At 40.4% G+C, this 72,089-nt stretch overlaps 2 protein-coding genes and 1 long non-coding RNA gene across 3 annotated transcripts; all 3 read right to left on the reverse strand.

Moving 5' to 3' along the window:
* Positions 1-10,130: 10,130 nt before the first annotated feature.
* On the reverse strand, positions 10,131-21,378 carry LOC137047325 (golgin subfamily A member 6-like protein 22). Its single transcript, XM_067424930.1, has 6 exons — positions 21,257-21,378; positions 14,556-14,599; positions 13,774-14,085; positions 13,281-13,526; positions 13,120-13,194; positions 10,131-13,018 (listed from the first exon to the last, which is right to left on the reverse strand). Coding segments are annotated over exons 1-6 (1,698 nt in total). The 5' UTR covers positions 21,259-21,378; the 3' UTR covers positions 10,131-11,999.
* A 1,384-nt stretch (positions 21,379-22,762) lies between these two features.
* On the reverse strand, positions 22,763-29,695 carry LOC137047732 (uncharacterized). The gene is made up of 4 exons (XM_067425580.1): positions 29,555-29,695; positions 29,134-29,481; positions 25,804-25,845; positions 22,763-24,975 (listed from the first exon to the last, which is right to left on the reverse strand). The coding sequence occupies exons 1-4, from the start codon at positions 29,616-29,618 to the stop codon at positions 24,803-24,805; spliced, it is 627 nt and encodes a 208-aa protein (XP_067281681.1). The 5' UTR covers positions 29,619-29,695; the 3' UTR covers positions 22,763-24,802.
* A 13,070-nt stretch (positions 29,696-42,765) lies between these two features.
* On the reverse strand, positions 42,766-45,886 carry LOC137048534 (uncharacterized). Its single transcript, XR_010899431.1, has 3 exons — positions 45,812-45,886; positions 45,574-45,620; positions 42,766-43,346 (listed from the first exon to the last, which is right to left on the reverse strand). It is a non-coding gene; the product is annotated as an uncharacterized lncRNA (long non-coding RNA).
* Positions 45,887-72,089: the final 26,203 nt, after the last annotated feature.

Genomic DNA, 72,089 nt, shown 5'->3' on the forward strand with positions numbered 1-72,089 from the left:
CTGTCCAATCACAGCGCGGGAAGCGCTGGCCCAATCAGAACTCGTTACGTGTTTCTGAAGGAGGGACTTCATAGAACAAGGAAATCATCAGGCCGCTTTTAGGACAGAGAAAACAGCGCTGTACAGATAAGTCTGTGCATATACTGTGTTTTTTTACACATGAAACATGAACTCATGTTATATTGCACACTGTAAAAACAATCAAAGCTTCAAAAACACGCGAAGAACGGGACCATTAACAAATTTAGATCATAATGTTTGAGGATGTATATCAAGTGCAAATTAAATTTGGTAATAGAAGATATAACCAAAATGGGCTTACAAATGGCACATAACCAAAACTGAATGGGCAAAGAAAACAGTGTGAATTGGGGAAAAATAGAACACTAGTCATTTGATACAGATTTATGATGCCTGACAATTGGAAGTGGATGTCAAATGTCGAAACAGAAAGAGATCAATTCTATAAAAAATAATTTAAAAAAAAAGAGTGGTTTGAGAAAAGGACACTCTGAAACTTGATCAAGTGAAAACCACTGTTGAAGTAACTGACTGGAGTTGATAATGTGATATACAGTGAGAAACTGGGGGGATTTAGATCTGAATGTAAACAAGTAAACTGAAAGATGTTTTACAAGACAACAGGTGCTTAGGTGAATTATTATCTATCTTACTTGTTTTTTTTGTCGGCTAGTTTGAGTTGGACAACTGTTGTGTCTTGAGCCCCAAAGGGTCTGTTATGATTTTGAATAATTAAGAGAACCATTGATTGGTTGTTTCTTCATTAATTTTTTTCTAAAGTGTATTTGGTCTCTGTGGAGACTGAGGGTCTGGCCTAGGGATGTGTGTTTGGATGTTGGGGATAGTGCACACCCCTAACATGTCGAGAGTGCAGAAATAGTGTTTTGAAGACTTAGCCTGGGTTTTTAGATGTGAAATATGGATTTGAAAGACTAAAGAAACCAGATGAATATTGCCTGTGATATTGTCTGTACCTCTCCCTGAGGTAGCTGTTGGAGGGTAAAAGAATTGCTTTGTGGTCGGATGTGTGCATGATTTTGGCGCGCTGAGGATTGCCAGAAGGTCAATCTTAATGTTTTTATTGTGCTTTCTCTTCTAGACAAAATTTTCTTGCCTGGCCAGGTTGGTGTCTATAAATGTGTAGCAAATGCTAATAACAAAGATTTTATTTAAACAGGTAACGCGAGAGCAGACGCTGCGGCGGAGGCAAATGAAATTTTTTTTAAATGAATTTATAATAGATGTGTAACTGAAATCATTCCCAGATGGGGAATTCTGAAAAAGATCAGTTCAGATAACAGAACACATTTTGTGAATGAGGCAATCAAAAAAGTGGGTCAGTTTTTAGGAATAGACATGAGAACACCCTGTAGTTACTATGCGGCCTCAGAAGGAGCCGTAGAGCGAGAAAACGCAACAATAAAGAACAAATTGGCAAAATACTGTGAGGACACTGGACTCACATGGGTAAAGGCCCTGCCAATTGTGTTAATGTACATGAGAATGAGAAAAAGACCCAAAGCAAATTTAAGTCCGTTTGAAATAGTCTTTGGAAAACCGCCTTTTATGGGCATGAAAGGGGGTAAACAACAGCTTCCATCCACAGATCTGTGCGAGAGTGTGTTTGTTGAACTATTGAAAGGAAATGTGTTGTGTCTGTGTCTGTGTTATCTAACATCTGTGTGCAGGTAAAGGCGGCTCAGGGAAAGCCAGCAGAAGTTTCTCTCCAAAACATCAAACCAGGCGATTTTGTGGTGATATGACCCTGAGGAGGAGGACGAGCTGGAAGATGAAAAGGTGGCTACGACCTTTCGTGGTGCTGTTGACGACACACACCACCGTCAAGGTCGCAGAAAGAGCGATGTGGGTACATGCAAGCCATTGCAGAAAGGTCCCTAGTGACCGAGGAGGAGGAGTCGAGAGGAGAGTAGCAGGAAGCACATGTCGGTGCGAGCAGAGGTCAAACATAAACATCACCTGCCATGATCGATAGAGGAGCAGGAACATCTGCCAAGAGTGGGACTGACAGTGCCAACAGTCAAGTTAGAGCTTGTTGAAAGATATCAAGCTACAGTTTCTGTGAAAAGTCGAAAACCAGAGACAATTTCAAGAGCTAGTGATAAGAGATCGGAGCATTCTTGATGTGTGCTCAAAAGTAGCCCACACACTCCAAACGGGAACAGCAGTGACTATAAACTAAAGGAATGGGTTGGCGTGGACTGTACTAGCAATAGCTAACAGCACTAAATATGTTTTAACAATGGTGAATGAGGAAGTGAAACAGTTTAGATGTGAACAGCAGAAAAAGGAGGAGTTTGCAAAATGTTGGGATTGTCATGTTGTTTTCACATTCCAGATTCCAGCGGCAATGTAAACACATGAGAATTGATCACATGAGAATGGCAGTGAAGGAACCTGAGAAAGCTTACACATGGTTTGGGTGGCTCGCAAGCCTGGGGGGATGGAAACACTGGTTAGGATACACAGTACTACCAGTTATGATTGTGTTTACCGTGTGTTTTTCAATGTGTAGCAGGACTGGTGAGAAGACTGGTGACATCAATAGTATCACCTCAAATGGCTAAGGTGGCGGTACATGATGATATTGAGGAATAGCTGAACGATTTTTATGACATGACTAATGACTTAGATAGGCCTAATGACGAGAACCCTAAGGATTAGGGAGTTACTTAGGGAATAATTTTTTCTTCTGACTTTAGATTATGCTATGCTTGCTACGAAAATAGAGACAATATCTCGCAAAAAGAGCCTTTTGCATATTTTCTAACTTCCTTCACAAATTCGAGAGGGTGACCACTTATGAGAAAATCAGAGAAGAAGGGTATAAGCTTGTATTATTCATTGTATTTTATTTAAATGTTTATATTTTATTGTCATTTTTATTGTCGTTTTTATCATCATGTTTGATCTTTAGTTTTGAATTAGGTTGATTTTAGTTAAATAACATTTAGGCTGCGTTCACACTTGTAGTTCGGTTAGTTTGGTTTGTTTGGTCCGGACCAAAAAACAGAACATATAGCCCTGCTCCGCTTAGCGTTCACACTGGCATTTTTAACAGCGGACCTAAAGTTACCGAACCAAAGGCATAAGGAGACGCTCACAACCTGATTGGTCGGCTTATATGACGTAGGAGCTGCTTACTGAACATTCAAAACAATGCTGTGCCGGATTAAACATGATTATTTAATGCGTGTACATATGGCATTATTTTACCCGCTGAGAACTCATGAAGAGCTCATAAAATGTTCAAAACATTCAAAACAGCTCCAGGATTTCCTCCGTTGTGCAGAACAGAGACGGCCGTTCTGTCGTCTGTACCGACTAATGGCCGACAGGTCCTCTGATGAGAAGAACCAGGTTTGCTTTTTGTGCGTTTTTTTTCTCTACGATTTTCGAAACATGCCCGTCAGACCAAATATTGATGAGGCTCTTCCTCGTTGCTCCACGTTTGTCCTCTAACGTTAACGTTACTCATTTTGGATCTTTCCGCGTCGTTAAATCAGCTGACTATGCGTCGCATCTTGGGACATCACGTCCTGTTTTTGGTCCGTTTACATGTCTTTGGTCCGTGTTGCGTTCATATATCAATCGAACCGCACCAGAGTTGGTTTGGAAGCGGACCGAGACTCATCTTTTTGGCGCTCTCGGTCCGCTTGTTTGGTGCGCTCCAGGGTTCAGATGGCAGCGTTCACATGTGTTCAAATGAACCGCACTAAACGAGCAATCGCACCAGGGTTCGTGTGAGTGTGAACACACCCTAAATCTTTAACTTTTTAATTTAATGCTAGTTTGATTTTTAATAACATTTAATCTTTAACTTTTAAGTTTAATACTAGTTTGATTTTAATTTCATCGTTACCATTTAATCAGTATTAATTTAATAATATAAGAGCATTTGCTCAAGTCTGATTTTAGTTTTACATTTATAACATTTAGCATTAATCTTTAAGTTTGGATTTAGTTTGATTTTTAACATTTATCTTTTAAAGTGTTTACCATGATTTACATTTTTAATCTTTGTTTATCAACATGTGATAAAAAGGGGGGAGTGTTGTGGCAAAATGCAAATCTTGGTATAGTCATATGTTTACCTTCCCATGGTGTGAGATATGCAGGACATGACATACGTGTACTATGAGCTATACATGGGCTACGTGACATCCTGACTTAAACAACGGCCTGTGTGGAAATGTACTGAGAGGGGAGGATGCTGCCAACAGTATAAGAGATTGTGATTTCTGTTGTGACTTCAGTGTACGCTTGGTGTGGCCTTGTGGTTGCACCAACCGTGCCTCTTTCTTGCAATAATCTTTTGTTATTAAATAAACCTTTATAATTAGAATTGGCTAATGTTTGTCTCTCATTCAGTGAAGCGACAGAGTTAATTATTTTGCCATTACAACAACAGACTGAAAAATAAGCTAAATGAGGTCAGGCAACTGAGAACTTTGTTCAGCCAATGGGTTTTAGTGTTTTAGCAATTGAGAAAAACTGTAACTTGTACAAAAATGGCATTATATAACCCCTTTACACAACTACATTCTCACCTGAAAAAGTCTTAAAAGTTTGTGACACATTACCAGTAGTATTTTTAAATTACGTGGGGTTTCTTATCCACTTTTGATGCTTGCTGGTTGGTGGTGCGAGAAGCGTTCTGGGATACCGGTCTCTCTGAAGTCCACACAAGTCTCCTCTCGATGCATCCTTGATAAAAGGGGAGGATCAAGGATCCGGGGATTTGAACTGTACTTGGCTAGATGTGAACTTTGAATTGGAACAGTACATTGACAGTGACTATTGACGATTCACAAGTCCAGGAGAACACAAGAACAGACATGAACGCTTATTGAGAAACAGCCATTGTCTGATAAGGCAAAGAGGCAACAAGCCAGCTGCCGGTTTTCAGACACAGCCTTTGTGTGTCTAACTCATTTATCACAACTGATTCAACTCAACAGCTCATTAGTAAAGACTGCAAGAACTAAATTGGGTGTGTCTGATAAGGAACACAGGTTTGAAAACCACTGGCCTGCCTACACTTAAATAATCTGTGCATACAGTAGCATTTCATCTTTTATAAAATGAGATTTTGGCCGAATGTATTTTACAACAGGAAAAAGTGCCCGTAGCAACAACAAACTTGATGAAAATGTAATGTGATGCTGCCATTTTAATGATGGACAAAAAAACTGGTCAAAAACCATGTAACTGAGTTTGACTTTTGTAAAATGTCAATAATATATTGATAAGTAATACAACAACATTTAATTTGTTTTTACCATCAGAAAATCTTACACAGAGGAACTTACACAAAGCGACATATTTCTAGAAATTTGTTCTTTGATTTATGATAGCTATACACCTAATTTGTTAACATTTTATCAAATTATGGTTGCATATATTTCATTCATATTTACGCTATATGCACGTATTCGCTAGCTAGCTAATTTTTTTTATCTAGTATTATGCTCTCCACTCATCTTCACACATGGTCTTACTTGTCACTTACGTTAAAGGGTGGGTGAAACACTCAGTTTCAGTCAATCTCATGTCAATCTTGAGTACCTATAGAGTAGTATTGCATCCTTCATATCTCCGAAAAGTCTTTAGTTTTATCATATTTATAAAAGAAATATGGGCTGTACCGAGTCTTTCCGGAAAAAACCGAGCGCCTGGAGGCGTATAGTGTGGGCGGAGCTAAAGAATGACAAGCGCGCAAAGCGGTGACGTCCTCAAGCGTGGAGAAACCCATCTATCTCAGCTAATACAGATAATGATCCACAATCAAATCTGAGGCTGAAATAAATTGAACAGGAGAAACGGCAACAGCAGGATGTCCGTCTCTGTGGTATGGACTGTATTTAGGGGCCTTTGTGTGCAGTTTATGAGGACATGATTCGGTTTATGGACTATTGTATGTGACTAGACCTTAGAGGTAGCAAGCAAAACGGTTTTGCATGTCAGAGTCAGAATACTGTAACGTTATACAGAACAACAATGGAGTAACCGTTAGCGCATTTGAATGACGAAGCACGCGATCGTATCGTTTACTGATGTTTACTCATGCGACGGTAGCCAATAGCAGAGACATTTGAAGTTGATTTACTCACCGGCATCTTCCAAAGCAGGACCGAACCTTTATCGCTGGGACCGCTCCGTCAAAAACACACTTCTTTGGTATGATTTGGTGAAGTCCTGACAGCAGTGACCGTGGAAATCCACTTTGCGATGCGACTGAAGCGATGCCTTGAAGCTTCCCGTCATTTCTGCGTTCAAATCGGTTCAAATGCAGCGCTGTCTTCCCAGAATGCTGTGCTGAAGCGTTGAAGTCGCTCGACGTCACCCATAGGAATAAAGTGGAGCGCGGCGCGTCAGAAGTGTTCACGGACGACTGGATCTGCAGCTGAGAGTGTTTACGGCGTGCATTTCCTCTCTCGCTCTAGTCACGCGCGCGCACCCTACCGGGAGAAGAGCCCGTACGGCCCATACAAGGACCTTCCGCTCTATTAACGTCAAGTCGACCCATACTCGAAAAAAACTCTCCGAAACTTGTGAGAAACCGGAAGGAGTATTTTTAACACAGAAATACTCCATCAAACGTCCAACATTAGTTTTTGAAACTTTGTCTATGTTTAGGATGGGAATCCAAGTCTTTAACAGTGGAAAAAGCTCAGTATGCATGAAACAGCATTTCACCCCCCCTTTAAGTACAAACAGGCCATCTTCTTCACAGAACGTCTGGTTGAGCCAGCCAAAATCACGGAACACAACATATTATTTACAGCAGCAATAGCATAGGAGTATTTAACGTGTGTTTAATAATAAAGTGTATGGGTAGGTGAACAGACATGCAGTTGTCCTTGAGATGCCCTTTTTCAGTTTCAGCACATGCCATGCCCGTCATAAGGTCTGTGCACGACCCTGCTAGCAAGAGTGTTTTGATGATTTGCAAAACCAAAGAGCACAAGAGTCTCAATGTTCCAGTTTTCAAGTTGTCTGATAAGGATCTTGCTGTGTGTGCGGAGGTGAAATATCTTGGTCATTTTCTAACGGAGCTTGACAGATGACGACACTGAATGGCAATGTTGCATGCCGTAGTATATGCAGGCTAATATACTGTTGCCAGAGTTGTGTTTTCAAAACAAAACCAGCCAATCGCTAATCAAAACTAGTCAAAAACAAGCCCATATCACGTTCCGGTGTGTAAAATATGCTTTTTTTTTTGGCAGGTTTCCCTGCTAAAATGTGCATCCTCTGGGCTAAATACCACACAATTTTAGTCGCTTCAATCCCCTTACATGAAAAACCGCCAGCACCAAGCTAGTTCTTATTCATGTAACCGAGTGATAATTATGGTGTGTACGGCATATGTTTGTTTTGCCCTATAAATGGTGAAAAGGTTGGCAGGCGTGTAACTAGCTGATGTTTGAATCCTCTCCGTCTCCTTCCGGTGTTTAGACCCTGAAGAGCTATAGCGAGAGAGAACCCCTCCTGATGCATGGCTGTATACGATAGTATGCAAGTTGGAACAGCGCATTTGCCATGTTGATTACGAGCTGTATCACACAGTGCTTTTAGTCTACTCTATTGCGCCACGTTTCTCTTGGATTATGGCAGAGATCTTCCTTTATGGAACTCTATGCATATGGACATTTGATGCCTAAGCCCTGCTGTTTTGCTTATGAAGTATTTATTTTGTTTCTCATAGGTTTTAAGTTATTGTTTTGCAGTTGATTGTTTCAGCTGTAATACCTATACTACGTAATTATATATATATATAATAACACTAGGCCTACTACTAATATATGCTATATATATATATATATATATATATATATATATATATATATATATATATATATATATATATTTACGTAGTATAGGTATTACAACTAGATATAGGCTAATTTACTCTAATAATCTACTAAACTAAGTATAATGTAATATAATATATAATACAGCTATGCTATATAATGATATCGCTACTACATACAACCAACACCTCAACACCAATGGAACGCCCCTTTTTACTCGACACAAGCTCCGGAGCCTCGCTTCAGATGTCCCATCACTAAAGCTGCCTAATATAGTGAACATAACATTACTTTGCATAAAGTTACAATATTATACACTTAGCCATTAGTAGAGATGATAAATACTCAATATGCTGAGCTCAAGTTGATCGCTGCCGTGTTGAATTGCACAAAAATTAACTTTAGATAACAAAATGCATGTATAAAAGCTAGTACACCGCATCCAGGAACTTTTTTTTTTAGAGCTAAGTTAGCTTTAGCTGCTAATCAACAATGCTTTCATCATGGAAACTCTTACATGCAAAACACTGTATATGTTATGAATCTTACACGAAATTCATCTTTATCACAGTATAACTGATGTTATTGGGGGGAAAAAATGATCAATGCTACTCGTTTTTAGCTTTGCCTTATAAATATAACTAGCTTGTTACCAAATCAAACAAAAATATATTTTAAACTTTACCAGAACCGGTATTCTAGCTTAATAGCGAGAACTAAAAGACATCTTATTTGTTTATATTCATACTGATGAAGTTCGATGTTTTATGTGATTCTGATGTGATGTGCACACTGCTCCTCTCAGGTCAATAATGCATCTTCCAGCTGATTGGTCGGTGAGGCTCGTTCATGTGTTTTGGGGGCGGGGCTTTGGAAAGAGCCCAGAAGGGAGAAGGTGGAGTGAATGGAAATAATGAGCTGTCTTTAAAACAGTCGTGAGAGGTCTACAGACACTCAATTTTTATACTTTCTTTTTTAGAGTACTGACATTTTAATTATGTATTGATATACAAAGAACGTTTAAACAAATTTGGAAAAAAACGTTTTTTAACCAATTATTACCTACCCTACCTTTAAATCAAAAACAAAAATGACTTTATGTTTTAGTTTTTTATTGGTAAAGTGAGAGTGTTAAACTTTTTTCTCCTGAGTCCTATTCTCCCATTATCCAGAAGGCAAACACAGCAAAGGTTTGTTTGAGCGGCGCCCTCTACGGTACGTGAATTAGCATTTTTCCCTCGGCCTGAGGTTTACTATTTTAATTTTGGTGTGAAGAGTTCTTTACATTTGCACAATAATATAACTTTTTTTGTTATAAAAAACAAAGGTAAAAACGCAAAAGTAATGTAACGCATTACTTTTCTTAAAATGTAACTCAATTAGTTACTTTTTAAGGGAGTAACACAATATTGTAATGCATTACTTTTCAAAGTACTTTCCCCAACACTGTTCGCCAGCTTCTGTGTTTATTCATTTATTCTCATAAATGTGTTGCTTATTCAGAGATTTTACTGATTGTTAATAAAGGTGTTGTACTAGAAGGTCACGCCCCTGTTCTTTATTCATTATTGATTAAAACTTGTGTTGCTGTTTAGTAACGTCTGTGCGTATCAAAGCCCCGGTGGCGTAGTCGGACCAAGTGTGATTATTTCCCGTCGTTTGATTATATCCAGACAAAGTGAAGACATCTGTTTAGCATATTGCATACCACTTGTAGACAAGTCGTAGATTATTACAGTTTTTCTCAATTGCTAAAACACTAAGCCCTATTGTCTGAACCAAATGCTCAGTAGCCGGAACCCACTGACTGAATCAATCACTCTTTTGGCAAAACCATAAGCACTTTTCACTTGCAGAATCTGTGTGTGTGTGTGTGTGTGTGTGTGTGTGTGTGTGTGTGTGTGTGTGTGTGTGTGTGTGTGTGTGTGTGTGTGTGTGTGTGTGTGTGTGTGTGTGTGTGTGTGTGTGTGTGTGTGTGTGTGATGGGTAGGGTAGGGGCAGTTTAGGGGGATAGAAAATACGGTTTGTACGGTATAAAAACCATTACACTTATGGAATGTCCCCACAAAGATAGTGAACCAGACGTGCGTGTGTGTGTGTGTGTGTGTGTGTGTGTGTGTGTGTGTGTGTGTGTGTGTGTGTGTGTGTGTGTGTGAGATTCACTGCAATGTAAATTTAACTGCAGCCAAGTGTCTGGGCGAGCCAAATCTTCCCACTGTACGACCCACAGTTTGAAAACCCCTGTCATAGTAAAAAAAACTGAACCAACAGAACTCATTACATTATCATTTCATTTATTATCAAAGTTGATGGATTAAATTGACCTAATGCACCAGATACTGTAAGCGTTATCTTGTCTAATATAAATATTTTTAAACAGATTGCTGTTGTACTGGACAGCTGTACAGAGTTTCACACATATTCAATAAGAGACACAATAAAAGAGTTTGATTTGCAATATTCCTTCAAACAGTAAAGAAACGACCACTGCTGACCTCACAGACAGTCACATTGGCACATATTTGATGATAACCTTCACAGTCACACTGAGGTGATATTGATTTAGCACAGTATATAATGAACTGGAAGAGTGTGAAGTCTGGTTACCATTGTGCTGCTCTTAGATTTGGAATTAAAATAACAAAAACAAAAGTACAGTATTATCAAATTCCAAATCAAAATACTATAGTAAAAATACTTTATCAAAAGACTTTTATAAAGGAGCAAGTTTTCTTAATACATCTTTTTAAATGCAGCTTTACAAAATATAGTATACCTTAAAAATCCTAAACATCAAAAGGGAACACAAGAAAGACATTTAAGGTTAAAAACAAATTTGTGCTAAGATTACATACAAACGGTTTATAAAATCAGTTTCACATCTTCTTAACTGTAATACATGATATAAATATACGAGACAAAAACTAATTTTTACAACTTAAATTGAGTTTTGGTGCCATTCTAACTGTCATCTACTATTTGCTGGTGGGACGGGTTGGCCATGTCCCTACCACTTTATGCCAGGGTCTTTAAAACATTACCATGATTTTAACTGTAAAAGACTGTAAAAATGCTACAGTAAAAAACAGTTAACTGGTTAACAGAAAGTTTCCCTACTATATCCATATAATAACTATAATAGATCCGACTTTTTACAATTAATGTAATTTTACAGTAAAATACCGTTATATTTAGGTTCAGAAAAAGAACAAGTCGTTGTGTAATTTACAGTAAAAAACAGAATTCCCTGCATGACACTTTACATTTAATGTATTTATGTTGAAATAATGGTTTTATAGTTTTTTCTAATCAGTTATGCACATTAGGGTTTTATGTTAGATCTAATGTTTTTAAATTAATGTTTATTGCATTTTTAACATTTCATGTGTGTTACCAATGAGGGCGTTTCTGTGACCCACTGTGTCCCTTGCTTTCTTATCTGAATGAGTTACAGAAGGGTGAGGGAAAAGGCATTTGTTTCATCTTTCCTTTTGTTTCTGTAAAACACTGACACTGAGGGGTATAAAAGCTTGGGCCTGCTTTGTTTCCTCAGTTCACACGCATTACCTGGTTGTATTGACTGTGGATTCATCCTTGCAAGGATTAAATCTTTATAAAGACACAATTGGCCAAGGTTTGTCTCTTATTCAGAAATGCAACAGAGTTAACATATTTTTGCCACAACAGTTTGTAATTTAACTATATTTCAGTTAAAGAAATACAAATGAAATTAACTTAATCTGTAAAACCTAAAATTACGCTACTGTATTATTTTACGGTAAACTTCTGGCAACCACAGCTGCCGGTTTTTACCGTAAATTTTATAGGGATTTTGTGTGTGTGTGTGTGTATGTATTGTCCTCACCACTTTTTTAAACAATTCACAGCAGGGATGTACCTAATAGTAATCCTGTAATTTCCGTTATTACAGTTAAATAAGTGAAGTGATATGGGGCTGTAATGCGGTCAAGAGATCTGCCTGAACTAGGTTCACTGTTCGTGTCCCAGAAAATAATTGCACACGTTCATCAGCCAATCAGATTTAAGCATTCAACAGTACATAGTACATAGTATAATATCTTAGATTATTTATATTATCACACACCAGCTGCAGACATTCAGTGTGTTGATACAGTCATCTGTTCATCTGTTGGCTCTGAAGGCCACATATCCAGGTTTGTTGCTAGATGCTCTGGAGTAATGTACAGTATCTTCTATTGGGATCATTTGGTGTTCTTCGTTTAATTCGTGTTCTTCGTTTACTTCGTGTTCTTCGTTTACTTCGTGTTCTTCGTTTACTTCGTGTTCTTCGTTTACTTCGTGTTCTTCGTTTACTTCGTGTTCTTCGTTTAATTCGTGTTCTTCGTTTAATTCGTGTTCTTCGTTTACTTCGTGTTCTTCGTTTAATTCGTGTTCTTCGTTTAATTCGTGTTCTTCGTTTACTTCGTGTTCTTCGTTTAATTTGTGTTCTTCGTTTACTTCGTGTTCTTCGTTTAATTCGTGTTCTTCGTTTAATTCGTGTTCTTCGTTTACTTCGTGTTCTTCGTTTAATTTGTGTTCTTCGTTTACTTCGTGTTCTTCGTTTAATTCGTGTTCTTCGTTTACTTCGTGTTCTTCGTTTAATTTGTGTTCTTCGTTTACTTCGTGTTCTTCGTTTAATTCGTGTTCTTCGTTTAATTCGTGTTCTTCGTTTACTTCGTGTTCTTCATTTAATTTGTGTTCTTCGTTTACTTTGTGTTCTTCGTGTTCTTCATTTACTTTGTGTTCTTCGTGTTCTTCGTTTAATTCGTGTTCTTCGTTTAATTCGTGTTCTTCGTTTACTTCGTGTTCTTCATTTAATTTGTGTTCTTCGTTTACTTTGTGTTCTTCGTGTTCTTCATTTACTTTGTGTTCTTCGTGTTCTTCATTTACTTTGTGTTCTTCATTTAATTCGTGTTCTTCGTGTTCTTCGTTTACTTTGCGTTCTTCTTTCCTGCGCCAGCGTTTTACTTTGTTTTCTGTGTTCCTGCGCCAGTCTTTTACTTTGTTTTCTGCGTTCCTGCGCCAGTCTTTTACTTTGTTTTCTGCTTTCCTGTGCCAGCATTTGTATATCCAGATGCCAGGAAATATAATCAGAGTCATAGCCAGCGCTCCAATCACACACAGCAAAATAACCCACCACTCTACAGGTGGAAGGAGGAAGGTGGGAAGAGAACACGTTTGTTTGTTTTTTCTCACTGCTTAAAGATTTTTTCTCGCTTTCAATAATTCTTGTTTTACTTACTATGTTGTTTAGGGTCATCAGGTTTGTGATTATCATCCGTGTTCTCATTTTTCCCCTTTGATTCTGTACCAGATTCTGTGGAGGATATCAAAGGTTAGTCACACCGTTTAGCTTTTACACGTCAGATCATGATGAATAAACCTCAGCTGAGCTCCTCTGACCTGTGAGTGTGAGTGTGATCAGGATTTGTCCTTCAGAGTCCAGAACTCTGTATGTTCCAGTGTCAGTGGATGTGAACGCATTAATGGTCAGATTCCCATCACTGTCGGTCAGTCGATCACTGCTGACCCCGTGACCTCTCGTCCACACCTCTGTCCACTCTCCACTGGAGTTTGTCTCCACTTTATCAGCATTGGTCAACAGAAGATCCAACTTCAGCTCCTCACCTGTGTTCACAGAGATCTCATCTGAGGAGACACACACACACACACACACACACACACACACATTATTATTATTATAATGCTGTCAATCAAAGCATATCAATAAACATATTACGGAAGCAAATGTAATAATTATTAAAAAAAAATCAATACTCTGATAATTGATACATTTAATGTTTTTGCTGATCACAGACTCTGCAGACAAAACCAACATTACATTATTAACATCATCAAGAAATCCACAAAAGCACATGATCAGTTTTGACTTTACCCTGAATATGAAGATGGTACTCCAGGATTAGTTGCTCCCCTTCTGTCTGATCATTATTGTAAAAGAGTCTCAGAAAGTATTCCCCAGCATCCCTCAGTGTCAGATCCTTGATGGTGACATCACATGATCCTTCTCTAAACACTCGGCCGGCTTCACTCTTACACTCTTCATTATCACAGAAAAGGATGTTTTTAGACAGTCTGCTTAAAACAATATGAGAAATCTTTCCAGCCTTAAAGTGACACTGCAGGATGGCGTCTCCTCCCCTGGTCCCTGTCACATGTTTAAGATCGGTTCTTACAGGGGCGGATCCTGCAAACAAAGACAAACACAAACACATAAAGTGTCAATACTGAAAAATACATGTATTGTTTCTCTCTATTTTCCATAATCAATAGCATCATTAAATATTCTTATTTTAATCATATATATTGATTAAAAATAAAAAATATATATATTTTATATATTTTTAAATATAAATAAATATATATATTAATAAGAATTGTAGGTAATAAGGAACAAACAATATTAGCATTAGCTGTGGCATATTTTAACATTTCAGATGTTGATGACATTAGTATAAATCTGTCTCAGATGTGTCAGTGCAGTTACAGTGAATTCCTGAACAATGTTTATTAATAAATCAACTGCATGTCAAGATGTGTGATGATGGAAAATGTCGATCATTAATCCACAAATGTCCACCAAAATCACTTAGACTAGATAAATCTGGAACTGAAAATCAAACATTGTTATAATTTATCAACACAGATGATACTGACCGCTATAACTGATGCACAGCAGCTGAAGAGTCAGCCTTATGAACCTGAGGAGAAAACACAAGAGCCGGTTTATATCACAGACACACACACACACATTTATACGGGGAGAAAACACAAGAGCTGGTTTATATCACAGACACACACACACACACATTTACACAGGGAGAAAACACAAGAGCTGTGTTGTGTTTATGACCGTCGACCGATGAAGTGTACAAGGAGGCTCTGGGTGCACGTTTACAATGAGGATTTATTAAACTTGTTTCACGTCCATGACATGAGTGTTAACTCTCTGGCAGCAAACACACAACTAACGTTACTCTCTGTGGCTAATACTTTACATAAACTGCACTGGCAAGTGCTATAGCCAATAAGAACACAGCATGCGTTGCCGCTGGCATGTGATTGGTTTGTGACAAAACATAAGAATACTACATCCCCCTTCTTTTGAAATAAACAATGTAAATACAAAATAATGTGTATTACATTAGTGCAAGAAGAATTCTGTAACCAAAAGTCACATGCACACTGGAACAGCAATAGATTATGAGACTAAAAAAAACAATCATACTGCCTGTATTCACATATCAATAGATTGTCACATCTGCATAACATATAAACTGCATTGAACATTGTGTGAACACATTTTTCTATTATCTTTTGAAAGGGCAGCGATCCGCCTACACCCTTGTACAATTACAGATCCAGAATTACTCTGTGCTTTATCTGGCGTCCGGATCTGGTTCTGTAAGCGGTGGATTTGGGCAACTCATCAGTATGGGCAGGTGTGTGTACAATGTCACTTTGTGGCTCACTGTGGATTGGTGTTGTGCATAGCTCAGCACCATCGTCAGAGTTGCTGCTTCCAGGATCTTTTGTGTCCAAAAGGTGACATCTGTTTCGTCGATATTCCTGTCCAGCAGTAGTAGGCACATGATATGATCTTTCAGTGTTGGCTGCTCTGACGATGACAGCTGGCTTCCAGTATCCTTTCTCTTGTACTCTAACTGCTTGCCCTTCCTTGAGCTGAGATAAGGGTTTAGCCGATCTGTCATAGTAGCTTTTTTGATTTTGTTGCTTATGCAACCTTTTTGCTCTGACATCCTTCCAGCTAACGACTTTTGGCAAGAGCTGATGATTGGTATTCGGTAAGGTTGACCGCAGGCGGCGACTCATTAACAGCTGAGCCGGGGACTTGAAACCATCAACAGGGCTGTTGCGATACTCCAGGAGACTGATGTGCGGATCTCTTTTGTCAGTTTTGGCCTTTTCCAGCATCATCTTAGCAGTATGCACAGATTTCTCTGCCAACCTATTACTTTGTGGGTGGTATGGACTTGTGGTGGTATGTGTAAATTCCCATGTTCTGGCAAATGTCTCAAACTCACCTGAACTGTACTGGGGGCCGTTGTCTGAAATGACATCCTCCGGGATGCCATGTCGTGCAAAAGCATCTTTTAGTTTGTTAATCACAGCAGATGAGGTTGTGCTGCTGAGCTTGTCTAACTCAAAATATCTGCTGTAATAGTCAACTGTCACAAGATAGTCCTCATTGTTCCAGGTGAACAAATCGGTAGCCACTACTTGCCATGGCCTGTCTGGGACTTTGTGACTGATCATTGGTTCTTTGGTGTTAGACGGGCGAAATGTAAGGCAGATTGAGCATTTGCTGACAATGTTCTCAATTTATTTCCCCATCCCAGGCCAGAACATGATATCACGGGCTCTCTGCTTGCTCTTTTCGATGCCCAGGTGACTGGCATGTATACGTGACAGCATGTCTGGGCGAAGACTTGTGGGAACGACAATCTTTTCACCTTTGAATATTATTCCATGCAAGTATGAAAGCTCATCGCGGTGGTTCCAGAATTCTGACACACTCATGGGACATTTTCTTTTCTCTTCTGGCCAACCACTTTGAATAACTCGTTTCAGTATCTGGAACTGAGGGTCCTTTACGGTTTGATCTCTGATGTCCTCCATCTTGGAATCACTGACAGGAAGATTGCTGTACACTGTATGTACTTGAATGTCCATGCCTTCACTGAGGCTCGTATCCTGGTCTGATAGTGACTTTCTGGACAACGTGTCTGCGACAGGGATGTCCTTGCCTGGTCGATGTACAATGGTGAAGTTATACTTCTGGAGCTGGAGGATCATCCTCTGAAGCCTTGGGGGAACTGATGCCAGGGGTTTCCGCATGATTGATTCAAGGGGCTTGTGGTCACTCTCGACGATGACTTGGCGACCCTAGATGTATTGATGGAAACGTTTACAGCCAAACAGAATGGCGAAGAGTTCTTTCTCGATTTGGGCGTAATTGATTTCACTTTCAGAGAGACTTTGACGCATATGCAATGGGTTTTCCATCCTGAAGTAATACTGCCCCAAGCCCATACTAAGAGGCATCAACTTGCAACCTGGGCTCTTTAAGAGGATCGAAATAGGCTAAGACTGGGCCTGGTTCGCATGTGATTAGCTCTTTTATCTTCTTGAAGGCCTTGTCCTGCTGGACGTCCTAGAAGAACTCACTTGACTCCTTCAGGAGCTGTCTAAGTTGCGCGTTGACGTCAGAGAGGCCAGGTGCAAATTTGGAGAGATAATTAATCATACCTAGCATGGTTTCAAGTTCTCTTTTGTCTTTAGGTGGCTCCATGTCTCTCACTGCAGCAACTTTGGCGGGGTCAGGCTTTACTCCCTCAGCAGTGAGAAGGTGTCCAAAATAGCTCACCTCTGTAGAGCAGATAATGCTCTTCTCTGGATTGAGCTTGACTCCTCTCTCCCTAGAACGCTGCAGCATAGCGCGGAGGTGTTTATCATGCTCGGCTTTGGTCTTTCCATAAATGAGAATGTCGTCGACTATGGCCATAACTCCATCTAAGCCTTCATACGTTTCGTCAATTTTTCTCTGGAACTCATCTTGGGCCGAAATCAGTCCGAAGGGTAAGCGTCGGAAACGGTAGCGTCCAAAGACTGTGTTGAAGGTGGTCAATCTCGATGATTCCTCAGTGAGCTTAATAGCCCAATAGCCTGATCGGGCATCTAGAACACTGAAATATCGGGCACCAGCTAGCTTGGACGTTATATCTTCAAGAACTGGCAGGGGGTAATGTGGTCGCTTGATGGCCTTGTTAAGGTCCCTTGGGTCCAGACATACCCTTAGCTGACCGGTGCGCGGTTTTTCGGCCACGACCATGGAATTAACCCATTTGGTTGGCTCTCTGACTTTAATGATGACACCCTGCCTTTCCATGCTCTCAAGCTCTTCTTTAGGCGATTACGTAATGCGAGAGGAATGCGTCTGGGTGGATGGACTACTGGGGTTGCGTGCGGGTCTAAGTGTATGGTACACTCACCAGGAAACAGTCCGATCCCCTTGAAAATGTCTGCAAACTCCTCCAAAACTGGCACTTCCGTCTGTCTCTCTGTAACTGATAGTACGAGCTTTATGAGGCCAAAATCTATGCATCCTTTTAGACCTATGACAGGGGGCGCCATTGTGTCGACTACATAAAATGTCAGCACCATCTCAATGTCTCTGTGCTTGCACTTCAGGTCGCATTTCCCTTTCACCACCAGACGTTCACAACCGTAGCCAAACAGGGGACGAGATGTTGGCTGCAGAGCATACGGAGTTCTGTGTTCTGTGTCTGAACTCTGTTTGCCCTGTGTCAGCGAGTCAATAAACAGCTCATCACACTCCTCAACCTGGTCTGTACTTTCATTGCTTATTGCATGGACAGCTTTCTCACAGCTGGAGCGACAGACTTTGGCAAAATGGTTTAATTTACCACATATTTTACACACTTTTCCTTTTGCAGGACAGTGAGATCGATTGGCGTGAGGTTTGTTTCCACAATAGCGGCATCCTTTGGTGTGCACTGGGGTAGTATTTCTAGTTTGCCGGTTTTCACTCTTTGTGTATTTAGCATTACGTTGTTTTGGAACCGCGCCCTGTGATGTGTGGCGGGTGATTGCGTGCACTGCATGTTCACGTTAAGTACTCATGCTGCTTGAAATGGTTTTTAACTGTGCTTGTGCCAACTCATGAGATCTAGCGACATCTATCGCTTTTTCGAGCGTTAGCTCAGAGCCCACATTCAAAAGTTTCTCACTCACTTTCGGCGAATGTATCCCGAACACAATGCGATCGCGAATCATCTCGTCACTGTTTGCATAATTACAGTCCTTGACAAGTAGACGCAGCTCTGTCACAAATTGCTCAAAGGGCTCACGGTCTCCCTGGACTTTTTCATGGAATTTGTAACGTGCAAATATAACGTTCGATTTGGGCTCAACATACGCCGTGAATCGGTCGTAAAATGACTTTAGGATCTTTGCTTCGTCAGCAGACAGCGACCATGTATTAAAAATGTCAGGCCCTTTTCTCCGACCCATAGTAGAAGATAGCTACATTTCTCATCCTCACCCTTTTTCTTCAGGGGTCCGCTGAACATCAGCTCTGCGTGCTGTTGAAACTTGCGCCATGCTTCAGGCAGATTCGTTGCTTCCCTGTTCATCGTGGGCATAGGAACTCCAGCGGTCTCCATCCTTGCATATAATCCGTTCACTCTGACACCATGTTGTGTTTATGACCGATGAAGTGTACAAGGAGGCTCTGGGTGCACGTTTACAATGAGGATTTATTAAACTTGTTTCACGTCCATGACATGAGTGTTAACTCTCTGGCAGCAAACACACAACTAACGTTACTCTCTGTGGCTAATACTTTACATAAACTGCACTGGCAAGTGCTATAGCCAATAAGAACACAGCATGCGTTGCCGCTGGCATGTGATTGGTTTGTGACAAAACATAAGAATACTACAAGCTGGTTTATATCACAGACACACACACACATTTACACAGGGAGAAAACACAAGAGCTGGTTTATATCACAGACCATGGGCGTAGATTACGGGGGGGGTCGTTTCCCCCGCACTTTTACTGGGTCTCACCAATCCTAGGCGACCCGCTCTGATCAGGATTCGAACCGAAGTTACCTGCGCGGGATTCGGGAGCGTTAACGAGGACGCTAAAGACAGCTGTCACCAACCTCGGTTGATAGCGCGCTTCTTGGGTCGTGGCCCACGGCAAGAATTTACATAGAAACCAATGTGAATACATCACATTCAGGGACAAAAAATGATCTATGCATGCATGACCTGTCATTTTATTCGTATTTAAATATGAGCAGGGCGCTCTCTCACAGAAAGTCCAAAAGCGGATTCGTAGAAGTACCCTGTCACGCTGGAGCTGCAGCTGAAGCAAAACAATTTCATATGAGAGATGAAACGTGACGACGACAATCAGACGATTGCGACAATATGCTTTATGTGTGTTTTTCAAACAATCTGAATGTAGGCTATTTATTGACAATAAAGTAGCCTATCATATGAATAATGCAGTGCTGACTGACAGCTTTTTTAATGTTTAGTATCTTCTGCTCACCAAGGCTGCATTTATTTAATCAAAAATACAGTTAAAACAGTAATTGTGAAATATTATTAAAAATTAAAAACAGCTTTTTTCTATGTGAATATAGGCCTAGTGTGATTTATTCCTGTGATCAAAGCTGAATTTATCATCATTACTCCAGTCTTCAATGATCACTGATTATTCTCATATGATGATTTTATAATGGAGAAACATTTATGATTATTATCTGTGTTGAAAACAGTTGTGCTCTGCTTAGAAATTTTGTGGAAACCATGATACATTTTATTTTTCAGGATTCTTTGATGAATAGAAAGTTCAATGCACAGCATTTATTTGCACTTATTACATAAATTATTATCTTTTGTAATATGAAAGATATCACTTGTGATCAGTTTAATGCATGTCTGGTCAATAAAAGTATTAATTTCTCTCTCTTTTTAATTTTACCATAAATGTTTAGATGGTTTCCAGAAAATTTAAGCATCACCATGAGCAGCACAGCTGATAATAATCATAAGTGTGTGTTGATGATCAGATCCTCATATGAGAATGATTAGTGAAGGATCATGTGACTCTGAAGACTGGAGTAATGATGATAAATTCAGCTTTGATCACAGGAATAAATCACACTTTACTGTATATTCACACAGAGAACAGCTGGTTTACATCAGAATAATATTTCACTCTACCTTTTTTACAATAACTTTTTTTTTTTACATTGCATAAAATCTATGGAGACTTAATGCACAAGTGTTTGTAGTAGGCTACATAAACCACTCATAAAATTGGCATAAAATATAGCATAAAAAAGTATAGATATTAGTAGTTATTGTTCAGCAGTGTATTTGATATACCGAATTAAAAGCAAGAGATGCAATAAATTATATCGGTCGAAAAAAAACAACAACAACAAAAAAAGTATTACTACGACTGTCCCCCTCACTTCCGAAAAGATGGCTACGCTCCTGTCACACACACACACACACACACACACACACACACAGGTATACAGGGAGAAAACACTTTCCTTAGCTGTGAAACATCATTACACATTGACTTTCGTTTTATCAATTCATTAAACCAAAGGTTCAAATTATAATTTAATGTTAAACATAATCATAATCACATATGGATGGACACATTCAGCACAAATACATCGGCTCATTTCCGGGGTTAGTTTTCTTCAGACAGAAACTCAACTAAACACTATAATAATAACACACAAAAAAACAGAAGTTACATTTACAAACATGAAAACTTACATGATAACAGTTCTGCATGAGTCTGGCGTCCAAATCTAATACATTGTTGCGTTTAGCGATTGACATTAAAGTAAAGCGACTAAAAACCATAGACAGTAAAAGAAAACGAAAGTAACATCTTCTTCTTCAAGTTTATTGGCGGTTGACAAACAACGAAATGGTGTATTACCGCCACCGACTGGTAAGGAGTGTGGAACAAAATGACATGCTCTCCTTTATATTCTATTCCATAAATTAGCCACTTTTAGATATTGAAAAAGAATATTATAGCATTCATTTCCTGAGTTATTTTGTAAAATATCTCCCAATATAAATCACATTTTTATTATTTCTAGATTTTGTATTAAAACCCTTCTTTCAGTCTCATATTTCTGACAGTATATAATAACATGTTCCACGGTTTCTTCTTACCCACAAAATTCACACTTTCCTGTATCATGTTTATTCATTTTATAAAGTGTGCTGTTTAGACTTGTGTGTCCAAATCTCATCCTTGATATTATCATCTCTTCTCTTCTGTTTTTCCCTGCACTTCTCATCTCTCCTACTTTCCTTTGAATCCTGTAAAACCATCCACCTTTCTTCTCCTGATCCCACTGTTTTTGCCATCTTTCCTTCAACCTTTTCTTAATAATACTCTTGATTTCATTCTTACTCAGATTAACCGATAAACTAATGTTTTTGTTTTTAATGGCTTCCTTTGCTTCCTTGTCTATCTTCTTCTTCTTTAGATTTTATTGCCGGTTGACAAACACGAAATGGTGAAATATCGCCACCGACTGGTGTGGAGGTAGAGTGTGCATCAAAGTGACATATTTTCTCATTTTTTATATCTTCTCCCACAATTTGTTACTTTAAGATACTGAAAAATACAGTTATAACATTAATCCCCTGAGCATTTTTTTTTGGTTTGCATTTTATTTTTGCTAGATTTTGTATTAAAAACCCTCCTTTCAGTCTAATATTTCTGACAGGACTGTTTCTTCTTTCCCACACAATTCCCGGGTCATGTTTACCCATAAAGTGTACTGTTTAATCTCGTGTGTCATCCTTGATATTATCTCATCTCTCCTGTTTTTTTCCTGTACTTCTCATCTCTCCCAGTTTCCTTTGAATCCTATAAAACCATTGACTTTTCTTCTCCTGATCCCATTGTTTTTGCCACCCTTCCTTCAACCTTTTCATACGAATTTCGACTCGAATGACTGTATGCTGCACTAGATCTAAAGAGACCCGTTTTGTGAGTTTTTGCCTCTCCCCACAGAGTTTTCTTCAGTGCTCTTTACTAACCCAATTTTGGCAAGAGGTCACTGTCTCCCCGCTAGTGAAATTCGTTCCTGGGAGCAGTTTTCGACTTGACTCAATGTTCACACTCTGAAAATACAGCAGCTTCCTTCAAAAATGGAGCCTCTCATCCGCTCAGAATGATGATGATGATGATGATGTTTGTCTGTTATACGACAACTTAGTTTGAATAAATGAGCAGACACTGATTAGCTACTTGCTATAAGTTTATTTATATATGGAGATTCAATCACAAATGCATTAACAGTCTGACAGACATAAACAGGACTCAGGCCACAGCCTCTGTAGAAAAATAAATTGTTAACTTAATGTTTGAAACTGCAGGTTATCAACTTAATCGATATGAAGAGCCACTATATGCAATCATCACAGCTTTCAGTTTGTCGACCGCATCAGATGTCGACTCCGTCCTCAGCAGCTGGATGTGTTCACGGATGCCATAGCAACTCTCAAAGGCCACCAGGACTTTACGGTTTTATAAAAGCTATTTATTTGTTGTAAAGTTTAATAAGCATCTCAGAAAAATAAATTCTAATGTCAGGCGCAGTTGAAGTAGTTTATTGTTTGCTTTACATGAGTAGGATTAGGGACACAGTCATCATGCCAACATTATCTTCATAACTTCTTACAAAATAAAAAGTTTATCCCTCTGAAAAATGTACTTTCCTCTCTTGTAAACATTATAGCTTGTTTAATGTGAGCGCGGCGCACGCTCAGTGGTGAAGGCGCGCACTGTGTATCACGTCATATAAGGACGCACACTCAAAAGTAATCGGGTCAGGTCGTGTACATGGTGAAGCATGTTGGTGTATTTACGTGCCAATTTTGCTAAGAGCGGATAGCACGTTTCTTTGTCTCTCCACCATGCTAGTAGCCGGACAAGCCAGAGCCTCATCCAGATGTTTGGTCTGGAAACTCTCCATTGCCGGCTCAATCTGAGGGGCGGATAAACGGCTGTCTGTCAAACTCCCTCTGCACGCGATAGGATAGCGCTACACCAACCAGAGCAACGAAGGTGAAGCGGAGCTGACAGATTAAACATTCACCGTATCTGGTCGGCTAAACTCTGAACACATCTTCCCTTCTTCAGAATGACTTCAGTGCCGTTCTTTGTTCTTTTCTCAGAGAAAAGCTGAACTCAAGTCTTCCAGAGTCGCAGTCAAAGCTGATTCGACAGACCGCCGTTCGCCAGTTTCTGTGTTTACTAGAAGCACGCAAACGCAACTCGGCCGTTGTCATTATGGCCCCGCCCACCGACTCTATACACGATGTGATTGGCCCGGCAAGAGTTTGGCGTTTACAGCTCAGAAGGGTATTGAGAGTTGCTAGACGACACTTGCAGCAGATTAGATTTCTAGGCTACCATGCTAGTGGATTAGCCGTAGAGTCAATTGGTTGTTCTTGGGGATAGCGGGTTAACTCCGTGTCAGCGCGCGCTCTGATTGGTAAAGGAACAGAGATTTCAGACCTCTGTTTATTAAGGAGATCTCCAAGATTTCTCTTCTTGGTAGGGGGTGCACAGACCTCTCCCGAATCATCTCCAGCAGTAGCAGCCTCCGAAGCACCACGAACTCCGCCTCCGTTTCCCTCGTCAGCTGATACAATTTTCCCCCGGAGTGCATCTTTTTTTTTATGTTTGTAAAAAATATTTTAATAACACAGTTTTGACGGTTATAAAGTTCTAATGACGTTGTTTAACTATAACCGTCGGTCTCACGGTTATATACTAACCGTCACACCCCTAGTGCCACCTACCGGTCCGGAGATACGAAAAATGGCTCTTTTGGCTTATAACTTCAAAACCGTTTGTCCAAAAATAATAAAATTGGTCTTGTTAGATGCAGGGCGTCATGCCGAGTCTGATATCCAATTTTACCATTTTGGCTGTCGGCCATTTTGAAATTATGTGCTAAAATGCTCTATTTTATGAATGTGTGACAGATTGTTATGAAACTTGGTATGGGTCATCACCCCGATGACAACTGATCCACTGTGCAGTTTGTTCATTTCACTCAACTATGTTAAATTGACCGAACAAACACGTATTAAGTAAAGCTGACAACACTAAGTTTTTTTAGTAGAAACAACTCAGTAAATTTAAGTTCATGTATACATGAGTTTGTGAAGTATTGTGAACAAGAATGATTTGAGTGCAACCAACAAGAGGGAAAGTAATTTTTTTTTGAGTGTATAGAGCTGGGATATATTGAGTTAAACACTAAAATAAAGCACATAATTGTGTCATTTGGCTGATTTTTGTCTCATCAGAAATGAGCGTTTGGCTTCTTTCCATCCTTTCTGCCGGCCGTGATGGTGAATGATTCCTCCTGCGGCGACTGTAGCCAGAAAAAACACAAACACAGCCAGACCGACACCACCGAACATCAGCACACGCTCCGTCACCGTCACCTCGTCTACAGACAGACGAGAGTTATTCACATTCATACAAACACACGATTCAGTGTGAGAATACATGCCAGATCTCCAGAAGAGAAGATAACAAGATCACTCTAAAATAATTCAGGGGCTTAGTAAATATCACAGTAAACTTTATTAACTTCATCAAATCTCTAAATATCATTTATTTGATGTTTTGAGTTGAACATACCAAAATAATTGACTAGATATCCAACAGTTAATTTTGTCTTAAATGTACAGTTGTATTTAAGTTTTTTTCACTAAAAGAATTTAGTATTTTAATAACCAATTATTTATTTCAGTATATTTGTGAAATTTTTATCAAAATATTCGAGAATGGAGAAACAAATCGACCTGTTTCAAGAGCCACAAACATCACTTAATTCAAATGAAGATTATTAATATGTATTACACACTGAAGAAACAATGCACAGCCATTTTAGAGTTTAAATGTTGGCGGTATTGTACACATGTCTAAACAGTAGGACTAATATATGCTGTATTACTGTAACCTTTACTGTAACCTTACTCATCCAAATAAAGGCCGGTAATGTTTAAGTGTGGTTGTGTGGAGTATTTCACAAACGTTACGAGGAATTAAAGTTGATATTAAAGTTATACAATAAAAGTTAATATTACTCATAAATAAAAACATAGACATAATTAAAACACTACTTCATGCTTCATGGTATGGTTCACACTAGTTCATATGGTGTATGTAATTGATTTCACTACTTCACTACATTTGTTTGTGTAAAAATGGTTGACCAAAAAAAACTGAGTAAATTGTAAAAGTTTTTAGAGTGTAACAAGCAACACATTACCTGTGATCTCAACTTCTGCTGTCGTCTCTTCTACAAAAACACCTGTGAATATATGATCGGTTTATCTGTAAATATATGAACACACACACACACACACACACACACACACACACACACACACACAAAATCCTGCTTCTGTCATTTTTAAGCTGTTGTTAAGAGCACTCCTCAAATTAACCTTAACATGGGTTAGTTAAGCAATGTCGAGTGCTAAGTTTATATATCTACTCATGATCTCAATCACAAACCACTAAAACACAAATCATCTTCAGATCTCGTCTTCAGTGGCTCATCTTAAAGGGGTCATGAACTGAGAAATCAACTTTTCCTTCAGCTTTTGACATATAAGAGTTCATCACACTGTAAGAATATCCCGAAAACGTCCTTATCAGTCCAAAAACAACATTTATTGTAACCAAGCCCAGAGAACGACTATAGATCAGTGAAAGATCAACGCCTACTTCATCATCGCAACTTTGGCTCCGCCCACAGGAGTGTTAGTGAGATGACGAGGAGAGATGAACGGACTAAATATAACATCACCTTCTAAAGGATCCTAATGCTAGGACTGTTCTTATTTATTCTCATCAATGTGAATGTCTCAGTTGAGCATTATTTATTTGTGTTCGCTACATTTCACTGAATAATTTGATAAATCAGTCACAATTTCGCCGCAAACAGACTTTTATGATATGGACTCGACAGTAATGCCACAGCATGTCAGTAATCGTGTTCATTCCTGATCTGAGATCAGTGATTTCTGATGTGAATCATGTACAAACCCGATTCCAAAAATGTGGATATATATATATATATATATATATAGAGAGAGAGAGAGAGAGAGAGAGAGAGAGAGAGAGAGAGAGAAATAGATAAATATTGAAATATTGACATTTCAATATTTTATTCAGAATACACTATAGATGACATATCAAATGTTTAAACTGAGAAAATGTATAATTTTAAGGGGAAAATAAGTTGATTTTAAATTTCATGGCATCAACACATCTCAAAAAAGTTGTGCCAAGGCCGAGTTTACCACTGTGTGTCATCCCCTCTTCTTTTTATATCAGTCTGCAAACATCTGTCGACTGAGGAGACGAGCTGCTTAAGTTTAGGAATAGGAATGTTGTCCCATTCTTGTCTAATACAGGCTTCTAGCTGCTCAACTGTCTTAGGTCTTCTTTATCGCATCTTCCTCTTTATGATGCGCCAAATGTTTTCTAATGGTGAAGGATCCGGACTGCAGGCTGGCCATTTCAGTGCCGGATCCTTCTTCTACGCAGCCATGATGTTGTGATTGATGCAGTATGTGGTCTGGCATTGTCATGTTGGAAAATGCAAGGTCTTCCCTGAAAGAGATGACGTCTGGATGGAGCATATGTTGTTCTAGAACTTACATATACCTTTCAGCATTGATGGCCTTTCCAGATGTGTAAGCTACCCATGCTACACGCACTCATGAACCCCAGACCATCAGAGATCAGCTTCTGAACTGAGCGCTGAGAACAGCTTGGGTTGTCCTTGTCCTCTTTAGTCCGGATGACATGGCGTCCTAGTTTTTCAAAAAACAAATTTGATTCGTCTGACCCCAGAACAGTTTCCCACTTTGCCACAGTCCATTTTAAATGAGCCTTGGCCCAGAGAGAACGCCTGCGCTTCTGGATCATGTTTAGATATGGCTTCTTCTTTGACCAATAGAGTTTTAGCCGGCGACGGCGAATGGCCCGGTGGATTGTGTTCTCCAATGTTTTCTGGAAGTATTCCTGAGCCCATGTTGTGATGTCCATTACAGTATCAGTCCTGTATGTGATGCAGTGCCGGCTAAGGGCTGAAGACCACTGGCATCCAGACCCTTACGCTCAGAGATTGTTCCAGATTCTCTGAATCTTTGGATGATATTATGCACTGTAGATGATGATAACTTCAAACTCTTTGCAGTGTTTCTCTGAGAAACTCCTTTCTGATATTGCTCCGCTATTTTTCGCCGCAGCATTGGGGGAATTGGTGATCCTCTGCCCATCTTGCCTTCTGAGAGACACTGCCACTCTGAGAGGCTCTTTTTATACCCAATCATGTTGCCGATTGACCTAATAAGTTGCAAATTGATCCTCCAGCTGTTCCTTATATGTCCATTTAGTCCGGCCTCTTATTGCTACCGGCCCCAACTTTTTTGGAATGTGTAGCTCTCATGAAATCCAAAATGAGCCAATATTTGGCATGACATTTCAAAATGTCTCGCTTTCTACATTTGATATGTTATCTAAATTATATTTTGTGAATAAAATATATGTTTATGAGATTTGTTAATTATTGCATTCCTTTTTTATTGACAATTTGTAGAGTTTCCCAACTTTTTTTGGAATCAGGTTTGTACAGTCAGATGTGTCAGTAAATCAAACCAGTTACTAAACACTCAATTTACATTATTTCTCTCAATGGGATGAAAATAATTATTTAATAAACTGTGATTAAATTATATATTGATAGCGGTCAAAGAACGCTCCCGCTCTCTTTACAATCGCTGGAGCTGTCAATCAAACAGCCTAAGTTTATCAGTGACTGAGTTCAAGAATCACACCAAAACTCCCGTTATAATAATCAACAAATCTCTTATTTATATTTTGTTTGCACAGTTAGTTTACACTGAAGTCTCACAGCATGCTAGCCTAGAAATCTAGACGCCCCCTAGCGGCAGCAAATCTAATCTGCCTGCGAGTTTCGTCTAGCAACTCTCAATACCTTTCTGAGCTGTAAACGCCAAACTCTGGTCGGGCCAATCACATCGTGTGTAGAGTCGGTGGGCGGGGCCATAATGACGACGGCCGAGCTGCGTTTGCGTGCTTCTAGTAAACACAGAAACTGGCGAACGGCGGTCTGTCGAATCAGCTTTGACCGCGACTCTGGAAGACTTGAGTTAAGCTTTTCTCTGAGAAAAGAACAAAGAACGGCACTGAAGTCATTTTGAAGAAGGGAAGATGTGTTCAGAGTTTAGCCGACCGGATACGGCGAATGTTTAATCTATCAGCTCTGCTTCACCTTCGTTGCTCTGGTTGGTTGTAGCGCTATCCTATCGCGTGCAGAGGGAGTTTGACAGACAGCCGTTTATCCGCCCCTCAGATTGAGCCGGCAATGGAGAGTTTCCAGACCAAACATCTTGATGTGGGCTTGTCAGGCTAACAGCATGCCTTTTATTTTTAAATTATGACCATTTTTGACGTACATAATTATACTAACATTATAAGTGCAGCCCAGGAAACATTTAAAATCAATACAATAATGCAGTTCATGACGCCTTTAAGATATGATGTGAAAACTGAAATGCATTACCGGCATGGTGACCCTCAATCTCCAGTCTGATGGGTTTGTCGAAGAACATCTCTGGAGCGTCAGACTTTACTCCACAGAAATAAAAACCCAGATCTGACTCTGATACTCCAGAAATAGTGAAAGAGACTTTGGTGACCCAACTGTCTGCGTTCATTTCCAGACGAGTGCTGTCCTGGTTGTATTTGATCAGCAGTTTTCTTCCTGTTTGGTCCTTCTCTCCAGAAATCAGCAGAACGAGCTCTTCAGATCTGAGATGATACCAGGCCACTTCATATCTGTTTCTCATGCTGCAGTTCAGGACGATGTTTTCTCCCATCTGGACTCTCACAGCAGAAGATCCTGACGCATCTGAGAGACAGCGATATTAGCTACACTATTTGAGATTGATATGTTAATTTCACGAATGTTTGAATATATTTACCACTGGATGTGATTTGCATAATCCAATGAGAAAATACACAGAAGAAGAGAACGGCTTTCTCCATTGTGTCTGTCGTCTGTAGAGGTGTCAATCAAACTAAAGGTTTCAGTTCAATGCAGAGACACTAAACCACAAGGTGTTTTCATTTCCGTCTCAGAGAAATAAAGCATTGAATAATAGTCTCTGTCAGGTCAAGTGTTAGATCTTCACACCCAACAGCCACGGCAGCCAATCACCACTCAGAATGAATGACTCTGTCACATTGGTTTAACTTTGATTTTTAAACCAAAAGAACGAAAGACACTTTTCCTTTAATATAACCACAATAAATGCTATTGTTTTCATTGATGTGCAGCCTGTACACATCATGTAATATCTCAGACATGTGATGGTACTGTATGGGTTTACTTTAGCTTGCAGTGATGCTTGATGAACAAAACTTGGCTATTGTGTGTCCATGATCAATATTCGGTTTCATGTTGAGCTTTATTCTGGGAGATGCTTTGGACAAATAATAACATTCACTATGTTGCATAAAACATTCTTAAAATAAATGTACAAACACATGATGTCTCTTCTTGGTTTTTGTCATCACTGCATTACTGTGCGTGGGTTTTCCGAAAACTGCTGGAGGAAGTCATGTTTTTTTCGAAGGCATTGTTAAACAGGAAGCTCACGCTTCACTTCTGAAAAGTGAAAAACATCAGTGAAGAAACGAAAGATGCTCAAAACGTTCAAAGCAAGAAGTTCTTTATTAAGTTAAAAATGTAACCACACATAACGAATAAATAATCATTAATGAACTCTATGATAGCTCTGTATACAGCGATCAGACAAACCATTATGAGCTCTGACAGGTGAATAACACTGATATAACACTGGGAGGTCATAATGATATGCCTGATCAGTGTCCATACTCTATAAAGTGACCTTTGATCAACAGTTGATTTTTCCTCTTGTACCCTGAATGAAGCAGAGTTGAGCATGAGTAGAAAACAGCTGAATGAATACAAAAAGCTTAAATAAACTTAAAACTATCCCAACAATATGTGATTGCACAGTGAATATACTGAAATGATGAAGAGTCACATGTGTACTTCTAAAGAGATTACTGTAGTTTTACCCGAAATCACTCGTTTCACAGGTTGATCTGCAATATTCCTACTAACAGAATAGCACAAAAACCACAATATCTGACCTCACGAGACACGACTGCTCACACACACACACACACACACACACACACACACGTCTGATGGTCAGAAAATTCACAGTGGAGTGATGAAGCCAGAAGGCAACTAAATAACCCGAGTGTAAAAAAAAATTGTGCTTCTGCTGGCTTTTGAGCACCATGGCGTTTAGGGTGACTAAAGTAAACTTTTATCCCTTTTTCCTATAATTTTGCATTCTGGATATTCCCTGAGATTTTGTTGATGACGATAATCAGACAATATTTTGCTGAGTCTGACTCGTAAATCTTTTCATATTCTGTGCATTAAAGGTGATATATTCTCCTTTAAATTGATTTCCAGGGGCATTTGAACTTTTGTATGGGTATTAATCTTACCTTAGTAGATAAATGCATTATCTTTTATGACATATTCTTACATTTAATCTATAAATTCAGTTATAATAATGAGACTCGGAGCGGCATCTGAATTGGCATTTAGATGTTTTTACACCGAATGTTTAAAGCTGATAAATCCTTAAAAATATGAAATCATCCATAAAACATCTGCGCTTGGCTTCGGTCACAACCGTTCTGCTGTGGATTCATTTGGAACTACTTTTACTTTTGCAAAATCAGACATGCTAAACTAGACCTATACACTGTACGTTTAGACAACGTATGTTTTTACATTTCTTAACTCATCAAAATGAGTTTTCAATACAAGATTCATCAAATTTTTAGTCAGTTTAATGTCACCTCTTTTTGAGAATAGACGTGAAAATGCACTGTCCAAACTTAAATGGCTGAGTATAGTTGGAATATAGACCTAAATTTGGTCTTGTTTTAAAGAAGACACTCGGCAGGTTATTGCACTTCAAAAAATCAAAGTATGAAAATGTATGTAAGTTTAAATTTACTGTAAATTAAATTCTGCTAAATATTTTTTATTTGATATAAAATGTAATATTTTACAAAATACATTTTTCTCTAAAATTTTCCTATAAAATCAAAGCCATGTGTCTAACCAAGTTGTGTTCCGAATTTGAAATTGATATCACAAAAATGATTTAGTTTAGTCGCTGTACCAAAAATAGCTATCGGGTGTCACACATGTCCCACTTAATTCTTTTTGATGAATTTGACAAATATCGTGAATATATATAAGAATAAATATGAGAATATATTTTGTAATATGAAATCTGACACCGCAAACTAGGGGAGGAGCCTGCAAGAAGAATTTAGAGCTGTTAAACTGTATAAAAATATGTCCATAGTGTCCGTGACGTGACCCATTGGATTCTGAAGAGCCGTTCTGAAGCGTAAAGTAGAGTCGAGCTGGCCGTCGCCATCTTAGCAGCGTGTCACGCACGGATAACAGAAAATGGCCAAGAGGCGGGATGTGGGCGGAGCTTAGGTGACGTGATCACTAACAGACAGTCGATAATTGGCTATCCACCGGTCACTCAAAGTGGCCACGCCCTTAATTATGCAGAACTTTAAGGCTTTATATAATGTAAACGATTGAGTTATAAAAAAAAAATCACCCCCTTATAGTCGTCATGAAGGGCAAAATTAGCCGTATAGACCAAAACCACAATTTGTACCAAACTAGGGTTGGGCGATATCTCGATATTTAAAATATATTGAGATATTTTTTAAACTCGATATGGATTTGGACATATCGTATATATCGATATATTGTTTATATTTAATTCTGATTCTGCCACTTTGCTTATTTAACTTCTCTGTGCTGTGCTCGGCCCGCTCGCGCGCCTCCCGCCTCATTGCTTTTGTTCCCCCTCCCCTTGTGTCGTCTCATTGAACACGGCGGCGTCCGCATCCGCAACCAGGTGAGGATTAGTTATCATGTTGACAAGCGTGTGCGTTGTTTAAGACTTAGTTTAGAGACCATGATTTCCCTTCTTACACAACTGCTTGCTAAATTCTGCTTGCCACAGTCAGGCGATTGAGACGCACTCACAGTCGCAATCGTGTCGGTTTATGATTTGTGTCCAACTGATCGCATGGTTTTCGGTTAAAATGTCAAAATGATCGCATATTATTTGAAAACATTAAAAAAATCATTGCAATATCGTTATTATTATTTTGTCATCTTTATCACGGGATTATGGTGAATAGGTCTATTCATGTTTTAACCAAGAGAGAAAACGCGACATCCCGGGTGTCCTGAGACACGCGGTGCTCTTCTGTCAGTTGTACTGTATCATATTATCATATAGCCTACCTTCTGACATTCATATTTCGTTCTGTAACTGGAAAAGAAGGGAAGCTCGTCTCATGTGTACATGATCCGCATGATGAGGCACTCCGTCACGCTTTAGTAAGAGCGCGACATCTAGCCAGCTGTTTGAATTTTGATAAAAATTTTAACAGGAAGTGGTGTTATGACAAAATCATTTTATTTATATCTCAGTCATGCCCCCATCTTTCTGCAAAATGTTTACTTTAACTGTAAAAATGGTAGTCTTTGATTCATCTTTTGAAAGCATGAAATAAATGAAAAGAAGGCTATGTTATTTTATTTTACAGTTAAATTATTATTAATTATGTAATCAGTAAGTTTAACTTTTTTTTTTAATGTCGCAAAAGCATTTTGTTTCTACATGAACTGACTACCTCTTTGAACATCTCCAAAAAAAAAAGACTGTATGACATTTGTTTTTGCTGTAGATTTTAGGGGGTTATTTATCTTGTTAAGATATAGAGATATATATCGTATATCGAGATATAGCAAAATATATCGAGATATATTTTTTGCTCCATATCGCCCAGCCATATACCAAACTGTAAACATGTTTTATTCTGCTGTAAAGTTGGGCATTTTAACATAGGGCTCAATGAGATTCTGCTCCTTCTGGAGCCGCTCTAGTGGCCAGTTGAGGAACTGCAGTTTAAGTCATTACTTCAGTATTGGCTTCAAGAGAAACTGGGGGAGGTTACTGCTTGATTTAGGGCATAGACTGTAAGAAAATATGGCCGTAGTGTCCGTGACGTCACCCATAGGATTCTGATGAGTCGTTCTGAAGCTTAAAGCATGGGCGAGCTGGCCGTTGCCATCTTGTGAGCGAGTCATCGCGTGTCACTCCCGGATAACAGAAAATGGGCAAAGAGGCGGGATGTGGGCGGAGCTGAGGTGAAGCAATGACTATAGACAGCGGATAAATGGCTATCCACCAGTAACCACGCCCTTAATTATGCAGAACTTTAAGGCTTTATATAATATAAATGAATGAGTTATAATAAAATTCACCCCCCTCACAGTCGTCATGAAGGTCAAAATTAGCCGTATAGATCAAAACCACAATTTGAACCAGACTGTAAACATGTTTCATTCTGCTGTAAAGTTGGGCATTTTAACATGAGCTCAATGAGATTCTGCTCCTTCTGGAGCCGCTCTAGTGGCCAGACGATGAACTGCAGTTTACATTACTTCAGTATTGGCTTCAAGAGAGATCGCGGGAGGTTGCCGCTTGATTTAGAGTAACGTTCCCATGGTAACGCAACGTCCAATTTCAAAACAGTTTTCACAGGATGAATTTTGGGTTTGTATGTTTTTAAATGATACCTAATTTATGGTGATTACTAAAATATGTGATATGAAAAAACGGTAAAAAATAAATAAATTAATTAATTAATTAATAAAAAAGTTGATTGTACCTAATTTAAGACAGCAGAGCTTCACATTGACAGACGATACCTTCAGAGATTCAGTGTGCTGCCAGAATCCTGTGTGGATCTGTTGCTCTGAGGATGAATTTAGTAGCCGTGTCGTCATTAGGTGTCCAGGTCAGGTTTACAGTTTAATCTCGCTCCACAATCAGGAGAGATTATTACAGGTCCTCTGATTGCTCTGGACTCTGACGGCCCTGTGAGTAACCTCTATACAGACACTGGCGATTCTTGAAGACGACAAACGTGATCACACACACCAGAACCAGCACAATCACAGCAGGTCCAACACGCCAGAACCAATACACTGCAGCAGGAAGGAGGAAGAGTACACAGCTTTTAAAATGTTTTTTTCTTTTTTTTAACTCACTTTATAAAGATTTTGTAAAGCTCTCAATGTGTCCTGTTCTACTTACAGTGTTGTTTAGTGTAATTAGATTTGTCATCCGTTATCTTTGAGTCAGATCCTGTACCAGACTCTGGGAAGGATATCAAAGGTTACTCACCCTGTTCAGCATTTACACGTCAAATAATGATGAATAAACCTCTGCTGTCCTCTGACCTGTGAGTGTGAGTGTGATCAGGATTTGTCCTTCAGAGTCCAGAACTCTGTATGTTCCAGTGTCAGTGGATGTGAACGCATTAATGGTCAGATTCCCGTCACTGTCGGTCAGTCGATCACTGCTGACCCCGTGACCTCTCGTCCACACCTCTGTCCACTCTCCACTGGAGTTTGTCTCCACTTTATCAGCATTGGTCAACAGAAGATCCAACTTCAGCTCCTCACCTGTGTTCACAGAGATCTCATCTGAGGAGACACACACACACACACACACACACACACACACACACACACACACACACACACACACACACACACACACTCACACACACACAGGGTTGGAATATCAACACAATCACTAAAGAAAATCTGATGGTTTTGACTTTACCATGAATATAAAGATGGTAGTACTTCTTGATTTGTGACTTCTGATCATTAGTGTAATAGACCCTCAGGATGTATTTCCCAGCATCCCTCAGTCTTAGATCCCGGATGATTATGTCACATGTTCCTTTTTTAAATATGCGGCCATCTTTACGATCAAACTCTTCATTCTGACAATCAAGGATGTCTTCTGACAGTCTTCTTAAAATAACATGAGAAATGTCTCTGGCCTTGATATCACATGGCAGCGTGGAGTTTTCTCCTTCTCGTCCTGTCACATGTGTAAGGAATGGATGTTTCCTATGGTCCATTCACACCGCCAGCGAAATACCGTAATATGTGCGCTTTCACACACAACCTGTAACGGTCCCGGGTCGAGTCGACACGTGACATCCGGATGTGACGTATAACGGCGAGCGATCTCCGCTTCAGCGCGGATAGTAAGGAGCTCCGTGGTCTCGACTTGTGTCCAGTTTGCGCTCATTTCTGCTTGTTTAATTTTAGTTTCTTTTGTATCCGAACACTCTCTGCGTTTAAAACACTGACGAGCTCTTCTGGCACTGCAGGGTTGTGTTATTGAAGAAACAAGCTCTAGGAGTCGCACGATAACTACGCACACGTTGCGGCATTAGTTTCAGCTTTTGTTCACACAGCGCTCATCCCGGGTCGAATACCGCAATGTTACTAGAGCCCCGACCCGGGTCGAATTCGGTAATCAATCCCGGGACGTGGTTGCTTTCACACAGAAGGCGACCCGGCAATGCTCCGGGAATATTGCGGGTCCGACGTGCAGTGTGAAAGGGGCTTTACAGTAGTGGCTCCTGCGAATACAGACAGTATAAATTCACTCAATACAAACTGATCAATACACCTGTTATTGTCTTTTCTCAGTTATAAAGGTCATCGTGAAATATTTCAGTAGTGTTATTTAATTACGTAATGCATGTTACTTGTAATGCGTTACTTTACTCCTTATATCAAAAGTAATCTGATTATGTTGTGGATGTTATTTGTACTGCTCATTTCAGATGAGAAACATCTGATCACTCTTTTCTTTCCACAGTGTAAAACATCAGTATGTTTTCTCAGAGGAGAACTGCGGTGGAATGTGTCCATCTTGAACATGAGCAGAATGATCAGATAATAAGGGTAAATGAACACACTCTGGTGGACCGGAGAGAGCGAGAGTGTTTTCATACACACTCTGAGTTGGGTTTGCTCAGTTGCACTTTGACAGGTTTTAGAGATCTCTGATGGAATCACATCCTCATGTTCTGATATCAAAGCAAAGTTCAGCTTGAGGCCCTCACTGGTCAAATGGGAACAAACTCAAATGCTTTTACAATACTTTGTGTTTATATTTTTTTAGTTTTCACATGATCTTATATAATTGTATTAATTGGTTTGTTAAATACACACAATATTGCTGTTATTACTGTATTATGTTTAATACAGTATCTCTTTGGTTAAATCCAAAAGCGCATACTGTCTACTTAATAAAATAAAAACACATATAGGGAAAAATCCTAACTGAGGTTGTCATAATTCATGCATGAAAACAATTAAACGACCATCTCACTTTCTTCTTTTTGCTACGTCTGTGAGTATTGCCGGATGTGTTGTTGTGTTTTTTTCTTCCCGTTGTACTTCGCTGTCTCTCCTCCTGTTTTTTGTAAGTTTGGGGTCAGATTCTCATTATTAGCAAACTATTAACTACAATTATTATTTAAAGTTGATACATTTAGATTAGGTAGGATTGAGATATGTAGAATATGGTCATGCATAATAAGGCATCAATGTGTGCTTTATAAGTACTAATCTTAGTCAATTGCCTGCTAGTAAGCAAGTAACTTAAGTTAATAGTGACAATTGGACCTTAAAGGGGCGGGGGTGAAACACTCAGTTTCAGTCAATCTCATGTCAATCTTGAGTACCTATAGAGTAGTATTGCATCCTTCATATCTCCGAAAAGTCTTTAGTTTTATTATATTTATAAAAGAAATATGGGCTGTACCGAGTCTTTCCGGAAAAAAACGAGCGCCTGGAGGCGTATCGAGTGGGCGGAGCTAAAGAATGACAAGCGCGCAGCTAGTGCACGAGAGCTTCTGGAAGCTGACATCATCATTGTGGAGATGAAAACGTTACCCTAATAAATCATGGCTATCAGATTCAACTTATACAGATATGATCCAGAGGCTGACTAAACCTTAGCAGTAGCAAGCAAAACGGTTTTGCTCGTCAGACTAGTGTAACGTTATACAGAGAACAGCAATGGAGTCCGTTAGCGCATTTGAATGACGAAGCACGCTTTGTGAGAAAACGAGTGTGGCGAAGGGGGCGTGGTTCTGCGAGAGAGAGCTCAGAGTGGAGCGGCAGGTAAGTAGGGCAAGCACAGAAGAGGAACACCTGTTCTGATTGCAGTAATTGGCGTGGAGAGAGCGCATTTAAGCCGCGGCCGGGAGAGAGAGTTGGACTGGGACTTTGTGTGTGCTTACTACAGAGACTGAGTGATATATAACGGAGTGATCAATATCGTGGAGAACCTGAGATACCACACTGAAAGTGTGTTTGTGATTATTTTTGAAAGACTGAATAAAGAAAGCGAGTCCCAGTCAAAGCCGACCCCTGTCTTCTTCCTTCCTGAATAACTTTACTACAGCTAGGTTTATGTTTGTGTGGTTTTACAATAATCAAACTGACACCTATAGTGGTCAGCTAAACTAATGTATTTAAACACACACCATAGATCGCATGCTCCTTTGATGAATTAACTAACGTTATACACGATCGTGTCGTTTACTGATGTTTACTCACGCGACGATAGCCGACAGCACAGACATCTGAAGCAGTTTAACTCACCGGCTGCTTCCAAAGCAGGACCGAACCTTTATCGCTGGGACCGCTCCGTCAAAAACACACTTCTTTGGTATGATTTGGTGAAGACCTGTGACAGTCAAGGGACTAGTCAGGATCGAGGGAAAGATGAATCCTTGATGAAAACCTGCTCCAGACCGCTCTGGACCTCAGACTGGGGTGAAGGTTCATCTTCCAACAGGACAGCGACCCTAAGCACAGCCAAGATAACACAGGAGTGGCTACGGGACGACTCTGGGAATGTCCTCTGGGAAGGAGCGGCCCAGCCAGAGCCCAGACCTGAACCCGATTGAACATCTCTGGAGATCTGAGAATGGCTGTGCACCGACGCTCTCCATCCAACCTGATGGAGCTGGAGAGGTCCAAGAACAGCAGAAACTGCCCAGAAATAGTGTGTAACAAGCTTGAAGCACCAAACTCAAGAAGACTTGAGGCTGCATCTCAATGCATATTTAATATACAGCATATTTGCCATATCATGATATTTCATATCATAGTTATCCTTAAAAATCAAGCATGGAGATGAAAGATGGATGATAAACAGGAAAATTATTCAATGATGCAAAAAGAGTTCATTTATGCAGTAAATCCGTTGTAAACATCAATTATTAATTAACTTTAATTTGACTTTAAAGCAGATCAGATCAATAATATTGTTGAACATTAACACTGCTAAAAAGGATAATAATTCTCCAATACAAATTTAAATATATATTAAAAATACATTTCAAATAAGAAACATATACATATTTATGTATATATATATATATACATATACACACACACACACACACACACACACACACACACAAAATGTTATTTAAACTAATATTTTCTACAACCTTTTTAAATATATATGTATATGTAAATATATATTTTTTTTCTATAAATACATTCCCAACTCTTTAGAAACAATATTTTAAATAATTCAGAGTAAAATATATTGCAGTATATTGGAACATATCATGTAATACATTAGGCAATATATTCACATATATGGGATTTAATATTTTTATTTTCCAATATATTGCTATATACTGAAAGCGGCAACCATTTGAATATTTTGCAATATATTACATGAATATATAATATAATGTATAATACCATCAATGTATTATTCCATGTATTTACAATATATTATAATATACTGTATTTCAAGTAATATATTGGTAAATATATTTTCTTTTCGTAAGGGCAGTCACTGGTCCAAATCTTAGGCAGATTCAGTAAACAAACAGAAGATATAAGAGAAAAATGAAATATATCATTTTCTGAAGATGTTTGGCACTCAAGGAAGATCACCAGTGTCCAGTTAACCTCATCACAATTTGAACAGCCATAATCACTATAAAGCTAAAAACTGCTGTAATCACGACAACCCCATTCATTATCTCCGGCCAACTCAGAAGATCTCGATCAGGACGGGGCGACGCTGGGAAGAGAGCACAAACTTTACATTTTTAAACTCACTGTTCAATTTTTGTTTTGTTTTAAACAGCCTTTCTTTCTTACTTACTCTCCTGTTCTTTTGTCTTACCTTTGTGTCCTCCTTTGGATCGAGACTCTGTACAAAATATGAAAAGATTAGTCAGGATTGAAAGAGAAAAACTCAACCCAGACATCAACACAGATCTGGGCCACATCTGGAACATGTGGATATGTTGCTGTCTGGGAAGCTCATGATATATTAAACCTAATATTCCCAGTCCTCCTCTGCTGTCCTCTGACCTGTGAGTGTGAGTGTGATCAGGATTTGTCCTTCAGAGTCCAGAACTCTGTATGTTCCAGTGTCAGTGGATGTGAACGCATTAATGGTCAGATTCCCATCACTGTCGGTCAGTCGATCACTGCTGACCCCGTGACCTCTCGTCCACACCTCTGTCCACTCTCCACTGGAGTTTGTCTCCACTTTATCAGCATTGGTCAACAGAAGATCCAACTTCAGCTCCTCACCTGTGTTCACAGAGATCTCATCTGAGAAGACACACACACACACACACACACACACACACACAATTATTATAATGCTGTCAGTCAAATTTAGGATTGAGGGACTATTACACCAGATGTCTAGGGGAATAGAAAAAAAATACTCTAGCAGGGCATAATAAAAAGAAAGGGTTGTGGTAAGGAATCCCAGCACCGAATCACAAACATGCACAACCAACTATGAGTAAAGAGGGATTTATTAAAGGGATAGTTCACCCAAAAATGAGCCTCTGATGTTTATCTGCTGACCCCCAGGGGATCCAACATGTAGGTGTGTTTGATTCTTCAGAAGAACACAAATGAAGATTTTTAACTCAACCGTGTGTGTCGGTCATATAATGATGTGAATGGGTAACAATTCGATGAGAGGAAAAAAAACATGCTTAGAGAACGTGCACACATACCCTGCTGCTCCTGACGACACACTGATGTCTTAAGACACGAACCGATCGCTTTCTGTGAGAAACACAACAGTATTTATGTTATTTTTTACCTCATATCAAGCGAATCTCATCGCGCCAGTTTGACCTTACCAGACGGAAGTAATGACAGATGGGAACACTAGATGAGATTCGTCTGGATATGAGGAATAATAAATGAAAAAATAACACAAATACTGTTGTGTTTCTCAAAGAAAGCGATCGGTTCGTGTCTTAAGACATCAGTGTGTCGTCAGGAGCAGCAGGGTTTTGTGCACGTTCTCTAAGCATGTGTGTTTTGCTCCCATAGAATTGTTACCCATTGACATGCAGTATGACCGACACACAGCAACGGTTGAGTAAAAAATCTTCATTTGTGTTCTCCTGAAGAAACAAACACACCTACATGCTGGATGCACTTAGGGTCAGCTGATGAACATCACAGGCTCATTTTTGGCTGAACTAACCCTTTAAAGGGGGGGTGAAACACTCAGTTTCAGTCAGTGTCATGTCAATCTTGAGTACCTATAGAGTAGTATTGCATCCTGCATATCTCCGAAAAGTCTTTATTTTTTTTATAATTATATTAGAAAGATGCGCTGTTCCGAGTCTTTCCGAAAAAAGCCGAGCGGGTGGGGGCGTGTCATGTGAGCGGAGCTAAATAATGACGTGTGCAGCAGCGCGCTGCAGTGAGGAAAGTGATTCGCTCAGTGAGGAAAGTGATTCGCTCTGTGAGGAAAGTGATTCGCTCAGTGAGGAAAGTGATTCGCCCGCCGCGTGAGGAAAGTGATTCGCTCTGTGAGGAAAGTGATTCGCTCAGTGAGGAAAGTGATTCGCCCGCCGCGTGAGGAAAGTGAGTCGCTCTGTGAGGAAAGTGATTCGCTCTGTGAGGAAAGTGATTCGCTCAGTGAGGAAAGTGATTCGCCCGCCGCGTGAGGAAAGTGATTCGCTCTGTGAGGAAAGTGATTCGCTCAGTGAGGAAAGTGATTCGCCCGCCGCGTGAGGAAAGTGATTCGCTCTGTGAGGAAAGTGATTCGCTCAGTGAGGAAAGTGATTCGCCCGCCGCGTGAGGAAAGTGAGTCGCTCTGTGAGGAAAGTGATTCGCTCTGTGAGGAAAGTGATTCGCTCAGTGAGGAAAGTGATTCGCCCGCCGCGTGAGGAAAGTGATTCGCTCTGTGAGGAAAGTGAATCGCTCAGTGAGGAAAGTGATTCGCCTGCCGCGTGAGGAAAGTGATTCGCTCTGTGAGGAAAGTGATTCGCTCAGTGAGGAAAGTGATTCGCCCGCCGCGTGAGGAAAGTGAGTCGCTCTGTGAGGAAAGTGATTCGCTCAGTGAGGAAAGTGATTCGCCCGCCGCGTGAGGAAAGTGAGTCGCTCTGTGAGGAAAGTGAGTCGCTCTGTGAGGAAAGTGATTCGCTCAGTGAGGAAAGTGATTCGCCTGCCGCGTGAGGAAAGTGAGTCGCTCTGTGAGGAAAGTGATTCGCCCGTCGCGTGAGGAAAGTGCTAATACAGATCGACCGCCGGCCTATCAGTGGGTAAGTCAGTAGCTACTGGTTATATCACCTGTTTAGCATCCTACAAGCCAGCGCTTTGATGGGCGTAGCCTGTTGCTTTCGCTCTCTCCCTCTCTCTCTCTCTCTCTCTCTCTCTCTCCCTCTCTCTCTCTCTCTCCCTCTCTCTCTCTCTCTCTCTCTCTCTCCCTCGCTCTCTCTCACGCGCTTCCGGTAGAATTGTCCGTAAGGCCCATACAAGGAAATTCCGCCCCCATTAACGTCAAAGGGGACGCATGATCTCAAAAAACTTGCCGAAACTTATGACTAACCGGAAGTAGTATTTTTGACAAAGAAATACTCCCATCAAACGTCCACCTTAACTTTTGAAACTTTGTCTATGTTTAGTATGGGATTCCAAGTCTTTAACAGTGTAAAAAGATCAGTATGCATGAAACAGCATTTCACCGCCCCTTTAATAAATCATACAGGGGATAATGAGCATCTCATCAGGGTGTCCAAAGGCCAAAATAACAAACAAAACAAACCTAAAAAAGAAACTAACTAACCAGAGCAAAATCAGAGCAAAAGAAAAATACATTTAACTAACCTAACTACCTAACAAAAACCAGACAAGTGTCAAAATAAATAGCAGAACACCCCTACGCTCGTGTGATGGTTTAACATGCCCAGATATTAAAGAAACAAATTTGATCAACGGCCGGAGGAGGGAACGCGAACCAACAATGAGCTGCTCGTTGAATGCGTGGAATAATCTAGATGACCAATGGTGATTATCCACCTAATCACTGGACAACCTATCACAGCAAGAATAGGGAGAGAAAAGGAAAACACGGCAATACAAGAACAAGACACAGTTCGTAACAGGGACCAAATGTGATCATTTAAAAAAATCAGCTTTACCCTGAATATGAAGCTGGTACTCCTGGAATAGTCGCTCCCCTTCTGTCTGATCATTAGTGTGATAGACTCTCAGGATGTATTTCCCAGCATCCCTCAGTCTCAGATCCTTGATGATGACGTCACAGGATCCTTCTCTAAACACTCGGCCATTTTCACACTCTTCATTCTCACAGAGAGGGATGATTTTAGACCGATTACTTAAAACAATATGAGAACTCTCGCTGACCTTAACGTCACACGGCAGGATTACGTCACTTCCCTTTTGTCCTGTCACAGGTATAGAGGAGGTTCCTGCAAATACAGACAGTATAAAATTAATCTAATAGACCATTTCAGGATGTTTGTGAACAATCGGCACCAGACACTTCCGGGTGGCAGAACGCGAGCGGCTTCTCCTGACAAACTGAAGAGATCAGCCGGCTACTGTAAACAGTTACAGAGTTAAGAACATTGCTGTTGATTAAAGTTGAAACTATGACGAAAACGTGTTGTGTTTGGGGTTGTGCCGTCAGATATACAGCAAAAGGTGTAGGATTTTATCGATTTCCTTCAGAAAGAAGTGAATATATCCAGCTAAACCTGTGGGTGAGGAGGCTAAAGCGAGTGGACGGCGTCAGAAGAGGCGCTACAGAGAAGTATTCTCAAAACGGTCCATCTACAAAATCACAGCAGAGCATAATTATCTTCAGCTGGGGAAATTCAAGACTAATATTAGTAAACTTTAGATCTCTTTTAAAGATCGAACTCATTGCCAGTCACTGCCTGAAGTAAAAGGAAGAGACAGAACTTCTAGTGCAGTGGCGTAACTTTGTTTTAAAAAGTGGGTGGGACATAAATTGCGTATTATATGCACACGAAAAACTGTGTACTATATGCACGCCAAAGATCATTTTGATGTGTGAGGGGCGCTCATACGTCAAAATGAGCTTTGGCGTGCATATGGTAGGCAGTTTTTCACGTGCATGTGATATGCACTATATGGCGTATTAAGGGGGGAGCATTGCTGATACAATGTTATATCAGATGTAAAATATGGACAATAACAATTGCAGAAAAAAATTGTATTAAGATGTCCGGAAATCAATTAAATAGTTCATTTATTGATATAGATTTCGTTTAATTATTGCATCGTGATTTTTCACGTGAATAAAGGCATAGATTTGCACACTTTGCTTATAATCCCTGGTCTAGTCTGTTAAACTTGTCAGAAGTTCACGTTTCTAATCTGCCCTCATAGCCTATTTTTTCTCTCATCAAAACCGAATACCATCAGTGGTTGTACATCAAGAGCAGGGACAGTTTTTGTGCGTTTTGTTTTGTGATCTGACCAGAACAAATAGAAAGTCTCTGCAACGGCGTCATTAGCGTTAGATTAAAGTCTGTGTGAAGACTGCATGAGCCGCGAGAGAAATCTGCTCCACATCGCCTCTTATTTAACAAACGAACAAAATGATGCTCTTCTAGTTAACCAGAGATGTTTTGTTTGTATTAGTTAGGTTCATCCGTGAAGCAAGATGTTTTAAAAAAAGTGGTGGGGACATGTCCCACCCGTCCCACCCGTAAATTACGCCTATGGTCTAGTGTCATGAAGGCTACTGATCGAATGTCAATGGAAAAAAAAGGAAAAGCAAAACATAGTTGTAAGCTGATGGATGATTGATGCCTGTACCACATTGGCTTTTTTTGACCGTCAGAAGCTCTCGTCTGTGCCATCTGATCCGACCCCGAACGAGCAACAGAAAACCATCATAGCCTTTTGAGTTAGATAACAGGGAAATAGACCATCTACGATAGCCTAACATATTGTAAGTCAAACAGCAACAGTCACTAAAATAACTACTCAATGGTAGGCTGAGGCTCATTTAAAAAAGATGGTATTAGACTAGCGCTACATCTACTGGAGTAAGGTTAGGCATTTCATGTATTGCTATCTCCTGAATTAGTTAACCAGTCCCTCAATAATCATGTTAACTGTCTGAATCCCAAGCAATTTACAAGCGTTGCCATAGGAACGCTTCGGCTTTTGCCACCAGTAAGATCGTTTATTACTGTTGTGACGTCATGGTGAATTGTGGTGTACTAAGTGTCAATAGGGGAGAGTGGGGTAAGATGAGCCAGTGGGTAAGCTGACCCACCCCCTTTATCTTAGCAACTGTACACTTTTATTGTCATGTGACCATATTTGGGAAGTTCGCATCATTTCCTGCAGACTGTGAACAGGAGAAGAATATGGGAGGAGAGGAAGGCACTCATTTACTATACAATCTGGTTTTGGTTTGTCAAAGTACAATTTTAGCATAACAGATATAACGGCTGTTGCATCAAAACACATTTGTCCGTGTCTACAATATTTATGATCCACATTGGTGATTAAGCAATGTATAAAACATGCAAATCCTTCAGCTAAACTGTAGACAATCCACAAATGTCAGACATTTGGTGCAAAAGAGAAAGAACTGAACAATTCTAACATCAAAAATAAAAAATTATTAGAATTTACAAACATAATTATACTGACCGCATTGACTGACAAAGCAAAAGAGCAGCAGCAGAAGATTCGACAACCTGTGGAGAAACCAGAAGAACGGGTTTATCACAGAAAGAAACACACACACCACACACACATTTACACAGAGACGGAGCGCTTTGCTGAGCATATAGACTATACGTGCTGTGCAATGTGAGAAATATACATAACTATAATACTAAAATAACCCAAAACACACAGGCTCATATATACAAACATTAAAACTTACATGGTGAAAGTCAGCACGAGTCTTATTTTCAGGCGTCAGCTTTGTGGACATGTCGAGCGAGTTTTGAGTTAAAGCAAAAGCAAAAGGTGAGCTCCAGAAACAAGCCATGACACCTCCTACTGAAGGAAGAGCGTTAGGGCTGATCAAAGGAACATTTTCAAATTTGGAAAAAGCAGAAAAGATTTGCAAATATGATGTTTATGATAAAATATCTAGATTTTGCTCCCATGGGGTTTTTTGTAGGTATTGGGTGGATTCATGTGTACTGAATTTCATACTTGTATGTGAAATGTAGTGCTTAATTTAAATTTGGTAGGTGGTGCTATTGAGCCATTTAGCCAGACCTAATTCTGAAACCCATATCAGATGTACATTTCGCCCCTTCTGATGTGTGTGCAAAGTTTCATGAGTTTGAGCATGTTTAGGCCCTCAAAAATATGATTCATTTCAGAGAAGAATTATAGGATCCAATAGGATCCTCACACCATCAGTGCTCGGCCCTAAATAACTACATTTTCCAGGTACAGTGGGTTTATTTAACATCTTTTGTTGTTTGATTAATATTGACACCAAGCAGCAACCTCCCCCAGATTCTGTGGAAGATATCATTAGCCTCACTGTTTAGCATTTACACTTCAGATCATGCTGAATAAACCTCACCTGATGAGTGTATGATCAAGTTCTCCTTCTCGTCCGGGCACAGGTGTAAGGATGTTTCCTACAGTAGTGGCTCCCGCTAATACAGACAGTATAAATTCACTCAATGCAAACTGAACAATACATCTGTTATTGTCTATTCTCAGTCATAAAGATCATCATGAAATATTTCAGCAGTGTTATTTTAGTGACTTGCTCACACATCCAAGTGGATTCAATAACTGTGAACTGATGATGGCGTTTCTCCAATATTTCACATCAGAAATGCCAATATTGATTTAAGCCAGGATCCGATCTCCTTCTTCATAATCATTTAACCCTTTCACTCACAGAGGTCACCAGGGCTGGACTGGGGCTAAAATACCCAGCCCATCCGGCCCATGAGTTCCCCGTGAGTGTTTTTGCTGTGGTTGAGGCCTTAAATTGGAGTATATAAATAAAACTAGGACAAGGACGAATAATGATAGATATTATCGAATTTGCTGCAAATGCAGATAAACTTAATATTGCTTTTTTGTCAGACAGAAATGCCCTTGGCAGTAAAGCACTGATGATTTTGAGCACTGATGCAGTAAATTTACTTCTTTTAAATGCTGTCATCATTTACTCTCTCGTGTCGTTCCAAACCTGTATGACTTCAGTGAAACACAAAAGAAGATGTTTTGAAGAATGTTGGCAACCAAGCCAAGGAATATAATAATAATGGTTTAGAGTAGCTAAATATGCATTTATTAATCACTGCAATATTATGCCCAGTCTTTTCAGTCCAGCTCCAAGGATAACAAAAAAAACATTTGTGCAAGATTCATACAGAATTTTTTATTTATTTTTAAATTAAAGGATTAATTTTAAGCTTTTTAATCCTTTGCAGCAAAAATATATCAGTACAGGCTATAAGAACGTAGCCAAAGTATAAATGGCTGAACATGTCAAACATTATGCATCATTTAGACAGGCTGATAGTGTACTGCACCAGGCAGTCAGCGCAGTTATGTAAGAATATTTTATTCTTAACTATGGTAAAACAATGAGTATTCAGCAAGTTTCCCCACTAATAAGCTGGTTAATCACACACTCTTACACCAACATATATCTGTCATCTTTTTAAGTGTAATAATGCGCTGGCTAGATGTATTATAGTCATTAAAAATCAAAAAGGAGTTAAAGGGGCAGTGAAATGCTGTTTCATGCATACTGAGCTTTCCACTGTTAAAGACTTGGATTCCCATCCTAAACATAGACAAAGTTTCAAAAACTAATGTTGGACGTTTGATGGAGTATTTCTGTGTTAAAAATACTCCTTCCGGTTTCTCACAAGTTTCGGAGAGTTTTTTCCGAGTATGGGTCGGCTTGACGTTAATAGAGCGGAAGGTCCTTGTATGGGCCGTACGGGCTCTTCTCCCGGTAGGGTGCACGCGCGTGACTAGAGCGAGAGAGGAAATGCACGCCGTAAACACTCTCAGCTGCAGATCCAGTCGTCCGTGAACACTTCTGTCGCGCCGCGCTCCACTTTATTCCTATGGGTGACGTCGAGCGACTTCAACGCGTCCGCACAGCATTCTGGGAAGGCAGCGCTGCATTTGAACCGATTTGAACGCAGAAATGACGGGAAGCTTCACAACATCGCTTCAGTCGCGTCTCAAAGTGGATCTCCACGGTCACTGCTGTCAGGACTTCACCAAATCATACCAAAGAAGTGTGTTTTTGACGGAGCGGTCCCAGCGATAAAGGTTCGGTCCTGCTTTGGAAGCAGCCGGTGAGTAAAACTGCTTCAAATGTCTGTGCTGTCGGCTATCGTCGCGTGAGTAAACATCAGTAAACGACACGATCGCGTGCTTCGTCATTCAAATGCGCTAACGGACTCCATTGCTGTTCTCTGTATAACGTTACACTAGTCTGACGTGCAAAACCGTTTTGCTTGCTACTGCTAAGGTTTAGTCGCATACAATAGTCCATAAACCGATTCATGTCCTCATAAACTGCGAGTAAACACACACAAATGTTGACAGGCCACTAAATACAGTCCATACCACAGAGACGGACGTCCTGCTGCTGCGGTTTCTCCTGTTCAGTTTATTTCAGCCTCCGGATCTGATTCTGGATCATTATCAGTATTAGCTGAGATCGATAGCCATGAGTTTCTCCACGCTTGAGGTTTCCGGAAAGACTCTGTACAGCCCATATTTCTTTTATAAATATAATAAAACTAAAGACTTTTCGGAGATATGAAGGATGCAATACTACTCTATAGGTACTCAAGATTGACATGAGATTGACTGAAACTGAGTGTTTCACCCCCCCTTTAATACATCTCAGCCACGATCAAGAACATCATAGTAATTATTAAAACTAGCACACAAATTCTTAATTCGTGTGAATTAATTCTTAATTCATAGTTAGCAGCTCACTTTAGTACATTTTGTTTCATTTAAACGTTATAAAATAAAACTTGATTGAATATCGGTACTCACAGTCTGATCAGTGTCCATCGTCCATCTTAAATGAGTGTTTTGGTGATTCAATTCAGTAGGTGGTGCTGTCACAAAAAACTAGGGTCCGAGAACTGCGGTCTTAGAACTAGGGTCCTGAAAATGCAGCCTCTGGTTGTGCAGGAATATCCTTCTCCCTCAGGCAGGAAAGAGAAAACAAGAGAAAGAGCAGGGGCTCGTAACAGTAAAATATCCCGGGTCACGTCAGGTCGGATCACATCGGGTCGGGTCACGTCGGGTCGGGTCACGTCACTGATGAGAAACCACAACACAGTGGCATTCATTCCTTCAGTCAGATTCTGTGATTAAATCATGTCGCTGTATTTATTTGACCATTAGACCAGTCTCGACCATTAGAGACTCTAAAGCACTAATGCTTCTGCTTTAAAGCACTGAATCATAGTCTCTATTTCAGTTCAATCAAACCGCTGAGTGTAAAGCTGCATTAACTCCTCCTGACTCTCAGTGTAGTTTTAGCGGCTGGATCTGCTCTACATTACCTCACACTGACACTCGGCCAACAAACCTGAGCTTTCTGAATCCATCATCATAAATATTGCAGGTTTCATAAGATAAGATCTATGAAAAGATTCAGGGACATGCTGTTAATAATTCATTCGATCAATTAATACATTTTATCATATGAAAAAATAATTTACACTCACAAATCATGTCTCTTCTGCTTTTTGGGGGGTAGTCAGCACTTTTATTATTATTAGTCTTGAGAATTTAATAATCTAGAATTTAATAAATAATCTAGGATTATTTAGTTAGAGCAGTTTATTTAAAGGGGTCATAGCATATTATATAGTTATTTTATTTTGTTATAAAAAAGAGCAAAGAAGAAAATTACAAACAATATGACAAATATGATAAGAGTTTCAACTGAAATGAACTGAATTTTCCAGGTACAGGTTTATTTTTTACATGTATTTAACATCTTTTGTTGTTTGATTAATATTAACACACCGGTATTTTAGGCTGCTGTCACTTTAAGACTGATTACGTGGATCAAATATACTGACACATATCCAGTTTTCAGATGTTTTTAAGTTTATTAAGGCATAAGTGACTGTATTTACATGAGATACTCCACAAGATGAGTATTTTGACAACTGTGTCTGTATTCAGAAGCATGCCATCTGTTTCTGGTGCAGTTTATATGAATGGTTATGCAGATGCCATTGCCATTTTTACAGCTTATCGCAGACCTTATTTTACTCATATACTGAAAAACCTTCTCATAAAATCCCTTTCACAGTTTAGTAACAAATCACAGAACAATTCAATAAAAATCACAATAATGATTACAAAAAATAGTAATAAATAGTGATTATAAATACTCGAGGAACCATGTGTGACCCGAACCTCATAAACCGGGTTAAAGAACACGTGACGACCCATTTTATCCTCAGAATCGTCACATTCACAGTGATCTGAATATGAGACGCAGATTCACGGAGGCAGTTTAGTTTGTGAGTAGCAGTAGCAAAAGTAAACCATTTACACATACATTTTTTACCCCTGGTGTGTTAGAGCTGTCCAAAATTAGCTCAATTTCCCATTGAGTTATAATGGTGAGGGTCGTCCCATCAAACGCATGTGTTTTTCCTACTATGGTAAATCGCATTGGGAGTTTGTATTGACCATAGCTCTAGTTCACAGAGTCACAGACACAAGGGGGTGGGCTCAATTTACTCAGGCAACCAATCAGTATATTAGACTCATTGTGAAGCTATTAAGCCCCGCCCTAGCAACCAATCCCATAGACTTCCTAGCAACCAATCCCATAGACTTCCACTTAAAGAGGAGCATTTAGGAGCAACCCAAATCCACAGTGGATATCTTCACATATGAATGTCATAGAGACATGGGGGGACATGTTTTATATAATTTATAATGGCAAGGAGCTTTTGGAGTATCATTATGGGATACTGCCAAGCCACTCCATAGCAACTAAACAGGGTACCCTAGCAACCGTTTAACAATACCTATATCTCTGCATCAGAACATCATAGAGACATGGGGGTTGGGTCTTTTGACTCATGCTACATTTCAACATGCTACACATGCTAGCAGTGAAAAGCTACATGCTAATAGCAATTAGCTAAGAGACAAATCAGGCCAAGAACATGCTAAGAACACTATAAACACTCTATAGTAACTATCTGTGACAACTAACAACTGCCTAGCAATGCCATAGCAACTATTCAGAATACCTTAGCAACCGCCTAAATGCTAACAAGATGCTAATTGTGTTAGCAATTTGCTAAAAACATGCCAGCAGTGTAGGATACACTGTTTAAGCACACTGTACCAACCATTTAAAGTACCCCAACAACAGTACAAACACATAAAGAAGCCATATCTTAGTTACACAACATCGTACAGACATGGGGGTGGTCTTTTTGCAGTCACTTGCATAACCGGGCCCCAAGTTTTGCCACAACAAGCACCACTCACATTTTTTCAGGAATTGTACATTCTAGTTTTTACTGTTTTCTGAGGTCAACTAATTATGTTTGTTTGTTTTTTACATTCAGAAACATCATAACTAAGTAATAGGCTATTTTCTATACTGGTTTTGAGGCTCTTTCCTGAAAGCTGGTTTTTGATGGGCGTGTCACTGGACGCCCATGGATTGGATAAGCATATTTAATGAGCTTCAGTTCCCCTTCAGTTTACATGAGGGACAAATTGTTTTTAAAGCGCAACCTGGAATAATTCTCTCACAGGGCTCTCAAAATGTCTTTATCAAACAAACACAATGATTTATCTCTCATCCACCCGTGATTGATTGGAATATTATTTTGTATTACTTGGCCCGCCCGATCAGTGGATGTAAGCGCGAAGTGCTTGCACATGCACACACACACACACACACACACACACACACACACACACACACACACACACACACACACACACACACACACACGCGTGTGTGCGCGCCTTTCAAATATCATAGATCAAGAAATGAATGTTAATTCACTATTTAAGATTCAACGGCCTGCTGACGTGCTTACGTTTTGGTAGCCTGTCTGGAAAACACACAGCCCTGGGATGTTGGGCTTTGCGAGCCCAAGGAGTCTGATCCCGAATCGCAATGAACTAAAGGACTAAGGGAATTAAGGATTCTCCAGCCTTAATCCAGTGTGCTAAAGATATGTTCTGTCAGACAGGTACACATAATTAATACAATCTGTAACAATGCAATACTATGACATATAAAAACATGTTTTACTCACATAAGTGTGTTGCACCATTCATTTCATATCCAATGTAGAAGCACAGCATTGTGTTGTAATCTTAATGTGTCTGCAAATCCAGCTCGACCTGAGACTTGTTTACAAACGATTCCGCAGTGAAATGAAGCGAACACACGTACATGTCTTCGCCACGTGAGCTGGAACTTCATTAAAAATAAATGAAGCATCACGCATTCCTAATATTAGGATCTGAAGGAAGCTTATGCAGCGACTGTGTTCTTCCACAATATCTTGCTATCTTCTGCAGCATGTTTATTGCTGCTGGCTAGCGTGATCCGATGAGTCGGTGGGCAGGGCTACTGAATGAGATGAGTCGGTGGGCGGAGCTACTGAATTAGACAAGTCAGTGGGCGGGGCTACTGAATTAGATGAGTCGGTGGGCGGGGCTACTGAATTAGACAAGTCGGTGGGTGGGGCTACTGAATTAGATGAGCTGGTGGGCAGGGCTACTTAATTAGATGAGCTAGTGGGCGGGGCTACTGAATTAGATGAGTCAGTGGGCGGGGCTACATAACTAGATGAGTCGGTGGGCAGGGCTACAGAATTAGATGAGCCGGTGGGCGGGGCTACTGAAACTTACAGGGTATTCTTATATTACCATGACCTTTTATATATCAAAGGCTCAAGGAAAAATTGATTTCTCAATTCATCACCCCTTTTAACAATAATTGATGAATTCAATAGAAACCGTTGAAATAATCTTCCAGTTGCTAGTGCAGATCTTTATCAGGGTCACATTATCCAGTCAACAAACAAGTCTTGATGCAGAAATGCAGGAATGTTCTGAATTACAAATATCCAGTGTCGTCTCTAGATGAGCTGGGCTACTGTACACTTTCTTCCACTTGGACCTTTTGGGAGGATTCCTGTTCTGTGTTCCTGTTCATACACTGGTGTTTCTTGATGAGAGCAGATGTAATCAGATGCAGAGCAGAACCGCAAACACACTCAGTCCAATCACCCAAACCATTGCCGCTAGAAGGAGTGAAGATAACACCGTTTTTAAAATGTTTGAAATCACAGTTTAAAGATTTTTTAAAGCTCTTAATTTGACTTACTGTGTTGTTCAGTGCCATCAGTAATGCCTTTATCAGTTTCAGTAGAGGCAAGATCGAAAGATTAGTTAGTTTAGCAAATACTTTTCATGTGAAATCATGATGAATAAACCTCAGCTTTATATGTTTTTTTCCACTCATCCTCTGATTTTCTCTCACCTGTGACTGTGAGTGTGATCAGGATTTGTCCTTTAGAGTCCAGAACTCTGTATGTTCCAGTGTCATTGGATGTGAACGCATTAATGGTCAGATTCCCATCACTGTCGGTCAGTCGATCACTGCTGACCCCGTGACCTCTCGTCCACACCTCTGTCCACTCTCCATTGGAGTTTGTCTCCACTTTATCAGCATTGATCAACAGAAGATCCAACTTCAGCTCCTCACCTGTGTTCACAGAGATCTCATCTGAGGAGAAACACACACACACATCATTATTATACACTCACCTAAAGGATTATTAGGAACACCTGTTCAATTTCTCATTAATACAATTATCTAATCAACCAATCACATGGCAGTTCTTCAGTGCATTTAGGGCTGTGGTCCTGGTCAAGAAAATCTCCTGAACTCCAAACTGAATGTCAGAATGGGAAAGAAAGGTGATTTAAGCCGTTTTGAGCGTGGCATGGTTGTTGGTGCCAGACGGGCCGGTCTGAGTATTTCACAATCTGCTCAGTTACTGGGATTTTCACACACAACCATTTCTTGGGTTTACAAAGAATGGTGTGAAAAGGGAAGAGCATCCAGTATGCGGCAGTCCTGTGGGAGAAAATGCCTTGTTGATGCTCGAGGTCAGAGGAGAATGGGCCGACTGATTCAAGCTGATAGAAGAGCAACTTTGACTGAAATAACCACTCGTTACAACCGAGGTATGCAGCAAAGCATTTGTGAAGCCACAACACGCACAACCTTGAGGCGGATGGGCTACAACAGCAGAAGACCCCACCGGGTACCACTCATCTCCACTACAAATAGGAAAAAGAGGCGACAATTTGCACAAGCTCACCAAAATTGGACAGCTGAAGACTGGAGAAATGTTGCCTGGTCTGATGAGTCTCGATTTCTGTTGAGACATTCAGATGGTAGAGTCAGAATTTGGTGTGAACAGAATGAGAACATGGATCCATCATACCTTTTTACCACTGTGCAGGCTGGTGGTGGTGGTGTAATGGTGTGGGGATGTTTTCTTGGCACACTTTAGGCCCCTTAGTGCCAATTGGGCATCGTTTAAATGCCACGGCCTACCTGAGCATTGTTTCTGACCATGTCCATCCCTTTATGACCACCATGTCCCCATCCTCTGATGGCTACTTCCAGCATGATAATGCACCATGTCAAAAAGCTTGAATCATTTCAAATTGGTATCTTGAACATGCCAATGAGTTGACTGTACTAAAATGGCCGCCACAGTCCCCAGATCTCAACCCAATAGAGCATCTTTGGGATGTGGTGGAACGGGAGCTTCGTGCCCTGGATGTGCATCCCACAAATCTCCATCAACTGCAAGATGCTCTCCTATCAATATGGGCCAACATTTCTAAAGAATGCTTTCAGCAGCTTGTTGAATCAATGCCACGGAGAATTAAGGCGAAAGAGGGTCAAACACAGTATTAGTGTGTGTTCCTAATAATCCTTTAGGTGAGTGTAATGCTGTCAATCAGTCAAAGCCAGACACACAGATTTAGGGTTAAAGGGACCAAAAAATATTAAATATTGATCCATTGGAAAACCGACTAATAGTATATATTGGATGAGACAAAACACATTACGAGTCTCTGATGGTTACAGGCCCTCATGCAAGACCAACACACATAACTAAAGGAAATCCAGAACACACAGTTTTGACTTTACCCTGAATATGAAGTTGGTACTCCCGGATTCGTGGCCTCTGATCATTAGTGTAATGGAGTCTCAGGATGTATTTCCCAGCGTCCCTCAGTCTCAGGTCGTTGATGATGACGTCACATGATCCTATTTTAAATACTCTGTCATTTTTACTCTTACAGTCTTCATTCTGGCAGACAAGGAGGTTTTTTGAGAATCTGCTTAAAAAAAGATCTGAAATGTCTCTGGCCTTAAATTCACATGGCAGGTTGGCGTCGCGTCCCCTTTTCTCTGTCACAGATCGAGGGGTGGCTCCTGCAAACACACCGAAAAATATTCATTCAGTACAAACAAAGTATCAATACCCGTAAAGGTTTACCTTTTCATGATCAGATTTCAGACAATCAGATACGATTATTTATTCATTATATTTAATGAATGATCCAGCAAACTTGCCCTGCATCCTAATTCGCATGCTGTCTATACTAAATATATTCGAAAATAGAATTAGTATGTCCCAAATCCTAGTATGTTGAAAAGAGTATTCCAAAGATTCCCGGATGGTTTGCTATTTCCGGTCCGAATGTGAAGTACGGATCGATGGGCACTCTAGCGGCTGATATTACCCACAACCCATTGCGAGTTGGACGGGGATTCGATTAGAACTACAAACAGGGATAAACGCGTTAAAAAACTACAAACATGACGGATGTGCGAGTCCGACGGTTAAGTAGAGAAGTTTAGATAAAGGGGTTTGAGTGATCAGTTATCAGTATTTAACCTGACAAAAATATATTTATTCTGTGTTGTCCACATTATATTTCACCTGCAGCAGCATTGTGAACTTTTGTAATGACACGTTTGGCCATTAACTTTTAAAAGCATCATTATATTTAAACTACAAACACATGAGGAGAGTCTCTGCATTAAAGACACACACACGGCAGATCAACGAGCGGCTACATTTCTCTCCGATACGGTAGGAGATTCAACTGAATGAGGAGGATTTGAACTGTGACGAATCTGACGATGATTGACAGGGCAGATAAACGGTGACGGGATGCTCGTAACTAAGCGACAGAGTCCGTTAAAGATGGCGAAGTGTTCCGAAGCTTGCATCCTCTTCTGCTACACACTCAAAAGTATATACCTTTTCTTCACAAAAAGAGTACATACTTTTAGGACGTAGTTTAAGTAGGCGAATTGGGACGCAGCATTACTCTCTCGACAAAGTTTGGTGAAACCTTCCCCCAGAATAGCAGGGAAGGCTACCATCAGATAAAACTTGGTTTATGACCTAAAGACATTTCCAAAGAGCTGTGACTGTGATTATGATTCTTTTTAAAGAAGGACCCAATGCCCTTAAAAAAAAAGACTTTTCTTCATTAATTTATAGAAAACTGTTCTATAAATGAACATGTACCCCAGGACAGTGGCCCTCATTTATCAAAAGTGCGTACACCAAATTTCCAGCGTACACCTTGCGTACACCCAAACCCATGGTGACTTTGAGATTTATCAATATGGACGTTGGTGTACGGCACGCTCAAATCCTACGCCAGCTCAGGAGGCGGTGTATATACACACACACACACGCTCAAATCCTACGCCAGCTCAGGAGGCGGTGTATATACACACACACACACACACACACACACACACACACGCTCAAATCCTACGCCAGCTCAGGAGGTGGTGTACACACACACACGCTCCAATCCTACGCCAGCTCAGGAGGTGGTGTACACACACACACACACACACACACGCTCCAATCCTACACCAGCTCAGGAGGTGGTGTACGCACGTTTGAGTTAGAGCGAAAATGCAACGAAAAACAATTCCTAACACCACAAAACACACTGACAAATATATGCTATATGACCCACTGTTAAAAACCACAACAACAACATTCAGTGTTTATTTTTGTGCAACATGAACGTCAATGTTTCATTTGTGTGACTTTACCAAATCGTTTGATTTGTAGGCATATGTATTCCTCCAGTCGCGAGCCTGTGCGCTTTACGTGACGGTTTAGGCCCGGCAGCTGCGCACGGACTGGGACTACAATAATTCAGACTGACAAAATAATAAAAATGACCTTCTTCTTTTAAATAATAATAAAATCAATAAAAACGACATTCTTCTTCTAAATAACAAGCGTCATTAAGAATAAAAATCATAATAATAAGAAGAAGAATCTTACAAAATGTTATGTAATTATTAATGTGAATGAATCTTACTCCACATCACATCATCACTATTGTACACCCCAATACATGTGCCGTGATACGAAATTAAATGCTAATTGTTTCAAGACATGTCCTGTAAAATAATGCATTGTGATGGTAATTTATCATCCAAACAGCTTTAAACTGCTGGGGTGCGCTTCTCAACCTCCACACTATTAAGAGTACTCGTAATTTGGGTCCATATTTTGTTTTTGTAGGTGCCTTTAATCCCACTCTTTAAACTCTCAAATAAAACAATTTCGGGGGGTTTTTCCAATTCCCTGGTGATCTCGATGGGCGCGTCTCAATCATCTCACTAGTTCAGTAGTCAGAGTGTAGTGGGTTTTCTTCTGCGTTGTGTTTAATTGTTTTTATTTTTAGATGAATAATAATAAGAGCCCACACGATGATGCAGTTGAAATGGTTCTCTTATTTGTATGATTGAGGATTTCTCTGTGTCAAAACAAAACAGACACCATCAGACACAATCCATCAACATCTCTGGTCTAGCTGTGCCTCTCTCCATGACATCCAGCGAAAGAGAGCATAACATACAGTAAGAATTACAGAAACAATTACAATAATAAGACAAAAAAAATAAAAATAATAAAAAGTACAGAAGAATACAAGAAAGATACTAATGATCCATTTACATACCTGTGTCAAAACAAAACAGACACCATCAGACACAATCCATCAACATCTCTGGTCTAGCTGTGCCTGTCAATCATCACATAATGTCTCAATGTAAATACATATGCAAGAAAATGCATTTAACTTATGGATCATTAGAGATAAACAAATACATGGATCGTATGGATCATTAGAGATAAACAAATACAACACATTCACAAATGTACTCAACTCAAGTACTCAAGTAACATGAATGGAAATTCAACTTCATAAAATGCATAGTTCTATAACAAACCGCGATCAGCATATCGCACGTGCAACAGCGGCCATTACTAAACTTCATAAATCGATTAAACGTACTCTTAACATTCTCACTTCAAATTAACAACCTCTGATTAAAGAAAGGTTATTAAATAAACTCATTTTCCACAGATAATCGCTAAACAACAACTACTAAACACAATTGAAGCACATTTGCGAGGAGCTAGTAAAAACGTACCTCTCTCCATGACATCCAGCGAAAGAGAGAGCACGCACGGAAATTACTTTAGTTTTCACCTCACACTTGCGCATGACATCACTTACGTATAGTACGTTTTTAACTTTTTACAATTGCACAAATAAATCCGTAAAACAAAAACCCAAAATACAAATATACAAATATAAAGAAACGAAAACACTTTGTAAATTACAAGCATATTATGCTTATAATCACATGACTATGTTTCAGACTTTAATTCCAAAACGAATTTCAAAATAAAAGTTAATCCAAAATTAATAGTAAAGTACTACTTATTTCAATAATCTAGTGTAACAACATTCACTCGTTACATTCACCCCCACTGTTTTACACTAGATTATTGGACAGGTCAACCACTTGATATTTTAGTGATGTCATTTCACTTAAACCACTCTAGGTTAAACAGCTTTAAAGCTATCTCGTTAAAGATTCAGATAAATCAAGGGTAGCTAATCCCCAATCTACCATTAGACAAACCATGCCATATACATAGTCTCAATTATGACATACACTAATAATCACTCTCTATGCTTATTATCCTAAGCAAACTCATGTATCTTAAGAGATCTTTCCACCTATAACTAATTGACAGGTGTACATTCAGTCAAATACACTCAAAAAAACCAAAAAAACAAACAAATTCAAACTTCCAACACTGGATACACTCTTTGAGTTGACATTGTCTGTATCAATCTACTCACAGGTTTAATAAATCTACCAAATCTCGAACGTATTCTCTGCTGCTCATCAGATTCTTTTGCAACAGGAGAAGAACCTGCATCATGTTGTAACGAACCCACAGGTATTTCCTGCACTACTGTTGAAACATTACAATCCTGATCAGCAACAGGCATGCCAATTTGAGATGCAGAGTCTTCCTTCTGAATATCTGATACAAGAGATACCTCAGCATTTGATGTAGGACACAAGGACCCCGAAGGATTAGACATTCTCTCAGAAATGTCTTGACACTCATTCTCTTCAATCTGTTCGGTTTGTTGACCCACCTCATGATCATACATCTCGTGCTCACTACATTCAATCACATCATTATTCAATTCATCATTACCCATCCCTGACACTTCATCTAAATCAACAATCCATTGAGAGGTTCGGTCTGCAGCATCACTTCTTTGACAGTCAGTAAGTGACGAATCACAGTTTGAACTCCAATCACACTCTGACGTCACAGAATCATCCCAATCAGGCAACGGTAGAAAGTGTACGGGCATTAACAGATTTCGATGAACAGTTTTGACACGACCATTTACAGGGTGGCGGATCTTGTATGTGTTCAAAGAAGAGTTCTTGCTGACCACAATATATACTGTGCTTTCCCAACGATCAGCTAACTTCCTTTTTCCTTTCTCCGCTTTGTTTGCAAGTAGAACTCTATCGCCCAACTCCAATGAATGACCCTTGCATTTGCGATTGTAATGTTCAGCCTGTTTGTTCTGCTGCTGACGTGCATTTTGTTGTGCAAGTGACATTGCCTCCCTTAACTCCTTTCCAAGAGACTGGACATATTTACTCACATCAACAGTCCCCCCATCCAAAATGACACTCTCAAATAAAACATCAACTGGCAATCTCGGGGTACGGCCAAACATTAAAAAGAATGGTGGATAGCCCGTTGTCTCATGCCTAGTGCAGTTGTATGAGAAAGTCAGTGTGTTCAGCATCTGAGGCCAATTAGCTTTAGACCTCGGAGGCAAAGACCTTATCATGTCACCGAGCGTACGATTAAATCTTTCTGTTTGACCATTACCCATAGGGTGATAGGGTGTGGTACGAGATTTAGCAACACTTGTCAATTTCAACATTTCCGCAATCAAAGAACTTTCAAAATTTGCACCCTTGTCTGAATGAATCCGTTCTGGGAATCCATATATACAAAAGAAATTGTTCCACAGAACACGGGCAACAGACTTTGCAGTTTGATTCGGACAAACATACGCACACGCAAGTTTTGTGAAGTGGTCGGTAACTACCAACACATCAACTGACTTGTTATTGACATCCTCAGCCGACCAGAAATCTATACAAACTAACTCGAGCGGTGCGGTTGTGGTTATTGATACAAGTGGTGCTCTGGCCTCAGGCTCAGGAGTCTTACTCAACACACATCTCTTACATTGCGTCACATAGAGTTTTGTGTCTTTCTCCATAGAATTCCAGTAAAACCTTTGCCTTGCCAGCCAAAGGGTACGGTGCTGGCCCTGATGACCTGCGTCATCATGCACCCCTTTCAGGACCAAGCCTCTTAAAGCTGCCGGCACAACATACTGAAAAGTCTTTTTCTTAGTCATTGGATTCTTAGACACGCGGTAAAGTATACCTAGCCTGATTGTGAATTTGCCCCATTGTCTAAGTGTCTGTACGGTTTCTTTTAACTCGTTACTTTTTTCTCTTCTCGAAGGCCGTCTACCTCGCTCTACAAAGAACCTCACCCTATTAATGATTGGGTCATGACATTGCTTGTCAAGCAATTCTGCTTGGGTAAGTTTACTGAGTGGACACTGCACCGCATCCTCCAAACACCTCAAATGCTGTACATAAGCAACCGCTCGAACAGCTGCACCTTCCTCCCAATGACAGTGTGAACGAAGCACAGCTGACTTCTCCTCACCGGATACTCGACACCCAGCAGACCTCTGAACTAGGTGAGTGACCTCATGACACGTCTGTGCCCCAGATATATCCTCTACAGCCTCTCTCTCTGTAACATCACAGGACAAGTGAAACATTCCCTGTACCTGCTCAACCTCAAGTGCCTCTGCTTCATGCTTCAGGATGTCATATGGTGTTCTGGTAAGTCTGTGAAAGATTTTGGAAGTAGAAAAAGGTTCACGGCTCAAGGCATCAGCTACCACGTTTTTCGGGCCAGGTATGTATTGGATATCAAAGTCAAAAGGAGCCAACTTTGCAACCCACCTCTGCTCGCAGGCATCAAGTTTCGGTTTGGTCAAAATATACTTGAGGGGGTTGTTATCTGTCCAAACCGTAAACCTGTGCCCACGGAGCCAGTGACTGAATTTATCGCATATTGCCCACTTCATTGCTAAAAATTCAAGTCTGTGAGCTGGATACTTAGATTGCGCATGATTAAGAGACTTTGATGCAAAAACGATTGGCCTTGCAACCGCATAACCCTCTTGAACTTGAGAGAGCACGGCCCCAAGCCCGCTCGTTGAAGCATCAACAGACAATATAAATGGTTTTGAAAAGTCGGGGTGGGCAAGCAAAACTTGCTTTACCAGAGCAGCTTTCAAGTTCTTAAATGCTCCTAGACATTCCTCTGTCCAATCATCAGGAGTAAGCTTTCGGCCAACCAACTTCTTTCCTACACCTCTCACCCTCCTAGGTCTCTTCTGACCAGTCATCAGTTGAAAAAGAGGCCTTGCCATCATAGAGCAGTTCTCAATGAAGTGTTGATAATATACCACCATGCCCAAAAATGATCTAATCTTACTCACAGATGGAGTAACACCATCAGCCTCCATCAGATCTTTCTCCGACACATTCACAATCGCCTCTACCTTCATTGGATCACTAGCCACACCCTCCTGTGAAACAATGTGGCCCAAGAATTTTACTGACCTCCGTAAAAACATACACTTGGAAGGTGACAATTTCAAATTGTGATCCCTGAGACGTTGAAACACCATCTCTAGCCTCTGCAAGCTTTCTTCCTCTGTTTTACCAAAAACTAACAGATCATCTAAGTAACAGAGCAGACTCATGAAGTTTTGATCACCGAAAATAGTTAGCATCATTCTCATGAACGTAGCAGGACTGTTGCAAAGACCCTGCGGTAAGCGGTTGTACTCGTGCAACCCAAGAGGGGAACTGAAGGCTGTAAATCTCTTATCCTCCTCATATAAAGGAATGTTGTAGTAACCAGATGTTAAGTCCATGGTACTAAACAAAGCATTCCCCCCCAAAGCTGCCAAAACATCTGCCTGGTGAGGAAGAGGATGTGCGTCCTTCACCGTGCGAGCATTCAGCCACCGAAAGTCAGTGCACAACCGCAAATCACCATTTTTCTTCCAAACTAGTACTAACGGTGATGCAAATTCACTGGACGATTTCCTGATGATCTCCTTCTGTTCCATTTCATCAAGCGTCTCCCTTAACTTGTGATAGTGCGCTGGAGAAAGTCTACGGTAGGGTAAACGAAATGGTCTGTCATCCGTTAGACGGATGCGATGACAGAACCCCTTTGCCTCACCACAATCCAATGAGTGCCTAGAGAAAACACACTCATATTTTTGTATGAGCTCAACAAGCTTGTTTCTCCAAAAAGGCGACACCTCACAGTCCGTTACATTCAAATCTTTGAGACCTAGTTCGTCCAACCGCTTGTCACAGACGTCCCTGACACCAGACACTGAGCTCTTTGCTGATAAGCTACCGCAACTGTCACTGCTCATGGCTACATTCTGGTAAACTCTTTGCTCTGGTATATGGTCAAAATCTTCTAAAGCAATGCATGGGTAGACATCTGCCAGTTTTGAATTCCTGCGCAACACAATCTCAGAGTTAGTAGGGTTTATCATTTTCACCGGGAGCCAACCATCGCCCTACAAAGGTGAAATCACTCTACCGACAAGGACATTCCGGTGAACACAACGAGAGGTACTTGGCTCAATCACAACTGTGCTACCCACTGAAAGCTTCAACCCTGGTGGCAGCCGCCCCCAAACTAGATGCTCACTCATAGGCTGCAAGACAACCGCAGATTTTGACTTTAAGGTGCCAACTTTGTCAGGAATCGCACTACCTCTCCACCTCTCAATGCTTGAAAGCATACGTAGAAACTGACAATCCTCACTTTGAATTGATTGGTCTGGCTTATCCAGAACTCTCCAGAATCCCTCATTCGACTTCATTTCTCTGATCAGAGGTTTCAACACATTTGTTCCGATAATAAGCTGATCCACTTGTCCACTGACAACAAGGACTGGAACACTAAAACTGAACCCATATACCTCAATTTTCAGGTCACACATACCTTCGGGACAAGTCTGTTTCCCACCACATCCAACCAAAATTATGTCTGATGGGGAAAATAACTGCTCCAGGACTCCAGCCTCTATCAGTTGAGGTACCACATCAGCACTCAAGGTAGTTGCCATGGAGCCACTGTCCAGCATCCCCCTCAGACGAACTTTGTCCTGTACCAAAACACTAGTATAAAACAGACTGTCATTTTGTGCCGACCGAACAGTATTTTGAAAAATCACAGTTTTGTCTTTGCTTGTACTCTCACAATAAAATGAATAGACAGACTCAACGTCAGTATCCCAGGAGGAACTTTCAATTTGCCCCACATTGCCCTCCCCCCAATGGAGGCTTTCTAGTTTCCCTGAGTCGCTTCATCCACCCGTCTGCCAGAGTTCTCCCTGGGCACAGTCATCTCGCAATTGAAACTCCTATGCCCAGACGAAAAACACTTAAAGCAGAGATTGTACATCTTACAATGGGCAGTAGTGCTGTGATCTTTGCTTTTACACACTCTACATTCACGGCTCTGTTTGTTGGAGTTCTTGGACCAACCACCACGCACAGATTGGGCATTGCACACAAGAGCCTTTTCCAACATGGTCAAGACTTTGTCCAGAGTGCCACTATCTGTTGCCGGTGTGGTCGTATCTGACCTATGAGCAGACAAAGAAGGTGAATCACCAAGAGGCTCAAGAACTGTGGCTGTTTGTTGACACGTAATTCGCTTTGTTGCTTTCTGTTCTCTTAACATCTCATCCAACCTCTCTTGGACCTCGGAAGCTGTCCATGACTGTGCAGATTTGCTTTTGAACACTAAAGACAGTTCCTTATCAGGACAGTGTCGAATAAACATTACAGCTAGTTCTCTACTGCGATTTACCAAGGTTCTGCCCTCCTCTCTAAGGCTCTGCTCAGCCATTTCTGCAGCTTTGTTCAACCTTATCCAATAATCCAAAGAACTCTCATTAGGGTAAGGTTTCACGGAGTAGAAGTCGGCTAAAGGCATTCCTGAGCTACTGGAGTCACTGAAATGATGTCTCAATACTGTGAACACAGCATCTACAGTTGGGGTTACGGTTCTGTTACTCAGCCAAACCTTTATGATGTCCCTAGCCCTCCCCATTAGTCTGTTCATCACCTCCTCAACCCTTTCAGCGTCTGCTACATCTTTTTTGTTAAGGTACACTCGCATCAATTCCTCCCACTCCATCATGGAGCACTTATCTGTACCATCTCCACGATAATACGGTGGCGCGGTTACCTCAGATTTCAGTACCAAATTTTACTTGGAAGCATCTATAATGGTTGCATTCGAAGCTTTAGTGTCAGAAATTTTTGTGGATTCCCCAAAATACCCACTAGATGGCGTACTTGAATGCAACAGACTGTCTCTGATAGCTTCGCCTATTTCAGATCCAATTTGTCTAACGAGACTGCTCATTTCATGTGAAAGTCCTGATTCAACTCTGGTGTACTCTGGGTTGCTAGGTTTTGAAACTGGACTAGAGAACATGTCAGTTCTAGAATCAACAGATGACCTATATGCTCCTCCCCTTCCGGTGCTTGCATAGTCAGGACCCAGAAACTGAAACCCTTTGTCAGGTGTGGCTAGTAATGTACCCCTCCCTCTACCAGCCATCATCACACTGTGTTCGAATGCTAATCTCTCTTCTTTATCTGCCATTCTGAATTCTCCAAATTTCTTATACTCTTACAATTGAGTTTGAGGGAAAAAAAAAAAAAAAAGAAAACCAAACAAACAAACAAAACAAAAAAAACTAACGCCGAAACATAGCTATGATGAAATGTCCAATAAATCTATTATAGAAAGAACTGTCCCCTCAAACAAAATAATCAAGAAGTCCAAACCAATAACTGGCGAATCACTCCAGTCAAGTGGACCATCCAACGACGATGTTGACAGTTCCAGCGGAGATGTTCACACTTGCAGTGTCCCAGGTGATTAATAACCAACAGGCAGATCGACGACGATGACAGTTCCAGCAACGATGTTCACGCACTTGCAGTGTCCCAGGTGATTAATAACCAACAGGCAGATCAACGACGACGACACAGTTCCAGCAACGATGTTCACACACACATCCCTCCCAATCGCTCAGCAACCATCATGCAGATTCGCGACGACACGGTCCCACAACGACGTTCTCACTTGCAGCATTTCCCGGAGGTCAGCAACCAGCAAACCAAACGACGAGTCACGGCACCAATTTGTAGTGGGTTTTCTTCTGCGTTGTGTTTAATTGTTTTTATTTTTAGATGAATAATAATAAGAGCCCACACGATGATGCAGTTGAAATGGTTCTCTTATTTGTATGATTGAGGATTTCTCTGTGTCAAAACAAAACAGACACCATCAGACACAATCCATCAACATCTCTGGTCTAGCTGTGCCTCTCTCCATGACATCCAGCGAAAGAGAGCATAACATACAGTAAGAATTACAGAAACAATTACAATAATAAGACAAAAAAAATAAAAATAATAAAAAGTACAGAAGAATACAAGAAAGATACTAATGATCCATTTACATACCTGTGTCAAAACAAAACAGACACCATCAGACACAATCCATCAACATCTCTGGTCTAGCTGTGCCTGTCAATCATCACATAATGTCTCAATGTAAATACATATGCAAGAAAATGCATTTAACTTATGGATCATTAGAGATAAACAAATACATGGATCGTATGGATCATTAGAGATAAACAAATACAACACATTCACAAATGTACTCAACTCAAGTACTCAAGTAACATGAATGGAAATTCAACTTCATAAAATGCATAGTTTTATAACAAACCGCGATCAGCATATCGCACGTGCAACAGCGGCCATTACTAAACTTCATAAATCGATTAAACGTACTCTTAACATTCTCACTTCAAATTAACAACCTCTGATTAAAGAAAGGTTATTAAATAAACTCATTTTCCACAGATAATCGCTAAACAACAACTACTAAACACAATTGAAGCACATTTGCGAGGAGCTAGTAAAAACGTACCTCTCTCCATGACATCCAGCGAAAGAGAGAGCACGCATGGAAATTACATCAGTTTTCACCTCACACTTGCGCATGACATCACTTACGTATAGTACGTTTTTAACTTTTTACAATTGCACAAATAAATCCGTAAAACAAAAACCCAAAATACAAATATACAAATATAAAGAAACGAAAACACTTTGTAAATTACAAGCATATTATGCTTATAATCACATGACTATGTTTCAGACTTTAATTCCAAAACGAATTTCAAAATAAAAGTTAATCCAAAATTAATAGTAAAGTACTACTTATTTCAATAATCTAGTGTAACAACATTCACTCGTTACAAGAGCACTGATCAGGGAGTCAGCCCGTTGACTTATGTCCTAATCAGTGCCCTGACTAGTGGACTAGTGAGATGATTGAGCGCGCCCGATCTCCACGTCGGAGAAGTTTCGCTTCTTTGCCGTCTTCTGTTTGTCCATGGCGTAAAATGAGGGCGTGGGGGAGGCGGAGACTTGAATATATAGGGGCGTGTTATTCTAATGACGATCGTTTTCAGCCGCCGCATTTATCAAGGGCAGGTATTGCGTACACCTGGATTGCAGAGGTGCGCACAGCTTCATAAATCAGGCGGTGAGAGGAGTGTAAGCGTAATCTTACGCCAACATATACACCAGTTTCTATGCAAGATTGATAAATGAGGGCCATTGTGTATAGATCTTCATCTCCATAAAGCTTTTCAGCAGATGGAAGCATGAAGTGCTCCAAAATCTCCTGATAGCGAGCTGCATTGACCCTGGCCTTGATAAAACACAGCGGACCAACACCAGCAGCTGACATGGCACCCCAGACCATCACTGACTGTGGGGACTTGACACTGGACTTCAGGCATTTGGGCATTTCCTTCTCCCCAGTCTTCCTCCAGACTCTGGCACCTTGATTTCCCAATGACATGCAAAATTTGCTTTCATCCGAAAAAAGTACTTTGAACCGCTGAGCACCAGTCCAGTGCTGCTTCTCTGTAGCCCAGAAGTGTCTTGACCTGGGGAATGCGGCCCCTGTAGCCCATTTCCTGCTCACGCCTGTGCACGGCGGCTCTGGATGTTTCTCCTCCAGACTCAGTCCACTGCTTCCGCAGGTCCCCCAAGGTCTGGAATCGGTCCTTCTCCACAATCTTCCTCAGGGTCCGCTCACCTCTTCTCGTTTTTTGCCACACTTTTTCCTTCCCACAGACTTCCCACTGAGGTGCCTTGATACAGCACTCTGAGAACAGCCTATTCGTTCAGAAATGTCTTTCTGTGTCTTCCCCTCTCGCTTGAGGGTGTCAATGATGGCCTTCTGGACAGCAGTCAGGTCGGCAGTCTAACCCATGATTGCGGTTTTGAGTAATGAACCAGGCTGGGAGTTTTTAAAAGCCTCAGGAATCTTTTGCAGGTGTTTAGAGTTCATTAGTTGATTCAGATGATTAGGTTAATAGCTCGTTTAGAGAACCGCTTCATGATATGCAAAATATTTCAGTTTGTGTGCAATGAATCTAAAATATATGAAAGTTACATTTTTATCATTACATTATGGAAAATAATGAACTGTATCACAATATGCTAATTTTTAGAAGGACCTGTAGACCCAGGAATGCCAATTTTAGCAGCAACCTTGCCAAAATAAAATACATTTACCTCCTAAACGCCATTTTTTTTCCAGAGAACCCTCACAAAAAGCTATTGGGCTTATTTTGGGCTAGTAGTTGGCGTGTTTTGTTGTAAAAACTTGGCAACCCTGTCTGCACACGTGCTGGAATAAGTAACGTTAGAAGAAAAAGATGAGTGCAAACGATCTTTGCCACTGTTGTAAAATAAAAGAATATAATGATACACAGAGTACTTACCCAACATGATCATCCTTTCAAAGAGAAATAGGGAAGGTGATGCAGATACAAACAAGCTCTCCGTTTAGGATTAGGACAAATTCAACCCAAGCCCCTTTGATGACGTGATGATTACATTACTGTTGATCATCTGTCCGTCATCGGCTAAAGCCCGCCATGATGATCTCATTGGTCAGTTTCTGTTGATCATCTGTCCATCATCGGCTAAAGCCCGCCCTGATGATCTCATTGGTCAGTTTCTGTTGATCATCTGTCCATCATCGGCTAAAGCCCGTCCTGATGATCTCATTGGTCAGTTTCTGTTGATCATCTGTCCGTCATCGGCTAAAGCCCGCCCTGATGATCTCATTGGTCAGTTTCTGTTCAGGAATTAACACTCCTCTATGGTTTAGTTCCAGACCCATCTGCCCGAGCTCAGATGTTGTGGGCAGGGCTGAGTTTGGCTGCCATCCAGGCTAATATAAATGGGCACAGACCCATTGATTCAAGCTTGAAGCAAAGAGACATAAATCTCCCTCCCACTGGGAAATCCCTTTGGACAACTTGACCATCAAGGGTGAAATTTCTCTAAAACTCTTAAGAGAGACACACAGATCTGCGCACTCTCTTTCTCTCTCTCTCTCTCTCTCTCTCTCTCTCTCTCTCTCTCTCTCTCTCTCTCTCTCTCTCTCTCTCTCTCTCTCTCTCTCTCTCTCTCACTCTCTCTCTCTCTCTCTCTCTCTCTGGCTGAATCGACTGATTTGTCTCAGGCGGATAAGGGCTATACACATCTCACGCCGTGTGTGTGTGTGTGTGTGTGTGTGTGTGTGTGTGTGTGTGTGTGTGTGTGTGTGTGTGTGTGTGTGTGTGTGTGTGACTGACTGAGTGAGTGAGTGATTGTGAGTGTTTGCCACATTGAAAATGTTGTACAGACTCAGACCCCTTGATGTATGTGTATGTTTGATCGGCATCAGAAGATACTCAAACACTGGCTGTATGAAATCCTGAACTATAGCAGATGAAATGGGATGAACGAATGAGTCAGTGATGTCATGGAGTGATGATGTCATGGAGTGATGATGTCATAATATGCTGGGAAATTCCCAAGAATGTCAAGCAAAGTCACTACAAACTACAGGAACTGAAATATGAACGATTACAATTTACAATGAACAACAATGATACTCACCGCTATAATTGATAAAGCAAAGCAGCAGAAGATGTTTTGAGAACCTGACGATAAAAACAGAAGAGCTGGTTAATGTCACAGATACTGACACAATGGCCCTCATTTATCAATCTTGCGTAGAAACTGGTGTATATGTTGGCGTAAGATTATGCTTACACTCCTCTCACCGCCTGATTTATGAAACTGTGCGCACCACTGCAATCCAGGTGTACGCAATACCTGCCCTTGATAAATGCGGCGGCTGAAAACGATCGTCATTAGAATAACACGCCCCTATATATTCAAGTCTCCGCCTCCCCCACGCCCTCATTTTACGCCATGGACAAACAGAAGACGGCAAAGAAGCGAAACTTCTCCGACGTGGAGATCGGGCGCGCTCAATCATCTCACTAATCCACTAGTCAGGGCACTGATTAGGACACAAGTCAATGGGCTGACTCCCTGATCAGTGCTCTGACTACTGAACTAGTGAGATGATTGAGACGCGTTTAAAGAGTGGGATTAAAGGCACCTACAAAAACAAAATATGGACCCAAATTACGAGTACTCTTAGGAGGTTGAGAAGCGCACCCCAGCAGTTTAAATAGCTGTTTGGATGATAAATTACCATCCCAATGGCCCTCATTTATCAAAAGTGCGTACACCAAATTTCCAGCGTACACCTTGCGTACACCCAAACCCACGGTGACTTTGAGATTTATCAATATGGACGTTGGCGTACGGCACGCTCAAATCCTACGCCAGCTCGGGAGGCGGTGTATATACACACACACACACGCTCAAATCCTACGCCAGCTCGGGAGGCGGTGTATATACACACACACACACGCTCAAATCCTACGCCAGCTCGGGAGGCGGTGTATATACACACACACACACGCTCAAATCCTACGCCAGCTCAGGAGGTGGTGTACGCACGTTTGAGTTAGTGGGAAAATGCGCAGAAAAGCAATTCCTAACACCACAAAACGCACTGACAAAGATATGCTATATTATGACCCACTGTAAAAAACCACAACAACAACATTTAGTGTTTATTTTTGTGCAACATGAACGTCAATGTTTAATTTGTGTGACTTTACCAAAGCGTTTGATCTGTAGGCATATATATTCCTCCAGTCGCGAGCCTGTGCGCTTTATCTTACGCTTTAGGCCCGCGCCTGGCCCAGCAGCTGCGCACGGACTGGGACTAAAATAATTCAGACTGACAAAATAATAAAAATGGCCTTCTTCTTTTAAATAATAATAAAATCAATAAAAACGGCATTCTTCTTCTAAATAACAAGCGTTATTAAGAATAATAATCATAATAATAATAATAATAATAATCTTACAAATTGTCATGTAATTATTAATGTGAATGAATGGTAGTACTCCACATCACATCATCATCACTATTGTACACCCCAATACATGTGCCGTGATACGAAATTAAATGCTAATTGTTTCAAAACGTGCTGTAAAATAATGCATTGTGATGGTAATTTATCATCCAAACAGCGATTTAAACTGCTGGAGTGCGCTTCTCAACCCCCACACTAACAGTAGCTACTCGTAATTTGGATCCATATTTTGTTTTTGTAGGTGCCTTTAATCCCACTCTTTAAACTCCCAAATAAAACAATTTCGGGTTTTTTTCCACTTCCCTGGTGATGGTCTCGATGGGCGCGTCTCAATCATAGTTCAGTAGTCAGAGCACTGATCAGGGAGTCAGCCCATTGACTTGTGTCCTAATCAGTGCCCTGACTAGTGGACTAAAGAGATGATTGAGCGCGCCCGATCTCCACGTCGGAGAAGTTTCGTTTCTTTGCCGTCTTCTGTTTGTCCATGGCGTAAAATGAGGGCGTGGAGGAGGCGGAGACTTGAATATAGGGGCGTGTTATTCTAAGACGGCAAAGAAACGAAACTTCTCCGACGTGGAGATCGGGCGCGCTCAATCATCTCTTTAGTCCACTTAGTCAGGGCACTGATTAGGACGTAAGTCAATGGGCTGACTCCCTGATCAGTGCTCTGACTAGTGGACTAGTGAGATGATTGAGATGCGCCCATCGAGACCATCACCAGGGAAGTGGAAAAAAACCCGAAATTGTTTTATCTGGGAGTTTAAAGAGTGGGAATAAAGGCGCTCACAAAAACAAAATATGGACCCAAATTACGAGTAGCTACTGTTAGTGTGGGGGTTGAGAAGCGCACTCCAGCAGTTTAAATAGCTGTTTGGATGATAAATTACCATCACTGCATTATTTTACAGCACGTTTTGAAACAATTAGCATTTAATTTCGTATCACGGCACATGTATTGGGGTGTACAATAGTGATGATGATGTGATGTGGAGTAAGATTCATTCACATTAATAATTACATGACAATTTGTAAGATTCTTCTTATTATTATTATGATTATTATTCTTAATGACGCTTGTTATTTAGAAGAAAATGCCGTTTTTATTGATTTTATTATTATTTAAAAGAAGAAGGTCATTTTTATTATTTTGTCAGTCTGAATTATTTTAGTACTAGTCCGTG

This window comes from Pseudorasbora parva, chromosome 19 (assembly GCF_024679245.1).
Source record: "Pseudorasbora parva isolate DD20220531a chromosome 19, ASM2467924v1, whole genome shotgun sequence".
Lineage (NCBI taxonomy): Eukaryota > Metazoa > Chordata > Actinopteri > Cypriniformes > Gobionidae > Pseudorasbora > Pseudorasbora parva.

Bases quoted from the DNA above. Each gene is read 5' to 3' on its own strand.
- LOC137047325 (XM_067424930.1), bottom strand. The intron at 14,086-14,555 runs GTCAGTATCATC...CTTTGTTTGCAG, and splicing joins GCTGTGCATCAGTTATAGCG to GATCCGCCCCTGTAAGAACC. The intron at 13,527-13,773 runs GTAAAGTCAAAA...GTGTCTCCTCAG, and splicing joins GTACCATCTTCATATTCAGG to ATGAGATCTCTGTGAACACA.
- LOC137047732 (XM_067425580.1), bottom strand. From the start codon at position 29,618: ATGGAGAAAGCCGTTCTCTTCTTCTGTGTATTTTCTCATTGGATTATG. The intron at 29,482-29,554 runs GTAAATATATTC...GCTGTCTCTCAG, and splicing joins TATGCAAATCACATCCAGTG to ATGCGTCAGGATCTTCTGCT. The intron at 25,846-29,133 runs GTAATGCATTTC...ATATATTCACAG, and splicing joins GATTGAGGGTCACCATGCCG to GTGTTTTTGTAGAAGAGACG.